The 72089-nt window shown below is 42.0% G+C and overlaps 1 protein-coding gene across 1 annotated transcript; it reads right to left on the bottom strand.

The window, feature by feature from the left end:
* Positions 1 to 44822: 44822 nt before the first annotated feature.
* On the bottom strand, positions 44823 to 53595 carry KCNA1 (potassium voltage-gated channel subfamily A member 1). Its single transcript, XM_043561415.1, has 2 exons — positions 52618 to 53595; positions 44823 to 52251 (listed from the first exon to the last, which is right to left on the bottom strand). The coding sequence occupies exon 2, from the start codon at positions 51729 to 51731 to the stop codon at positions 50244 to 50246; it is 1488 nt and encodes a 495-aa protein (XP_043417350.1). The 5' UTR covers positions 51732 to 52251; positions 52618 to 53595; the 3' UTR covers positions 44823 to 50243.
* Between the last annotated feature and the right edge of the window lie 18494 nt (positions 53596 to 72089).

Here is a 72089-nt window from a genome sequence, read left to right as displayed (position 1 = left end):
AGAAGATAGGAACCTTGTATACTTTGTTCACAAGGCAAGTGAACCCAGGAGAAGGGCCTGAGCAGGTATGATTCCACCCCTTGTAAGTTTTCTCTTTCCACCTTGCCTGCCCACAAGACAGGTTTACTCAATGCACATCTGCTGAGCCCCTACTCTATGTTAGACCCTGTACTAGGCACCAGGGACCCAGCATTGGTAAAACAAAGTTCTAAACAAGCATTTCCAAATATTCCATGGCATATTAATCAGCCACAAAAAAGAATGAGATCTTGCCACTTACAATGATGTGGATGTAGCTACAGAGTATCATGCTAAGTAAAATAAGTCAGTCAGAAAAAAAAATACTATATGATTCCACTATGTGGAATTTAATAAATAAAACAGATAAACACAGAAGGGGGAAAAGAAAGAAGCAAACCATAAAAAACAGACTTTTAACTACAGAGTACAAACAGGGTTGCTGGAGAGGAGGGGGGGGCATGCTAAAAGGGTGACCGGGATTAAGGAGGGCACTTGTGGTGATGAGCACCCCTCACTGAATTCTACACCTGAAATTAATATTACACTGTATGTTAACTAATGGATTTAAACAAAAACTTGACACTACAAAAAAAATAAAAACACATAATATAGTCAAGTAGTAATAAGTGATTTGAAAGAAGTGTGATAAAGGAAAAGAAAATAATAGAGAGGGCAGCTATTTTAGAAGGAGTGGTTAGGGAGGCCTCTCTGAGGAGGCAAAGCTGAGCAGTGACCTGAATAAAATGATGAGCAAAGATTGGAGGGAGAATGTATCAAAAAGGAAATAGTATGTGCAAAGTTCCTGAGGCAAGGGTGAGCTTGGAATTCTCAAGTAACCTCAAGAAGGGCACAGTGGCTGAAGCAGTGTGGCGGGGGTGAAGGGTGGAGGTAAGTTCAGGGAAGCTGGCAGGGGCTGTCATGAGGAGCTTCAGAGGCAAAAGTAAAGAGTTTGGTTTTTCCTTCTAATTCAAAACTATGAGGAGTTTGGAGGAGTAACATAGTCTGATTTATGGTTTGCCATCACTCTGGCTGCTGTGTTGTGAGGGGGAAGCAAAAAGAGATGCTGGGAAGATATGTAGGCTGTCTAAGCAAGAAGTGAGCATGGCTTGGACCAGGCAAAGGTGGCAGTGGAGCTGAGGTAGGGTTAGAAGTGAGAGAGATGCATTTCATTGGGGTACCTTCACTATAACTTCTTGTTGCATAAGATGGAAGGTGGGAAGGGAAAGAGGAGTTGGAGGGCTTGAAGTCTTCCCCCCTGGGTGTCAGGGTGCTCAGTGGTGCCACTTGCTGAGCTGAGAACCCTGGAGAGGAGCAGATTTGGTTCAGATGTGCTGGTATGAGATGAGAGCACAGGTGCCCCTCCACCCCCCACCCTCCGTCCATGGGTCAAGAGGCCTGACCCTGTGGGAGGGGCTGGGTGTGTGCAATTCTGTCTGTGACCACATGGGAAAGTTTAATTCAGGGCTGAAACTATCTAGGAGCCCTGTCGTGACCACAGGTCTTATTCTCTCTGCTTTATGACTAAAACAAAATGTTCATTGTCTGACTCCCACTTTTGTAACTGAGAGGTCCTATGTTTCAACTGGTCCAAACTAGGAGGGAAAGACAATTTATACACTAGAATAAAAGTCACAGCACTAGAATAAGAAGAAATTGTCCTGAATTGGACTATTGGATAAATAAGCCATTCACTTTCAATGCAGATGACCCCAGGAAAGGCAATATATGAAAATGTTGAGGTTTCCAATCTGCAGTCAGAGTTAATAAATAAGGAAACTGAAAATGTCTGCACACCAAGTACTTATGCAAACTAAATCAATCACATGTCCCTTCCAGCTCTGTAATTATCTCTACTCCTTCCAGAAGCGCAGGGAAAGTTTGGTAAGGAGGAAGCCCTTTCTGAGAAAGACAGGAGACGTGCCCCTAGAGGCCACGGCCACTGTAAAACCTTCTTGCCTTCTCTGTCCAGGCTTGTTTTGCCTAAACTGACCACCCACTGATAGTCCAGCACCCGAGGAGAATAACATCAAGCGATATGGAGAGATCTCATCACAAAACAGGCATTTAATCACAAGGCCGGAGAAATGTGACACTGATAACAGCGAACACTTATTGACCAGGCCCTGTGCCAGGTGCTTTGCAATCACCATCCCATTTTATCTGCACACACTTGAAGTGGGTACTTTGACCTCATATCTCACAGATGAGCAAGTTAAAGCCACTTGTCTGATATGGCACGTCAGTAAGGGCCAGTCTCTGCAGTTGAACCCAAACAGTCCAGTTCTAGAGCCCATGTTCCTCTCTCCCACCGCATTCTTCTAGAAGCTTCTGCTACGGATCCTCCAATAGTCACTCTTAGCAAAATGTTTCAGCTTCCTCTGAGCTGATGAATGTCTACCCTCACCCCCCAGACTGTCAGTCCCTATTCTGCATGGAGACAGGTGGGTCTTGACAAATGAAACATGGTTGTGCAATTAGACAGTGTGAGTAATGATTACCTGCCTAGGGGGGAGTGGAGCGTGTGGCTCAGCACTTGCTCTACGTGTCACGGGACCCTGCTGTGACTCACAGGCCCACGGTAGGTCGGCAGCTCCAGGAGGCTGCCCGTCAGAGTCCCAGCCAGGATCTGCCAGCAAATTCTTCCAGCTCCATAGAGACAGCTGAGCGGAGCCCAGCACAGCAATCAGCCACATTAAGCCCTGGCCCTCAAGCCCCAGACTTAAAAGGATCAGGCCCCTGCACAAGTAGAATTCTAAAGCAGTCTGAAAATCCACACCCTCTGACCATGCTTGGTCCTTAGACGATGCAGCCAGACTCCTGGTTGGATGTGTGGGAAGAGAATGAAGCAGAGAGACCTAAGTAGCAAATAATCCCAAACACATTTATTTTTGGCTTTAGGAAGTATTGCATGTTTGATTTTTAAATTTTAATATAATTTTATTATTATTATTATTATTATTAAATATATATATATATATTTTTAGTGGAGAGCAGCTTTGCTTTTCAAATCATGCCTCAAAAATAAAAGTATGACAAAGTCTCCCCCATTTAGAATCCTTCAGGGGCTCCCCGCTGCCCATGAGGAAGCTGTCATTACCTGGACCCTGCTCTCTGTTTAGCTTCATCCCGGAACACCCCCACAATCCCTCTCCTCTAACATACACATCCTGCTGTCTGGCTATAGCCAGTGAAATTGACTATGGGAGCCATAGTTTTGGTCTTACCCAGATGCTTTGCCTTTCCCCCTCTTCTTCAGGTAATAAGAGTCCTCTTTTCTGTGGAAACCTTCTCTCTGTGGTCCAGGTGCACCAACTCTGCACCTGTGATGTGCCCAAGGATAGGTATGGCCCCAGACCTTGTTAGAGTCTGTCCTTCTCTCCCCAGCTGGGAATGCCCATAACATGTGCTGTATGGAGGCTGGGAGAGAAGTGTCTCACTTTCTCTAGATTTACAAATTAAAAGAAACACATGAGCCTAGTGCCACAGGAACTGCTTCCCTTCCTCCTCCTCCTCACCTCTACCACCCTACCTCTCACAGAGGAGAAACCCTGCCTAGGAATTAAGCTAACCCAGAAGACAGCAGAGCTGAGACAGATAGAGAGAAAGACAGGGGGCTGAGGATGATCTCTGAATACCTGAAGCCAACCGTGCCTGCAGTCCCTGGACTTTTTAGTTCTTGGAATCAAAACAGTTGTTTTTTCTCTTTGAAAAACTTCTTGGAGTTTGGTTTCTATTATTTGCAATCAAAACAAGGACTTGCAGTTCTTTTTTTTTTTTTCAATATATGAAATTTATTGTCAAAGCCACTTTCTCACACCATTCACAAAAATAAACTCAAAATGGATAAAGGACCTGAACGTGAGACAGAAAACCATCAAAACCCTAGAGGAGAAAGCAGGAAAAGACCTCTCTGACCTCAGCCGTAGCAATTTCTTACTTGACACATCCCCAAAGGCAAGGGAATTAAAAGCAAAAATGAACTACTGGGACCTTATGAAGATAAAAAGCTTCTGCACAGCAAAGGAAACAACCAACAAAACTAAAAGGCAACCAACGGAATGGGAAAGGACTTGCAGTTCTTAAATGTGCATTGTTATTTTCATTTTCAGTGGTGCTTCTGCATGTGCTGTTATTTCTGCTTGTAAGTGTGGTACTAATCTTGTCCATGATCTCTGGTCAAGACCCAAGCCAAGCATCCCTACTTCTGAGAAGCCTTTCCTGACATCTCCACGGGCAGCTAGGAAACCTCGCTCCTGAACACCCAGGTCACTGCTGGCCCTTATGGCTGTGTAAACACCCCTGGTGACTACAGATACTCCACCCACTAACAGGATAAAGGGGGGGAAAGAATTCCCAGAACCCAGAGGGTCGGCTGTGTGGAGAGGACCACCTGATAGGAGCTGTGCCCCAGAGGAGGAGTACAGTCAACAAACAATGACCCAGCAGTGGACAAGCACCCAGCCTGCTCTCTTGTTGTCCTTACTTGAAGCATGGTGGCCCAGGCGCTGTGTTCCTTACCAAGCTGGGTTACAGAGCAGGTGCAGAAGCACAAAGAGTAAATTTAGAGAAGGAAAAGGAATATTACCAACCACTTGAGACTCCCTTCCAGAAGGGATAAGAGTCTACACAGGGGGGAAGGAGGGGCTCTGAGGCCATTGAGTACCCTTAATCTGATTGCCTCCATAGAGTCAATAGATGATGATTCTTTCATTGAAATCTCTTCAATTACTTCATTGAAGGGTGCTGTTCCCTGTGTGGACACTGACTGATGCATGTAGCACCCAAAACTTCCCTCCCCCAGCCCCACCCAGCTCCAACACCTCATTTTGAAGACACATGACTGGTAATGCCCAAGGTAGGGTACAAGAGGCAGAACACTGAGAGCTGGTTGGGCCAAGAACAAGAAGCCTCAATGGCCTGCTCAGCATCACATAGCAACAGAGCTAAGAATAAACCTCCGACCTCCTGCTGTCCACCCACCTAGAGCCTCTCTCCCCCTTCCTTCCACGAGTGTATACAAGAGAGACCCACTTCTATCCCCAGGGAAGCTGCTACATTTCATTAAGCTAACTAATGTTGCTCCCAGAATAGGGGCTGTTTAGGGGGTGTTTCCTGGAAGGAGGAAGAAAACCAGCAAAACTACTGCTCCAAAGGAAAGCAGCAGTCCCCCACCAGCCTTGGGCAGCAGAGACCCTGGGGGGTGGCATGCAGGCTCAATTCCAGAATTGCAGATACAATCAATGGCCAAGTGGCCCTGCCACCCAAGGCGTGTCTGCAGGCTGTGTCAGTGAGGGGTGCTCCTGTGGCCGCAGCCCTCCCCATCCCTCTGCTGCACCGACACCGCGGAAGGCTCACTGGGCTGTGAACTCCAGAGCTGGGCTCTGGTCCCAGCTCTGCCACTAGCTAGCTACATGACCTTAAGCAAACCACTTTCCCTTTCTAGTCCTCTGTAAAAGGTGGGTGTTGAAACCCAGGCCTCAGAGGGGACTTATGTCTCTATTTCTCTATAGCTCATGGCCTTTCTACCTGTGTTTCTTGCATTTCAGGTGGGATAGTTTTTCATAGTGCAGATTGGATGCAGCAGAACAGAATGCTTAGCATTCATTCTTGGCTCCTGGCACCAAATGTCATAATGACAACCCCAATCCTCATATCCAAATGCCCCCTAGGAGGGCGGTTCTACCCTAGGTAAAGATTTTGTCCAGGAAGGTCAGAGATTCAGAAGGAAGTGTCACTTTTCTCTACAACCCCCTGGCCTCTCCTTCAAGAAAGTAAGGATGTCTTTGCATATCTCTAGAAAAATGCCCAAATAATTCAGTCCTATAATACAGGCAGACTATCCCAGGGAGTTAGAATGAGAAGGGTAATAAGGTCTATATTTTGGATTTAATCCTTGTGGAAAAAGAATATGATTCCATGGCATTCAATGATATTGGTAATACTAGTCAACATAATATGGGCTGTGTCTGTTGAAGAGGGTGGATGCACAATATTACTCATCAACCCAACTGTGAAAACACTAACTCAAAGAGCTAAAAGGCTAAGACTAATATGATATTTCCCTCATAGCATTCCATACTTCTCAAAATCCATTTTCAAAATGGAACCTGTGAAGTAGGAAAGGCTGGTCTTAACAGCCTCCTTTCATAGTTGCCGTGAAGACACTTGTCCAAGGTCCCACCAGAACCTGATAGTTTTATGCTAGTCCATGTTCAGAAGGAAGGGATCATTGGAGGCATGGAATCTGGGAGTAGGCCCTGTAACAGATATTGAGATAAAATGGAATCCCCTTTCATTTCTGGTCATTTCACACAGGGACACACTGGATGGGACAGGGGGAAGACTGGACTTCAGAGGCCAACCCTATATGATACCCTTGTAAAAAAGGGCCAGTGGCTCAGAAAAGCAGACTTGAGGGACACCTGGGTGGCTCAGTCAGTTGGGCAACCGACTTCACTCAGGTCATGATCTCACAGACTGTGAGTTTGAGCCCTGCATCAGGCTATGTGCTGACAGCTCAGAGCCTAGAGCCTGCTTCAGATTCTGTGTTCTTCCTCTCTCTCTCTGCCCCTCCCCCACTCACATTCTATCTCTCTCCTTCAAGAGTAAATAAACATTAAAACATTTTTTTAATTAAAAAAAAAAGAAAAGCAGACTTGAAAAGAAGAGATGGGGGTGCCTGGGTGACTCAGTCAGTTAAGTGTCTGACTCGATTTCGGCTCAGGTCATGATCTCATGGTTCATGAGTTCGAGCCTAGCATTGGGCTATGTGCTGAGAGTACAGAGCCTGCTTTGGATTCTCTCCCTCTCTCTGCCTCTTCCCTGTTTGTGTTCTCTCTCTCTCTCAAAATAAACAAATAAACTTAAAAAAAAAGTAAAGAAAAGAAAAGAAGGGGTGGATACGTGTGTAAGTGGTGAGGGAGACCTCAAAGTTCACCATGTCTGTTTAGCAGGCTCCCGAAGAGGAAGGGAGAGCATCCCGAGCAAGACCAGGTCTGCAGGAGGTGGGACTGACAAGGAAGGACAGCACTTGAACAGAATTTAGTTGCCCCCTGAGGTGCCAACATAGGATGAGAAGCTTCCACTGAGAAGTCCTAACTAGCAGAATTGCACTCTGGGGCCATTAGTGATGAATGAATTCTTGAGAGGAACTGGCAGATGGCCCCTTCTCCTCTCAATGCTCTGAAGGTCACTGCCTCCCCACCCCCACACAAGGCCACTCTGATCGGAGAGCTGGGTGGGGGTGCGGTTCTAGCCCTTGGCAGCCCTCACACTCCAACTTTGGCTCCAAGGTTACTGACCACTGCTCTATCCTCAGTCTTCCCAATGACCAAATCTCTACAGTCCAACATGGCAAAATAATCCTAGGAAGCAAAACTGACGTCCAAGGCTATTCAGTGAGTAGTGCTTAAGCCATGACTAGCACTAGTGACTAGTGTCATTTCAGTCATCAAAAATTCATTATGTGCCCATCTGCAAAAAGCACTACACTAATTCCCCTGGAAGGGGAATGTCAATATGGCTTCCCTATTCCCTGCCAAATTTTTATGAATGTGCCTATTAGGTGACAAAAATCCACTTCCCTGTGTTTAAGGAGAAGAGTGAGAAAATATAGGGATCCTGGCCTCCATCTTTCACCATAAGGCAAAATTTCAAATAATAACCAGATCCACAGCAGATGGACTGGTTGTTAGCACTCCTGAGGGGAGAGGATGGAGCCAGTCTGTCTGTGTCTCTCCCTATGTTGAGAGGGAAACCATGAGCCAGTGTGAGGGGAGCATGTTGTCCTGGTTGTGTGTGAAAAGGGAAGGGAGGAGAGCCATGGAAGGGAGAAAGAGCAGCAGGGACAACATGGACAAAATAGAAGAAATATGAGGACAAGGAGGCCATCATGGGAAAAGCCAGATGTGGAATGGGTGGGGAGAGAATAGGAGAAAAAGAAAACCAGGGGATAGAGCAAAAAACAAACATAAAGAGACTTGTTAACACAGGAAGTCACTGATTCTGAATGGATAACTAACCCCTTCACTGGTTATCTGAATTGAGCACTTTGCTAAAGTAGAGCATGAGTAAAACTAGCTTGCTAAAGGGTATAGAACAGAATTCAGGAGAACTGGGCTCACTGCTGTCCCTGCCACAAACCAGCTGGGTGGCCCGTCATGCACCTCTCGTTCTGAGACTGTTTCTACGTCTGTAAAGTAAGGGAGTTAGTTGGACCAGTAGAGGCTGACAGTTCTTTCCAATTCCCACTGTCACTGAGACCATGAGCAAACAAATGATCTGACGCCTCAGGCATTTAAAGAAACCATGGCTGATTTTACAAAATCCTGATCCTAGCAAAAGAAACAGGGGCATCCCTCCATCCCAGGGTTGTATAAGGACAGAAACCTTGGGTGTTCCGAGATGGAAAGTGAGGTCAAATGCAGACAGCAAGTGGAGCAGGTAAACCTCCGGAGGGTTCCACAGGTCCTGGGCTCTGTGACCATAGCTGCCCCAACTTCCCCAGGCCAGAGATGAACTGATTCTATACAGTCAGGTTTCAGCTGCCAGAACGGAGTCCTGAATGTGGGGCTTTCGGGAGACCACATGGCAGTGTTCCTTTGATGATGCTTGTTTTGTGTCTGCTGCTGTGCTGACACATGCTCTCCTTGGAGAGCTGTCTCCCCAGCAGATACCTCTGCCTCTCCTCCCAGCCCCTGCTGTCCAAGAGTCCTCCCTGCCTCCAGCAAGGTTGCACTGTGCCATTTGGTTTGCTTTGGGATGTCTTGGTTTTGGTTTCCTGTGGCTTTTTCCTATAACTCTGTTCTCCCAAATGCACTTGGAATTTTCCAGTGCTGCCTGTGAACAGTTCTGACCAGCATGTACATCCATTTCCATATCATCTAACTGGTTTACCTCACTTAACTAGGCCATTCTCAGAGAAGGCTCTGCAACCTTGAGCAAGTTACATAAACTCCGTGTCTTGATTTCTTCATCTGTAAAATGGGGATGCTAATAATAAGGCCTAGCTCTGGGATCTGCCAAGAGGATTAAATGAGTGACATGCCAGGCTCTAAGAATTGTGCCTGTCACATTCTACGCACTTAATAAATGTCGGCACTCAGTAAAAAATTCTAGCACTCTCTGTATCCCAGGACAGCACCACCAAAGATATTATTTCCTAGCATTGACTTTGTATTATAAGCCAGCTCCCACATGAATCACTGCTGACGGTGTAACTGATACATCAATATCCATTGTCTTCTGTGCTTAGATTCTTTATACTATCCCTTAACATTGAACGGAGGTCCAAACGCAAAGTAAATGAATGAAATGCCGATTATTGGAATCCCCTGTCCCCTTCCTGTGGGCAGGCAGCGACCACACGCCCCTTTGCTCAGTTCCCTATTGAAGAGTGAGTCAGATGCATCCCCTCTGACAAGGGCTCACATTTCTGTTAAAATCCATTGTTACTCCGCCTATTTTCCCTTCCTCCGCTCTCTCTCTGCCTGAGATTTTCTGGCTGCTTTCTTTCACAAGATCTTTTCACATACCCCATAGCTGAAGCTCTGTTTCCTTTTTTATTCTGTTAACCCTTCCAAGGATCTATGCTCGAGAAATAGCGTAGGAACAGTCAGCTCCCAACCATGGGCATGGAGCGAGCCCAGCTTGGCATCCCAGGCCACCATTAACTGTCTTGTTTGACACAGCAAAGTGTGCTTATGCCTCTCTGCAAAATGAGGGCCCTTGGATCTTCTTGCTGAGCAAGTCCAACCACCTCTAGGGTGAAGGCTCTCCAGAGATCTGGTTTTTCTCTCAGCTTTCAATCCCTCCTTCACACCGTGGTCACAGGAAGAGCTGCAAGATTATTAACAACACCCTGTCCCTTGCATCTTATACCCTCCCTGGCCCATGAGGCCTTTCACGATTTGAGCGGTGCCTGCCTCTCCAACCCCATTCCCTGCCACTGTCCTCCTCTCTCTGCCAGGCTGTCTTCCCCAACCCCACACTTTACCCAGAGTTATCAGCAGCTCTGTAAAAGCACTAGGGTCTCACAGTTCCGGCCTCCACACATGCTCTTCCCTCTCCTGGGATGTCTGCCAAAGCAACTCCTACTTGTGTTTCAGCTTTTCACCTCCTCTGAGAAGCCTTCTTGGTCCCCCTTTCGTCCTGCCCCACCCACCTCACCTCACACCAGCAGGCAGGCAGCTCTCCTCTGTCTTCCTTTGGCTCCCCCGCGCCCTCTGTTCTGCCACACATCACACTAAACCAGATGTTTGATTTGTAATCACTCCTCTACTTAGAGCTTTCTGAGGGCAGAAACTATCTTTTCCATCTCAAAAGTTCCAGGGTCCTACATGGTCATCGAGAGTCGGTGAAGAATTTCTTGACTTAAGATAGAATTGAGCTGAACAGAAGTAAACAGAGCTGAATTTTTCTGCTGGCCTAAGAACAAATACAAAAAACACCTTAGGCAGAGCAAAGAAGTGGGAGTCAGCAGGTCCTGACAGGAGCATACAACACCTGACTCTTGGCCTCATGGTGCATTTTCTTTGCTCCCTGGCGGCCTATGAGCCACACATGCTGAAGCTGAACTAGACTCAACTCTGCTAAGAGTTACCCACTCTGGACAAGCACAGGGAACTGTCATTAAGGAGAAGAGTAATGCCAGTACCAACTCATATTTGACAACACCCTGGAGATTATTTGGCTCATGCATGCTTTTGGCAGCCAGTAGAAGTTCTGGGATATCTGCAAGTTTGGGTTGAGCTCAAGGGTTTGGGATGCTATGAGGCAGAAGACGGTCTACAGGTGTGTCCACAGCAAGTCCTTCCCTTTCCCAGGGCTTTGTCCCTCCACTCTTCATCCTTATTTGGTTTTTGTTTCCTTCACTGATGCAATAACGGGGCCTTGGGTGCCCCTCAGCCCTCCTTCTGCCTCCTACCTTCCTCCTACCTTCCGGACACCCCAGAATTTCCCTATTAAGATTAAAGAACAGCCAGTGCACCATTGGTTGTGAACCAAATGAGCCTCTCAGGGCATCAAGAACCTGACCTAACATAGAGCCAAGCTCTCAAACACATATGTCTAACCAAAATTTAAAATAAAAACATAGTAAACATTCCTAATTTATGCAAATTTCCTTAGATATGCTACTTAGAGAGTCCTGTCCCATAAATCATCTAGACAAGAAAAGGGCCTGGAAGTAAGCAAGGAACTAGAGGCTCAGATCACCTCCACAAGTAACTTCTAAGAAATTGCTGACAGAGCTTCAGGTGCTGGTCCCCAAGCTGGCAAATGTTGAGCATCCACCACATCCTAAAGCCGGGGAACAGAGCATATGTTTTCCTCTCTGGGGGGACTGGTATCTACACCGGTGGGTTTTCTAAAGTACAAGAGGCCAGACAACACCAACTGCCTTGATTCAAAAAAGGATGAATAGACGATTTCTAGACAACATCTGAAACCATAGCTCGCCATAATAGACTTGATAAATCAATTGCGACTTGGAGAGAAAAATGGCACTCTGGCAGAAAGAAAGCTGGCTATGACCCCTAGCAAGAGGTGACAACTGAGGGCAGCAAACCACGGCAAGGAGAGTTCCAGAGTGTCAGCAGGAATGGCTTATTCTCCAAGGGCCAAGCCCCCCATCTTGGTATCTGTGGTCTCCCCCATGACCCATGGGGTGGGTATCCATCCAAGAAAATAGCTGAGTCATAATTGGATCTGTGAGATGGAGAAATGGTAGCAAGCTGATAACATAGTAATAATATCTGAGAACCCTGGAGGTTTCAGAACATCTCAACTGCCAACATGTTTCTCTTTGCTTCAGGCCTCTTTGAGTAACTAGTACACATAGTTAATATTCACTGAGGTATTAATTGCACTAGGACCTGTATTAAGTAATTTATCTCACTTAGTCCTCATGAGAATCCTCTATGGTCAGAGTTATCATGAGCCTCATTTTAGAGATGAAAAAATTAATGCATAGAAAGGGTAGATAACATACCTAAGGTCACAGAGTGTTAGAGCAAGGATTAGAATTAGTGCGGCCACAAAGTCTGCACTCTTACCTAGAGGATTGAAAATCAAACATTCCATCAGGAAAGAGGATATAAATGAGCTAGCAACAGGAAGACATGTGCTCTGAGGGGCAAGCTATTACAAAAGCATAAACATTCTCTAACCATTGCCAAGCAAAAACATTGTAAGATCATTGACCTGGGGAAGGGTACAGGTGCAGTCATGAAACAGAATTTTTCTCTAAATGAAGATAACTGGTCTACACAGGCACACAAGTACTGTACCCAGGATGTTTGGAAATAAACCCTTGGCTGCAAGTGAAAGACATAAGGTTGGGTAAAGGATAGAGAGGAAGGAGAAAAAAAATCCTATATTCTCCTTTCTTTTTCACTAAAACTTTGCAGAGAAATCACATTGAATCATTTCCTCTCTCCTCTGTAACAACCATGGGGCAGAGACCACAAAAATCAAATCTGTCCAGAAAATACTTTGCAAGGGAAACAATCATCTCAATCACAGAACTTTGGCAGACAGGAGAGATTTGGAGGAACATCAAGAAAGATCTAAGGATAATAATATTGGTCAGCAAATTAGACACAGCATTGAAATCCAATAAGGCAGCAAAATTCCATGCTAATGTGACTTGCAAAGTTTCCCAAGCCAAGGCATCAATCACACCATGGGTTAGAAGAGTGGTGAGCTCCTTGTTTATACCCAGTGTGGGTCACAATTACAGGGTAGTATTCAATGTGAGCCTCAGTCCTGGAAATCTCTCAGCCAACAGTCAATGATGCTGCAAGGAAGAGAGATAGAATGAGCAAAAAGAAGCAGGTGGAGGGTAAGCAACCAGTTAAGTATCTACCTACAGGTGCAGATGGACAGCGGGCAAGGTGAGCAGATGAAGAACGGGGACGGAATGCCAAGGGAAAAAATAACAATCGCGAAATTACTTATCCTGTGGAATATGGAAAGGATACAACTAGAGCCACAGGCTGCCAAGACTCAAAGGGACTCTGCTCTAGGGTCAAGGTTGTCCTCATCATACCAGACAGATGACTATACATTCACTTCATTAGAAGTTTTCCATGAAAGGTGATTTTATGACTTTCTCTCTCAACTGAGACTAATTTCTTACCATAGTCACACACAAATATCTTTTCAGATCGAACACAAATCTTTTCTCCTCAATTTATACCATTTCTTTTTCTATTGTCTCCAAAGGAGAATAATAATTTCTCAGTACCCTTCATGTAAAAAAAAAAAAAAATTCCATGCCTGATGGCTGATAAGTGACAATTCAAGTTTTCACTTTCTCAAACTAAATGATCTTAATTTCCCACCTGTCTTTCATGCCTCGCATTTTCCAACTCTCTGCCCATTTTTGTGTTTTTTTTTTTTAAATAAAAAAATCCAAAGCTATGGAGGAGCTTAAAAACCACCTAGCTCATAAGTCTGCTATGAAGGATCAAAACTCATATCTGACAAATGACCCAACCCACACTCTTCTACAGCAGGATTTCTCAACTTCAACACTACTGACATTTCAGATCAGATGAATCTTTGCGGTAGGGGGCTGTCTTATGCACTGTAGTATGTTTAGCATCATGCCTGGCTTCTACCCACTAGATGCCAGTAACAGCACTGCCCCAGTAGTTACAACCAAAAATGTCTCCAGGTAAGGCCAAATATTCCCTGGAGGATCAAAGAAGTCCAGCTGAGACTATATCTAGTATAATCCATCTCTTTCTTCTGATCGTGGACCCTCCATGTGTACACCAGGGTCAGAAGTATCGGCACACAGTCCAGCCCAGGACAGCAGACCCAGTACAGGGTCCTCCTGACAGCACATGAACTACTGCACTTGGCTTTGTGCCCTTTCTCCAACAAAGCAGACTAAAAACTAACCAGCCAGCAAGCCCTGTGCTAAGTGCCAAAGAGAGAATCAAACAGGGCCTGTCTTCTTTCTGCCTCAGCAGCAGTGCAGGGTCAGGGGATCATGTGGTCTAGAAATGAGAGATGATATGGAGTACAGCTCCCTGGGGGAGAGTATGTGGCAAAGCCACCAGAGAACCTCTTCCCACCCCCCCAGAGCACTGCTCTTAGCTCTGAGGGTGCCAACTGTTTGGCATGTATGACAATGACATTGTTTCCAACCATTCTGTGCTTATCTGACTGACTTATTTCACTCAGCATAATACCTTCCAGTTGCATCCACGTTGCTGCAAATGGCAGGATTTCATTCTTTCTCATTGCCAAGTAGTATTCCATTGTATATATAAACCACATCTTCTTTATCCATTCATCGGTTGATGGACATTTAGGAACTTGAGAGACTTAACAGAAGACCATGGGTCAAGGGAAGGGTAAAAAATAGTTGCAAACAGAGAGGGAGGGAGGCAAACCATAAAAGACTCTTAAATACAGAGAACAAATAGGGCGGATAAGGGGGTGGGGGAAAGGGAAAAATGGGTGGTGGGTATTGAGGAGGGCACTTGTTGGGATGAGCACTGGGTGTTGTATGGAAGCTATGAACCATGGGAATCTACCTCAAATACCAAGAGCACACTTTACACACTGTATGTTAGCCAATGTGACAATAAATTATATTTTAAAAAAAAGTTCTGAGAGCATTTTCAGTACTCTAAGTCGGCTTCCATCCATCTACAGGCTGTAGGGGACTAAACTCTATACAAAAGATTTGGTGCAGGTGACTTCATGGAGCAATTGAAGGAACAGGTCTCTTCTCTGGAGATGCTTGCAGTCTCGGTAGCACTCCAGGAACACAAAAACAAAAACATTTTCTGTCTTAACCCAAAGACCGTGATGCCTGCCTCAATGAGGGCCTACAATTTGATGTACATGTTCACTCTATAAACTATCACACCCTTGCCCTTTTTCCACGGGAGATCATGGTAAGCCCAAGTATGAACCCTACTTCTGTGTGGGTTCCTTTCCAGTCGTATATCCTTCAGCATTGTTTTGAAGAAGCTTTAAAAGAAAAACTAAATAATTTTTACAAATGTATTATTTTCAACAAAATATAAATTTTCAATCATGTCCCTGGTGGGAAAAATGAATCCATATGCTTTTGATTCATTTACAATTTAATCACCAAACAGTGTTTTTAAATGATCATTTGGTGATGAGGAGCCTGTTTAGGCTTAATGAGCTTTGGGAAAACAAGTTTTTTACATCGTAACTTCTATTTTAAATTAATATACCAAAAGTACATAAGGTTTAGAAAAGTGAGCAAAAACACCCATGATCCCACCAGTCTAACATAACATTTGGGAGAATCCCCTTCCCTGGATGGTTGAGCATTTTCAATGAGAGGTGTTCCTTGGTCGAAAGGAGCTAATCCAATCAGGAGTTTAGGAGAATGGCAGGGTGCTTTAGGTCACCTGAAGAAATCAAAGCATGAAATAGCCCAGTTCAGAAGATGCATTTTGAAGAACTTTGGAAAAATTCACTGTCATACCATCTGTCTAGGCAATAGCATGGTAAGAAAGTTTCTCCCACCTCTGTTAAACACTCTCGCTGCCCTCCTCTCTCTCCTCTGATGTGAGCTGTTCCTGGTGCACCAGCACCCAGAGGAGGCATTTGGGAACACCCTGGAAGGGCCTTCAGCTCAGCCACCTGCTGTTGCTGCTGCTGCCTAGAAAGAACAGCCAGCAGTGTGGACATCAGCGTCCTCTTGCACCACCTGGTAGAAAAGCCCTGCTGAGAGGGCAGTTTTCTCACTGGCAAGAAGCAAAAGACCTTGCAAAAGTCCCTTTCACACAGCACATAGAGACCGGGGTGCCATTGGGTTTTTTATGTCATCATAAACAACTTTCCAGAATAACAGAATCGTCGACAGAGTACAAAGAAGGACAGAGTCGAGAGTTCTAAAAGACTCATTAAATCCACCAAGACAACCAAATCCAACACTCTACCCCGAAAATGTCTTCCACCACAGCATCAACACTGGTGTTTCCCAAGTTCCTTTTGAGAGACAGATATGAACTGGCAGAGCTGAATTTGGGTAAATGGAGGAAAAGCGGAATCCCCATGTCCATCAAGCCTCCCTTCTCGGTCTTAGGAAAATTCCCTCCCACATGTGCGCATTTTCTTCCTTCTGCCCCCCTTCACCCAGGGTCCTTTGTCCACCATAGTTCATTCCACAAATTCAAAAGGATAACATGCAATGCAGAAAATTTAGAGTAAATCAGGCCCACCCGAACATGCATGTTTGAGATGCATGGGTGTGTTGTCACAGACATAGGCAGTGACCCAATGCTCAAGCCACTGTAGAAAAAAAGCTGATATCCCCAAATATGTTTTGGATGATTGCATCAGGTTGGTTGCCTACATGGAGCAAATAAATTTTATTTTCTCTCTTTTCTCACTTGCTCTCTCAACCAAAATACTATCTGAATTTTTATTCTGAAAACAGAGAAGAAATTTCAATGTGTAAATAGAATGTATGCCAAAAAAATACTTGTGGTTTTAAATTTTAAAAAGATCAAGTCACCTAAGAGTCCAATGAATGAAATACCACAGGTTAGTTCCCTGAAGCTGAAAAAAGATATCCCATTTGATTGAGGCTTTATTATTGGCTTTATTTCTTCAAAAATGCTGTCAGATATACCTCCCTTATCTCCATTTGGCATCTCTGAGTACATTTCCCAAAACTTTCTATCTATACACGCCTCCTCTGAAAATATCATGGACCCTAGATTTTTCAAGACACCCAAGAGTCATCAGTTGTTTCTGCTGGTTCCTGACTAATCATTCAGTCACAATATTTTTTGCATGGCCAGGAAGGAAGAAAAGAAGGAAGGAAGGAAGGAGGGAAGGAAGGAAGGAAGGAAGGAAGGAAGGAAGGAAGGAAGGGAGGGAAGGGGGGAGGGAGGAACAAACAAATGAACGAATGAAGGGAGGGAGGGAGGGAGGCAGGGAGGGAGGCAGGGAAAGAGGAAGGGAGTAAGGGAGGCCTCCTCCCTCTCCTTCTCCCATGACCCCAGCTGAAAATATTCCTTGGTTTTAGCCCACTTATTATTATTATTGGTCCTTTTAATCCTGAGGGTACTCAAAGGCAATAAGCGTGGATTTAGAGGTTAAGAGTTCTAGTTAATGCCCTACTTTTCAGATAAAGAAACACTTTTACAAAGTGGTGCCCCAACCACTTAAGGTCACTATCAACACATCTCATTTCTGGGCTCCCATATTCTTTCTGCATCACACTCCTCACCCCAATTTTCCCCACAGTTTCAATGCATCTTCACTTTGCCGAATTAATCCAACCTCCACAGCAGAAGTGCTAAAACTGCTTAGCCTGTACTTGTAGCAAGTCCCAAGAGTCTCTGGAAGGAACGCCCCTCTGGCCCAACATGTCCTGAAATGCTCCTGCTTGCACCAGGGTCCAGAGCTGAAAGGGACACAGTAAGGGACAATCAGGGAAGATGTGCAAAACCTCTCACTGTGTGCAGGTCTCATAGTAAATAGGACACCCAAGTTAATCTACTTTGAAAGTCTCCTAGCAGGCACATCTGGTAGTCCAATCAGCTGACTACTGGAGGAACATACATAAACAGAATTAATGTACCCCTCACTCTGGCTGCTCAGAGATCAGGGAAACCCAGGGACCTGGGGTAGGGAATACCATTTAGCAGGACTGGTCCTCTGGCTTCAGAGGCCTAGTTATTTGATCCCTGAAGCTCAAGGAACTCTGCAATCCATGGTAATGACAGCGGAGCCACAGAAGGATTGTGTCACCTCCTTTGCTGCTGCTACCTTTGCATTAAGCATGGCAAGGTGCTTTTCCCAAAGTCACCTTGTCAGGAATGAGAAGATTGTCAGGAACAAGAAGATGAGAAGCTCTTCTTATGAAGTGATCATGAGATACTGTGAGCTGAGTGACCGCTGGCCGTGACAGACCAGTACTGAAAAGAATCAATTGGTTATCCAAAACTCTCAGATTGCAAAGTGTTTCTACACCGACCTCACAAAGCATCTGAAGTGGGAACAGCCAAAGCACTCGGCTCCCTGTTTTCCGACTTTTTGAATTCACATCCACTGGCCACAGCTCCTGTGTTCAGGGACACCCTGTTTATATTAGAGTTCCATGCTTACACTAAAGTGGGGGGTGGGTCTGTGAGTATGACTTTATTCACCCCCAAACACTCCATATATGTGGATGGAGCATATGAGGCCAGAGACCTCTGAACTTCCAGAGCTTCTTGGCCTTTTCAGCCACTCTATTCCCCAGCCCTCTCAGGTCACTGCCACAGGCAACTGTTCCCACCAAAGGGACCGTCACCAAGCCAAAGCCTGAGCTGTGTGCGTATCCCTGGATGCAGAGAAGAAGTTCATCAGAAGCCATAATCATAATGGCTCACATCCACTGAATCCACTGGGCATGCACTGCATTAAGTGCCGCCTACCCATCACATCAGTCCATCCCCACAATGGTCCTATGAGGCAGAAACTACCCTAAAGAGTAGAAATATTAGCCTCTGTAGGAAGCAGAGTTTCACCAAGGGTTAAATAACATGTCCAAAGTCAAATGCAAAAAAAAAAAAATCTTTTTTCCATAAAGGGCCATAAAATACTGATGAGAAATAAAAGCTTCACCTACTTGAAAGTCTTATTTTTTTTTTTTAATTTTAAAAAAGGAAAACAAAAAGTGTTGGTGAGGATATGAAGAAATTTGAACTGTTGTGCATTACCAGTGGAGCAGCCACTTTGGAAAACAGTATGGCAGTTTCTCAAAAAGTTAGACATGGAGTTACCATAGGACCCAGTAATTCCACCCCTAAGTATATACCAAAAAGAACTAAAGATATATGTTCACACAAAAACTTATACATGAATTCTCATAGCAGTATTATTCAAAATAACCAGAAGTTGGAAACAACCCATGTGTCCCGTCATCATCTGATGAATGGATAAACAAAATGCGGTATATCCCTACAATGTAATATTATTCATCAATAAACAGGAATGAAATATTGATACAAGCTACAGATATGAACTTTAAAAACATTATGCTAAATGAAAGAAGCCAGCCACAAAAGTCCACATATTGTATGATTCTCTTTATATGAAATATTTGGAAATGGCAGATCCATAGAGACAGAAAGTAGGTTAGCAGTTGCTCAGGGCTGGGAAGAGGATGAAATGGGGAGAAACTACTAATGAGTACAAGATTTCTTTTGGGGGTGATAAGAATACTTTGGGATTGGATAGTGACGATGATTGCACAGCCTATGAATACACTAAGAAACACTGAATTGTACATATTTAAAAAGCAAGTTTTATGGTATTTGAGTTATATCTTGATAGTATTTGGTTTTTTTATAAAAAGAGTTGGGGAAAAAAGGCTTGCCCTCAAGGTATCTCCAGGATCTCTTCGAATCTAAAACAGCAATGTAACACAACACAAGAACATGCTGTGAGATCATTCTCTTATACTCACTAGCCACTCGAGTGTCTGCTTTGTGCCAGTCTAGGAGCTGGGGACTCAGAGATGATCAAAACAGATGGGGCACCTGTGCTCTTAGCACTTGGGGTCTGAGGATAGAAACAAAAGAGCAAAGGAAACTATACAAAAGTGCAATGAGAAGAGACATCTGAGGTACTCTGGAATGCACAGTGATGGCACTTAACCTGCATGGGGAAGGGGACCGGGTTAGGCTCTGGAAGTTATGCTTCACTTGCATCCTGAAAGATGATGAAGAGGTAACTAGGCAAAGATGAGGCACAGGGAAAATATTTCATTCAGAAAGAATAGAGCCTGGCATATAGTAGGTGCCCCCCCCCCCAATTTGTTACATGGAATGAATGCACAGCTTGGACAGACATACTAAAGTGAGAGCAGAACACATAAAAGCAGCTGAAAGAGAATTTCTGTGACTGAAGCAAACAATTTAAGGACTTAAGGGAGTGAAAAGAGATCAGGCTATTCAGGTAAAACGAGAGCAGGTGAGTCTGTCCTAAGGCATTTGGGCTTCACCTTAAGGACTATGAGGAACCATTGAAAGGTTTTGGTTACTCATAGTGAGAGAGAGGGAAGGGCTTTCTGTTAGAAATATATATAAATATAAATATATAAATATAAATATAAAATATAATCAAAGAAGATAAAACAAAACCTCCTTTGAAAGTCTATGTGGGTTTGAGAGTAATTCCAGGCTGGATGGATAAAGTAATTGAGAAGTAACTAAGGTCTTTGAGAGGAGCAGCCCAGCCTTTCACTAGAATGGGAACAAAGGCAGAAAAAAACAGAATATCAGGATGCAGACAAGCCAGGTTGTTTCCCAGAAACAATCTGGGAAACCCAGCACTGCTTTGCCCATCCTGAGCTGAAAGATCATGGGAGACCAACCTTGAGAGGAGGATCTTGTATGTCTGGCCCCAGGATGGCTTGTGTCTGACTCTGTGTGTTGGGCAGCAGTGCCCACTGAGGGTAATGGTCACAGATGAGCAACTATTCAAAACCAGGCCAAGGAGAGAGATGTGGAGGGCAAACCCCTATACCTCCTCAAGAGATGCTGGTGGACAGGAGGAAGGAAATTAACATTGACTATACATCTACATGCCAAGCAATATGCTTTCATCTTCTCGATTGCTACCAACCACATCCTATCAGAGAAGTTATTGATTATTTTCATTTTACAGATGAGAAAACTGAGACTTGACGTTTATGTCATGTGCACAAGGACCAGGCTCAAATAGAAAATGTCAACCTTCTGACACCAGATCTTATACCTTGTCTTTTCTTTTGTTTTTGGATTCCACGTCCTGAGAGTCATTGCAAAGCACTTCTTTTGTGTTATTTTTTCCCTTTATCTCTGATCCTGACCCTGAGTCCCCTTTCTCAGTCCCCTGATAAGTACCCTAATGTGATGGGGATATGTCTTTGAATAAATAGGTGTCCCTGAGGAACAGACAAAGCTCTAACTCGTGTGTGTGTGTGTGTGTGTGTGTTTACTCACATTAAAAAACATGTTCTCTTGGGGCTCCTGGGTGGCGCAGTCGGTTAAGCGTCCGACTTCAGCCAGGTCACGATCTCACGGTCCGTGAGTTCGAGCCCCGCGTCGGGCTCTGGGCTGATGGCTCAGAGCCTGGAGCCTGTTTCCGATTCTGTGTCTCCCTCTCTCTCTGCCCCTCCCCCGTTCATGCTCTATCTCTCTCTGTCCCAAAAATAAATAAATGTTGAAAAAAAATTAAAAAAAAAACATGTTCTCTAGAGCTCAATGTTAACTCAGTCCAACTTTTTAAGATCCACCCCTCAGTCGATGCAATATTCCACAATGTACACACACCATATGCAACTTGTCCTTTCCCATGGAAATGACACCTACACTATATTCATTGCCCAACTATCACAAACAACACTGTGACAGACAGCCTCACACATTTCTCCAGACAGACCTGTGCAAGAGCAGTTCTGGAGTCAGTCCACAGGAGAGTGACTACTGGGTCATGGGTGTATACTTAAATTACTGCTCCAAACAGGCTGTGCTGATTTTCACTTCCACCAAAGGAGCATGAGGGTTCTTGTTCCCTTACATCCTCACAAGTGCTATTATCCCATTTTAAGATATTTGCCAATATTAAATATCAAGAACAACCTCTCACTTTTTTAAATTAGCATTTATTTTATTATGATGAAACAGGACATTTCTTCAAATATTTCTAGCTGTTCACCAGTTTTACACTTTCTGCTTCCTTCTGTTGACCTCTTACCTTTTTCTGGATCAATACCTTTACTGATTTCAGATTTTGAAACTATCATCCCTACGTCTATGGTCTGTAACTAATCCCTGGTGTCTTTCACTGAACAGGAAGTCATCATTTGGTCTTACTCTTTCCCCATAACCCAGCCTGCCTGTTATTACTCATATGGTAACAAAAGCCATGAAGTTTCAGAAGCCAGTTGCCATAAGTTTTAACCCTCTGGATTTCAAAAATTGCAGTTTTAGGCAAGTGGTGGTTTATTGGTTCTGTGGAGCTTCTGCATTTGACTTCCGCAACTCAATATCAATATCCTATCTGCCTTTACACTTCTACAAAACCTATCAGAAGATAACGAGGACATGAAAGAGAAGTGTGATAAACAACATCTGATGGTCTCTCCAAAACTGGCTTTGGAAAAGTTTGTGTTTCTCCTAATCTCATCCATTAATATCATCTGGAGAAAAATACACCGATAGTGGCTGAATAAATATGTGCCCCAAATCGTGTAAGTGGGTGTGTCTGTGGGTGTGCTTTGTTTGGGTATGTGTGAGCAAAGACCCATGCAAGCACTGGGTTGGGGGTTCAAGATCAAGTCCTAACTGACACTTGCTTATGGTTAGTCCTTGAGAAATCCATTTCTGAGCCTCAGTCTTCACATCTGTAAAATGAAGTTTCAATGCAGATAACCAGAGAAGACCCAAGGATGACCCAAGAAATACTCTTAGAACCTGAATATGTCACTTAATCCATTTAAAGAAAAACCATAAATTCTCCACTTTACTCTTTAGCTTTGCAAGTGGGTCAAAGACCTTCTCTATGCTGCATAAACCTGGAAGGACAGGACTAAAGTCATCTGATTTTAAGGCAGAAGGGAAGAAAGTAGACAAAAAGAGCTTGTCTCAATAATGAGGCAGAAAATTCTTTTTTCTGGACTTGAAGAGGAGACAGTCTGAAGGATCAAATCTAGTCTATATAGTAACCCCAGCAACCTCAGGAACACAGGACCCAGAGCTGAGACCAACTGCAGTAAATGAAGCCACCCCTTTCTACACTGGATTTCAATAACACCACATTCTCTTGGCTTTCCTCAGACTGCTCTGAGCCTCAAACTCACTCTGCCCATTACATATGACATCCCTCAAAGCTCCCCAGAGCCCTTTTCACCTCTTCTTAGTGGTCACATCACATCCAAGGCTTCCATTACCATGTATGTGCTGAGGTTTTCCAAATTTGTATCTCTGGTACCTATCACTCTAACTACACATTGTCCTACATCTTCATGTGTGCTTCACAGCTACCAAAATTCAGCTCCCACTTCTCCCCACCAAACCTATTAACCCTCTTGTATTCTATGTCAGAATTCAGTGCTGTTACCTTCTAGTCTCTCAAGCCAGAAACATGAAGTCGTCTTTGGTATTTGCCCACTCCCCTACCCTTGCCATATTCAATCACCAAATTCTATTCATTTTACCTCCTGGTATGCCCCAAATCCACCCACCTTTCTTCACATCCATGACACATGATTAGCCAAATATCCATTACTTCTCACCCCATCAATGTCTTTACTAGTCTTCACCTGGAAATCCATCCACCACATTACAACTAAAATTAACAACATTTTCAAAATATAACTCATCATGCGATTATCTGGTGTTTTCTATTTCTCTCAGAATAAATCCTTATGTGGTCCTTCATGTTCCATCCCATCTCTCCAGCTTCATTTCATGCCACTGCGTCCACCCCCTATCCCCCCATGCTCTCGCAACCTAGCCATACTGACCTCCTACCATATGTTGAGAGTCAGGAAGACATAGGGAATGCCTCAACCTCAGAATCTTCACACATGCAGCTTCTCCAGCCTGAAATTCTCTCCTCCATACCCTCACCTGGCTACCTCCACTCAGCCTTCAGATTTCAGTTCAGATGCTCCTTCTTCTGTAGAGATGCCTTTGTGCCCCCAGACCAAGTTAGTGCACATATTATGTTTCATATCTGTCTTCCAATCACATTGCAATTCTGTAAAACTGAAGACTCCATCTATCTGCTCATCACTGCATCCTCAGTGATTGGCACTAAAAAAAGTTCTTAATAAAGATTTGTTAAATTAGAGAAAAAGAGAAGGTAGTACACAGAGTGGAAGGAGAATAAAAACAGAATCTGTACAGTGTCTTGGTCAGCTTTGTCTATTTCAAAATGCTACCAGAGTAGGTCCATTCCATCTTTGTAAAATAACATCAGATGTTACTCTTTGGTTTAAAACCTTCCAGTGGTTTCCTGACTTAATCAAAGTAAAAGCCAAAGTCCTTAAAATGACCTACAGACCCAACCTAATCTGGCCTACTGCTATCAGACTGGCTTTTTGCCATTGTCTGAACAAGTGAGACAAACATCCACCTCAAGCCCTTTGCACTTGCTGTTTCCCCTCCTGGAATGCTCAACCCCCAGGTATCTGCATGGCTCACCCTCATTGTTAGGTCTTCACCTAAATGTCACCATCTCAGTGTTGCTTTTTCTGGCTTCTCTATTTAAAGTTAGAATCCTCTGACATTCCTTTTTGTCCTTCTCTGCCTTAGTCTCTCCATACATTTAGCACCATCTATATATTTTACTTATTTACTATTATCTGTATCCTCCCACTAGGATATAAACTGTCTGAGGTCAGAGACTTTTTTGTCTGTGCCTTCACTGCAATATCTCTGACATTTAGAATAGTCACACAAAAGGTATATACTAGTAGACTGAATGAGTGTCTTCTCATGTTCATGTCTGACCACTGCACTTCACATTTTATTGTGTTTTGCTTTGGTTCCAGTGCATTCTGTGGATCCTTTTCTACAAGTCTTTTTAGAATATTTCACCATCTGCCATGTCTGCAACAAATCTCCTGAGTGATTGAAAGTTTGAGCTGAATATAATCTATCGGTTTTATTTCCTGCCCCCACACATGCTCTAACTCTTCCCAATTTAGCAAGTCCCATTATATAGAGAGCCTAATTATAGGAAAGTGTAACAAAAGCAGTTTCATGTTGAAATAGCATTCACGTGTGCCCTCCAGAGAGGTATTCAAACTTATATAGCTGACTAGAGATATTACAGGATATGCAAAAGACAGTTGGATTTCAAATGAACATCACTAAATCGAGAGGAGAGGGAGCAGAATGCCTTCCTAAAATACAAAGACATTTTCCAGGGGCCCACTAGGAAATGGGTTTTCATTCATGTATTCATTTATCATTCCATAGATATTACCTAACATCTTTTATGTGATGGGCACTGGGGTGGGTCTATACAAAGATAGCTCATGATTAAGAATAGACAGGCTTGTAAACAGATAAATTACCCCACAATGCGGTAAGAGCTATTGCAGAAATATGGGAAGTGACTAGGTCTGCCTACATGAGTCAAAAAGCTTTCATCAAGAAAGTGACATTTGATCAGGGTCTTGAAAGACAACTTGGATTTGTCCTAGTGAAGAAGGGCATTCTGGACAAAGGTGTAATGAGAGGGGCTTATGCAAGAGGTGGAGCCTGGGCCAGTGTGAGAAGCTCCATGTGGCAAGAACCCATGCTGAAGTGGTTGTCCAAGATGCAGTAGGAGTTGCTGAGGACCACACTGAAGTTTTAGCTTAGGAGTTCAGTGAACTCTACTTCAGAAATGGAAGAAGAACAAGTCTTAAGGACAACAGAGAAGTACACTCTGAATTTGTCAATTTTGAAATAGGGGCCTGAGGAAAGTGGTGGTGAGAAATGTCTCTTCCCCACCTCAATATGACTCTGGGAAAAGTGGAAAGACTGGACTGAGTGGGCAAGCATGGACAAAATAATATATCCTACACTGTATAAAGAGCTTTTCTTCTCACATTCTCAAGTTAGAGATCCCTTTGAGCTCACAAACACCTCTTAATTTGAAAGTACCCTCAAAAAGAACTTTACATCTTTATGTCTAGAAGGCAGTCATCTAATTTAATCAGTCAGTCAGTCAGTCCACAAAGATTTAGAATCAACAAGGAGCCAGATCTTGAGGATAAACTGATGAGTAGGACACGGACTCCGTCCTCAGACAGCCAAGAATAAATAAACTTGAGAGTTGAGGAAATCAGCATTTTGTCAAAGGAGGCCAGAGGAAGAAGAAGACATTCCAGAACCCAGGCTGGGCTTATTGGGGGAAATACTGGGGTTGTTTGCTATAAGTAATGTGTGTGTCTCCTCCTGAAATCGGAACACTGGGAATGTAAGGAATGTCATAAGCAAGAAAAAAAAAGAACAAAGCCATTTCTGGTGGGTGGTGAAATCTAATGCTTTTCTCCAGCTTCATGTGACCCTCACTCTTTCTTTATACACTTCTTCCCAAGATTCTTCTGAACACTGTCAATGCTTCCTCGCCTCCTATCCAATCCCCAACCCACTGCTACCAGGCTTCCCTGCCACTGTGCTGACATTGTTTCTCAACAGCATTGGTATCCACCTTGCAAGGTGAAAAAACCCACTGGAAAAGACTGGGTCTTCATCTTACAGACTGCCATCTTGTCTAGATTCCCATGTTCCAGAACCCTAAGTGATTTCTCAAGTGTTAGTCTTGGGCCCCTCCAATCTTTTCAAATAGCAATCAGATGAAGTATAAATATAAAGCTAACTCTATCACTTTCCTATTTAAAAATTTTCCCCATTGCCTTTGAGATCAAATATAATATCTGAGGCTTGGCTGGCAAGACTTACCATGATCCCTGCTCCTTGTGCTGGTGTCTACACTCCATCCACACTGAACCTCCTATAGTGCCTGAACTCCTTAGCACTCCTCTCTCTGCTAGACCTCAGCACATGCTATTCTTGCTGCATACAGAGTTGTTCCATGATCTTTGTCTAACTAAGGTTTACATATCCTTAGTTCTCAGCTTAAAGTCACTTCTTCCAGGAAGACCTCTTGGATCTTGGGTCTTAGCTAGGTGCCTCTACTATATACTACTAAAGGACCTTATATTTACCCTACCCCAGCACTAACTATGTTGTAGTGAAACACCCTATGACTTGTCTGTGTCTTCCTCCTGCTATAACCTCCCTAGGACCAAGGAGCTCCACAATCAGGGTCTGGCACAGAACATTACTCAGCATTTTTTTAAAAATATTTTAATGTTTATTTATTTTTTTTTGAGAGAGAGAGACAGACAGACAGAGCATGAGCAGGGGAGGGGGAGAGAGAGAGAGACACAGAACTAGAAGTGGGCTCCAGGCTTCATGCTGTCAACATAGAGCCTGACATGGGGCTCAAACTCACAAACTGTGAAATCATGACCTGAACCAAAGTCAGATGCTCACCTGACTGAGCCACCCAGGTGCCCCATTTTTTCTCAGCACTTTTTAATAAATTAGGTAATTATTTTGGTGTCTCCATTAGCCAATTACTATAGTCTTTTACTGCCTGATATCCTATTCACACATGAAGCAGCTGTCCCATGAGTAGAAACATTACTTTCATTATGTAGGGAGATGGTCTAGCAAAATATCAGAGTAGAAGATGTAGGCCAGTCTGCCTGGCTAACTAGCTTTGTGACCTTGAGTCAGTTACTTAAGTTTTCTTTGCCTCAGTTTCCTTTTAACAAAATAGACACAATCATAATGTCAAGGTTAGGGGTGGGCACAGTAGTGCTGAAAAATGCTTAACAACTGGCTTTTCAAGAAATATAAAAGGGCCTACAGCATTAGCCAATTTTTGTGGCGTAATACTCCTACCATGGCCAATTTCAAGCTACCAACTTGATATCACCAAATATGGGGTTTTTCTATTATATGGATATAACAGACTTGAATAACCTCAAGAGCATTGATAATTATAAAATGTAGTAAATAATTATAAAATGATCAGCTGTGAATAGTGTCATTGTTTTAAATATAATTTCCTTAAAGTTTATAATATTTATTTTTTTTATAATGGCTACATTTTACAATAGGCTTGCAAAATTCCTGAAAATTTAACAATCGGCTCTCTTGAGTGGGCTTCCATAGGTTCAAACAAACCACTGGGTGTGGTGTGTGTGGAGATGTAGAGAGAGCTGACAACTCCTCTGCTTCTCTTTCTAAGCTTTGGCTGGCAGGTTCAGCTCTCTGTGATACAGAAAGGGAGGACTCTCAATTTGCTTCAAGCATCCTTCAAGTCTAAATGATGCCCTATAACACAATTTGTCAGTACCTCGGATAATAAGCTGATATTGTGATCCCTAATTGGCTCAGTGCTTTGTGTTCATACCTTACCTACCAAAAGCACTCTGGAAAAGTGAAGGGGTTGGAAACTCAGACCTTGTCTTGAATAACTGCAAACCAGCATCAAATAGCGCATCATGTCTTTGAAGACTGTTAGTCTATGTTATGCATCATATCTTGTGATTTTAACATCTTTATGATATTAGTCAATGTTTACTGTATATTAAACATATGAATAAAATTTGATCATTTCTTACAACGATTAATTCATCTGTGATATCACATCTTCAACACACATTATATTTCATAAGCTCCTGTTGAAGTTCTATCATTTTGCTGTAAGTAAAACAGTTTCATAATTCAATGATTTGGGGAAATACTACATCACAGTGATTATATCCATGGACTTCAAGAATTAACTTATACTCAAGGCTACATCCCCAATGGGAAAACTACATCCCGTATAGAATTTATCCACCTTCACAGTTATCCTGACTTTAAATGTCAAAATTTAACCCTGTCTGAAAAAGCCAGCGGCCACTTCCATGTCATATGAAATGCATTGCCATAGGGTAAAATTACAAGGGAAGCTTTTTAATTGCACAGCAAAATGTTGAATTTGCCACCAATCTGCTCTGTAGCTAAAGCATATGGTTACCTTTTCTACAAAAAGCTGGATTTCCTATACGTTTCGCACTCAGATGGTATACTATCTAGATCCTGTCAAAAGCATGCAGGAGACCATTCCTCTTTGAGACAGATAATATAAGGAACATTATAACAATTCTATCTTCTGATCCTTTAAGGTCTATCACTGAGTCCAGTTTAACTATCAATTTCACAAAACAAAAACAAGAACCCACGTACTGTTTTATTTTATCTCAATAGAAATGCTTTCATAATTACAATATAACATGCCTTCAGTTTTATTTGAAGGTCAATATAAAATATGGTTTTATAAAGTTAAAACCTACAGCTGTTGTAAAAGCACTAATAAAGGATGAAAAAAATCTTATTGGCATAAAAATCGTATATTCAATTGCTCTTAGAGTTTTAGTATTAGAGAAAAATTAGACCAAGGCATCACATCACCTCAAGGCATAACATGCTTTTTTTGGTAGATGATCAGAACCATGTGACTCATTATGTTTCCTTTCTCTCCTTGGCTGTCAGGAATCTCAAGGGTGAAGTTTGTGCTCAATTGAAATAAAAATCTTTAACTCTGGCTTTTCTGTACAATTGTCTCTCCTCCCTTCACTACACGGCTTTTTTACCTTTGACTTTACAATACTTTTGCCAATGTGATTTTTTATTGTATACCACTCTATATTATTTCTGGAAGAAGTCCAAGTATGAATAATTGATAAATGAATAAATGTAGCTTACCAGGCTCAGCTTAGTCAGCTTGCTCCTGCATCATCACTATGTCATTTTAAGTATCAGAAAAACTCGTTCTATTAAGCACCATTAAGTGTCCATATCGTCCCTGTTAAAAGAAGCTTTCTACTTTCCAGAAAAATCAGTATAAAACCTTAAAATCAAATCCGCAAAGAAATGAATAGGCTTACTTAAAAAAAATTGATCTTCCCCCAAACATTACAAGAAGTGCCTAGAAGTAATATTTGATGCAATCGTCTCACTTCCCTCCTTCTCACTCAATCATAAGGAAGAAGCAGGAGGATGGTATGAGAAGCAGGAGGTCTGAATAAACACAAAGTGAAGAGCCAGCTGCTGATAATACAAAGCCAATTGTGCTTTGAGATTGTACGATTGCACTGAGACTCTTCCCAAGAATGATGTTCAGCTTTGTTTTACCCTGCGTGGCATCCACAGTGCTGGAGAGACACCTAGAGATCAGGATTGCAAAGGATGGGGAACCTGAGGTCCAGCAAGAGGAAGTAACTATCATAGGATCACACCACCTGTCGATGGCAAAGCCACAGCACCAGAACCCAGATGTGCAAAAGCCCACCTGATTTCGTTCTACTGAACTTGCTCACTCAAATATCACACTTATGCATGTAATATTCTGCATTTCCCTGCTAGTTTCATCCCCAAGCAAAAAGAAGGGGTGGAATTATATTCATATTTACACCCTTGTCAACCATTATCTTCAGTTAAAAAAATCAAAATGGGATTTAAGTAGCTATTATAGGATGCAAGTGATGTGAAATTGCTAAGATGTAAGAATCACTGAGACAGAAATGGAGAGAATCAGAGCACAGGGTGATTTGAAGAAAGATTAAAAGGGCGTATGCAAATTTAAAATATCCTTTCCTTTCAAGTTTTAGATGAGTATGTTAGGCACTATCTAGTATAGAGGGAGAGGTAGACAAAATCCCATCGGGGTACCAGCAATGCCAGCATCTCCCACGGGAGGTGCAGGAGCTGGCCACCCCCAGGAGTGCAGAGGCTCATGAAAAGGAATTGTGGAGAGGTCAGGTTAACAGAACAAATGTGGGGAGGGAAGGACAAAACACATTCTATTTTGTTATGTGAAACTTATTGACACTCTTTAGACCCATATCACTTATTTTTCCTCATCACCTTCTGATTGAATTTTATCAGCAGAAAAGTGAGAGGAAAAGGTCTCAGGAAGGAAAATAGTTTTGGGGTTTTTTAATTTTAATTTTTAGTTGGAAGAATAGTAAGATGTCCCTTCCTTCCTTCCTTCCTTCCTTCCTTCCTTCCTTTCTTCTTATGTACATCTATTCATGCATATATTAAGGCAAGTAAGACTATCAGTTTTGTGGGAGCCACACATATATGCACAGTGTGGCTCCTTCCAGTAAGTACTTTATAATGTAGTGGGGCAGAAAGACATAAACAACTCTTCATTAGGTGTGAGGTACCATAAAAGAGGTAAATATCATGCTTTGACAGTTCAGAGAATTGAGAAAAGATACCCTGCTGAAATTAATCTGAAGAGTTGCTGGTCAAAACGGGCATTATAAAGAAAATGCTTCTTCATCTTTTATGGTATATCTATGCCTGAATACAGCGTGCAGTTTGAGCAACTATAACTCAAGAGAGGCAGAATGTGGACACACACACACTAAAATTAGATCAATTAACACAGGTAGAAAAGGAACAATATGTAATGATAAATGTAATGATGCTTACTGGATTAGTTGTTGGCCCTAATCCAATGACTGGGATCCTCATAAGATAAGGGAAATTAGACACAGACACACGAAGGAAAGACAGCTGCATGAAGACAGATAGAGATTGGAGTGATGCCCATACAAGCCAAGGAACACCAAGGATTGTCAGCAACTGGAAGCTAGAAGACGCTAGTAAGAATCTTCCCTAGAACCGTCAGAGAGAGCACAGCCTTCATGACACCTTGATGTCAGACTTCTAGCCTCCAGAAGTATGAGGGAATATATTTTTGTTGTCATAAGCCCCCTGCCCCCCCCCCAAAAAGTAAGGATGCCTGTGTGTTGATAGTGAGCTTACCCCACCATACTGCCAGTGCTAGAGTCCCTCTGTCTCCCACACTGAGCTCCTTGTGAACAGAGACCCTATCTTACTTGATTTTCAATTCTCAGAGTCTGTATATCAAAGTTAAATAAAATCCAGTCCTAAGAAAAGACCAAGAGAGTTTGTTCTTCATCTAACACTTGGGAGTCAAGGGTGAGTATAAACCTATTTTTAAGCCACAAGAAAGTGAGTGAGTGTATGTGCTTCTCTAAGTGTCTCTACATACATTCTGGGTTGACAAAACTGCTAGCATCTCTTTGGCAGATTAACTGGCTACACTTGTCATTTTCTTGGCATCCGGTTCCTAAGTCAACCCTCTGTGTGCTATCTATTCCTTCTTGGAAATAATCACTAAAAAATATGTATATGTCAGACCTCAAGCATTTGTATTCTTTCTTCATCAAATCCCGTACTTCTCACCAAATTGCACTGTCACCAAACAAAGCCTATCCTGCTGATTACAATGCAGCTGAAGAGTGCAGGATTCTCTGTCGCCCTGGAGGAAGAAGTGCAAGCTGGCTGGGGTGTAAGCACTGCCACATGGATGAGGAAGAGTTGAAAGGATTGTAAACAAAGGGTGATGATAAATGGTTATGTTGCGAGTGGGTGGGAGGTGTTTAGTGGGGTGTTCCATGGATTGGTGATGGGCCCAGTTTTCCTTAACATCTTTATTAATGATGAGGTAGGAGGGGAAAACACTAACAGCACGTTTATTAAAGGCAGGAGGATGCTATATTGGGAGGTGTTGCAAACACCACAGAGGACAAAGAAATAGCACAAGACAGGGATGGTAGAGGCAATATTAGCAAAGAAGAGAAGGACAGGATTCAACTGGGTGACAAAGGAGACCCAGCTCACCTAGGAGAGACCACTTGATCTTCAACAAAGAGAACCTATGGCACAGCTTTTCCCTGAAGACATTTATGTGGGGCAAATTACTTTTATAACCCCAATGTTTCTATAATATGATGCTTTTGGGGGGAGGGATAGGAAGACTTGGGCTTGTTTAATTCTGGAAGCATTAAAAGAGTTGATCTGCTTTCATGAGCCCTGAAAATCAGAAGACCTAAGTGGAAAGCTGCACACAACTCCTAGACTTGAGTGAGAACAGAAAGACAAAAAGCAGTCCCCACTGCACTATGAATAGTAATAGTCTGACTTTTAAGAGAGAGAAAATATTTCAACCCTGTTGGGCCTTCTGGCTTCTAGTCTTAGATCTGCCATTAATTTAGTGTCATTTTTAGAAGGTTCTCTTCCTTTTCTGGGCTTGTTTCACTATCTTTTCCAGAAAGGTCTCCCTGTCTCCCTCCCTCTCCTAGGGATGCTTACAGAAGTGTAGTTATCAACCCCATTATGTAATTTTTAACTTGGTGTATTGAGGCAAAGGAGTCATAAGGAAGACCTATATGGGCCATATGAAGGAGATATGCCTGTTTCCTGCCACAGGAATAACAGATGGAGTACTATTTACCCTATTTTCAAAAGTCAAATGGTAAATCTGGAAGGATAAAATAAGGCTAAAGACTTTAGAACATTAAGTTCCTTGAAGAAAGCTGTTGCATAGATAATACATTATGAGCACTTAAAATCTTACCTGCTTGCAAAATTCTCTTGAGTTCTGCCCACAGCATCTGCGCCATAGCAAAAATTATTTCTTTCCTCATTCAACCAGTACTTATGGAGCACCTACTATATACCGAACATGATTCCTACTCCTGAGAAATGCAGTGTAATAGAGTGATAGATAAAAATAAGAATCTATTTGAATATATTTTTAATTGTTATAGGGATCCAATGGTGGTGATGACCAAGCTGGGTTTTTATGGATTGAATAGCCATCTAGTAATAATAAAAGTAGGAAACCAACATATATTCAAGCAAAGAACAATGCATGCAGAGATATAGTGATGTATAAATAAATGTATCATTAGCCTCATTCCTAGAAATGGTGGGTGGAAATTTCTGGAAATGGTGAGTGGTTCTGTGAGGTAGTGCACAAATTCAAGTGGCATAAGATAACACTATGCAATAAAAATTTCTTGAGTGCTAGCTACTTAAGAGAGAAGAGAAGTGTATCCCTTTCATGGGAGGTTTGCTGCATTGGATGTCTAATGTCCTACTTTACCACACTAAGGAATGTGAACTTTACCCTGTATAGAGTAGGAAAGAATTGATACTTTTAAATAAGGGAATAATGATACCAAACATCTAAAGAGGTAGACAAATCTTTAATGTTTGCTAAAGTTCTTATCTAGCCAAAGTCTGATTTTATTTCCTTTATGGCTGAAAGCTTGTGCTGATAAAATAGTGTGTGATATGCTAAAAAACAAAAACAAACAAAAAAAGATTTAATATTACAATATACAGCACTAGTGAAATATACAATTATGTACATCTGGTACTAGGAAGACCTCAACACATTTATGAAAAGATGTTTTTAAACAAATTATATACATCTCTGTTGAGAAAAATAAACACATTTTGAAATGGGCTTAAATGAATGTTCTGAACATTATGCTAAACCACCACTGTGTCCAGACAGAATGACTTAAAATGGTCACAAGAACAAAATATATTTATTACTATTTATACCATTTTTCCAATCTTGCATCAGATCACTTATCTTCATAGCAGTACAAGACTATGTGACTAAATCCTAGTTCAAGAATCAGAATTTCTGACCTTGAGCAGCGAGACATTTTCCAGTGCTCTGCTTTTCCCCATCAGTAGAATCATGTTTAAGATACAATGATATAATGACAGAACCAGACTTGCAAATCAGTGACTATCAAACTGAAGTGGCACAATACAGAAAAGATGGGGAACTGGAAAGGAGGCTGTTGAGATCATTTAAGTACAAATAGGTGAAGAAAAAGATGACTTTAAAGGTTCAGGTCAACTCTGAGTTTCTATTATTCCATGATATGTATCAGAGGCATTATTAGTATCAGATCTTGTCACCATTGGTTTATAGACAAGGTCCAAACAATTTTGGTTTCTCTGGGTATAAAGATCTCCATGCTGCATTGGAAATGGAGGCTTGTGTCTTAACACTTCAGAAAAGAAAGAAAGAAAGAAAGAAAGAAAGAAAGAAAGAAAGAAAGAAAGAGGAAGGAATAAGGAAGGAAGGAAGGAAGAAGGAAGGAAGGAAGGAAGGAAAGAAGGAAGGAAGAAGGAAGGAAGGAAGGAAGGAAGGAAGGAAGGAAGGAAGAAGGAAGGAAGGAAAGAAAGAAGGAAGGAAAGAAAGAAGGAAGGAAAGAAGGAAGGAAGGAAAGAAGGAAGGAAGGAAAGAAGGAATCAAAAAGGAAAAAGAAAAAGTAGACCAACTACAAGAGTTGTAGGGCATACTAATAGTAACACAGTAAATGGTTTCTGAGTCTAGATCTTGCATCCACGTAAAAACCAAAGCCAAACCAAACCAAAACCCACCATTCTGATGGCACCAGTACCTCTGTGATGCTACTGCTGAGTTAAGAACATGCTCATGGAAACATTGCCCAAGAAGCCCAGGAGCTGCCCTTGCCCTATGACTGCAAAGACAGAGAGAAAACTTTATAACAAGGATAAGCTTCCTTATCTTCTCTCTTAAGTAGCTAACACCCAAGCAATTTTCATTTCACAGCAACTAAAAATATTCCAGGTCTTGGAAGTTTTCTGGATTTTTAGTGTGCTACAACTGTGGACTAGAGCTTATGCTAACCAAACTGCTTTGGTCGGTAGACATCTCCATATCTCATACTGTCACGCACAATTTCCCAACCAAATGTAACTTGACTCCAGCTGATGCAAACCTCGATCCTCTATATGCATGATGTAATCATGTATATAATAGGCTCCTATTATTCCATCCTTAAGTGTGGATGAATAGAAATTCTGTCTAAATGGAAGCTGTGCTATTTAAAATAGTCATCTCAGATTAATAGGGTTTGGGAATTATGAAATCCAGGGTAGATTTTGCATTAATTACATTAATGTTTGCTCCCTACATTAATCTGTAGACTTTGCATGGAGAAAAATGACCATGGACTAGGCTTCTAAAGCCCCCTTATACACATATGGCATAAGTCACAAGGGAATTCAATAAAAGGACAGGTAATTCTGAGTCTCATGTTCTTGAAAATATCTTTCTAAGAGTGGATCAGTGGAGTCTTAGGTAGAAGCAAATGTTTTTTTATTTGTACAATCTAATCTATCTCCCACAGTTCCTTATAGCTATTCCATTTGCTCCATAGAAATAACCCTTTCCTTCACTGAGATGTTAATGATCTCATTTCTTTAGAGTCCTTTCAATTTTGTTATCACTTAAAGAAGGGAACTCATTTGGGACACTAGCTCATTTTTCTAGAAGACTCAGATGACAGGGATGATGTTTCTAGAGTGCTAGAAAGAAATGGACTTCTCTGTTCCAACTGAGGTTTTCCCACAGGTCATTTTTCTGGAAGAGTCTCATCTGAAATAGGGTCATGCTTTGCTAGTGCTTTACTAGTGGCTAGAAAAACTTAGAAGCAAGAAAGAAAAGTAACTAAGAAAGGAAAAATACCGCATGAGGACACACATACATACAGAGACAGTATTCCCAAAATGGAGGTAAGAGAGTCAAACCTCTGAGGTGACAGCTTATCTTCCCTCTTCTTTTGTTGAGAGACCAGCAGGCTTCAGGTCTCAGTGATTACAGCAAAATCTAAATATCCTAGGGTCTTTCACACCTCCAAAACTGGCAGGCCTTAAGTCTGACTAACCCAATTTCACTCCTTAAATGGTTACTTTATAAACTGCAAGGACCCATGGGCTTGTATGATTTACTACCTAAGCCAAAAGAAGCTGACATTTTATTCTACACTTTAAGTATTAAAATGCTATGGTTTGGGATTCAAAATATAAAATCTAGATTTCCAACACAACCGTGATTTGATACTACAGAATGACAGATGTTTGGGGAATCATATTTGTTCTCTGAATAGACTCAAATCCACGTTGGATCAGATCTGGATCTGGAGCACAACAAGCTGGATTTTTAGCAAATGCAAATTTCCTGCTAGCAGGTTAGAGACACAGAGTAATCAGAATTACCATTAATCACCATAGCCTAGAGGTTTTTTTTTCAGGTCCAAGTGCAAAGCTGCCCAAACAATTAGTTCCTCTGAGGTCTGTTTTCAGATGGAAAATCTAAATAACCCTGTCATTTCTGGACCAAATGCCAAGCTGACTCTGCTAAGGAGGATGCAGGTGTATGGTGTCCATGCTGAGTAGTTCTAAATTGGCCACAAAAACACTTAGGGGCATGGTGATAGGGCCACACAGGCTGAGTTTGCTTTTAAAAGCCCCATTCCCACCAACTCCTTTCCAGGCACTTCTTTGTCATCCATGTGACACATTAAGAGGAAGTGCTAATGTTACACAGATGCATTAAGTCACACAAGCGGTTTGGTGCATTTTACTGGGAACTCAAAGCATTACACCACAGAGGTGTTCAGGCGGAGTGAGGAGCAGACTGTGTCAATACCATCCGAATCTGTGCTCTGAACATGCATTACAAAGGAGCACAATTACCCAGCCTGTGCCATTAGGCAGCATTAGCCAGCATCGCCCATCACTCCTGATTAATAATTGAACTCAATCCATACAGGAGAGCTCAGGCTAGTCTGGAAGATGCCTTCTAGCATGCATTAGAAAGAAGCACCTCCAGGGGCCTCAGAGCACTTTATCCATTTAACAAGTCAATCTATGAACTACAGTAAACTCTCGATTATTAGAAACTGATGATCCCACTTTTGAATGTTCCTCTGATTTACTGTTCATCTTTCTCCCTCTTGGTACCTTCCCTCTGGCCACATGCAAGTTTATGACGTCCTCTGTTATGGGCGCTCTGATGCAAGACCCAAGCCCCCGTCACAACTGAATAACTCACCCCTCAACTGCTGGGAATGCCCTCAGCCATGGGCCCTCTTTGGGAATTGCCTCTAATGAAGACAGTGACCTCACCCAAGGTTAAGTTCTTCTCAGGGTATCCTCATCCAGAGATGGGTCAGCAAGAACAAGTAAAGTCCTGCCCCCTTATCCCATCTCAGGGAAAGTCTGAAGGACCACTGTAGCTTCAGAGTTCCCTACAGGGATGACCGAGCCTCTGTTGTAACTGTGTTGCAGCCTGACACCTCCCTCTGCTCAGCTTCACTTTCTCTCCCCTCCCAGGTATAATCCCCTGAGAGCACTCCCTAACAGTCTTCTGCATGGCTCTCCACCTCTTAGTCTATTCCCCAGGAGGACTCAACCTGCAGCTGGAAAAGAAAGAGTCAGAACTTACCTGTCTCCTCAAGAAGCCACTGCAAGGGTCAAATAAGATCATGTATGTGAAGGTTTCTTATAAATTGCAAATGATAAAAAAAGGAACACTTATTACACTACCCCTTTAACTAAGACACCATTAAATGGTGGAGCATTTGTACATACAGCAAACAAAACTGCATCTTTCCTGTGGTTTGCAAGTTTAGAGTCTAAATAAAGCTGGGGGTCCAAGTTAGTTTAAATAATATCAGTTATTTAAGCAGTTAGTTTAAATAATATCAAAACTATTTACCTTAAGTACGTTATATCACTTAAATTTTTATTCATTTATGAGACGTCTTCAATTCACACAAATCTGAGGAACGTTGCCAGGCTTTGGGAGGTACAGCAGCTTTTTCCAAAATATCAAAATAACAAAACTATCAAAATAGTTTGATATTTGTGAGTCAGGGGAACAACATTGTTAAGGCAGTTATTTATTTATTTGGTTAGTTAGTTATTTTACAAAGCAGCAAACAAAGTCTTAGAGGAGTAAAGACATATGCCATAGGTCCACTGACCCAAATTCTGCAAGGGCAAGGAAAGTTTCCAGCTTTAGTGTTCCCCTTAGGAAGGTCACTTTCTCAGCAAACCACACAACAGAAAATAGACACTTTTTGAACTTAACAAAGTGGAAGGAACTGGCCCCGGCAGGAAGAGACCAATGTTCAGAGACGATCCACATACATATTTTCCACCCCAGGCCACTCTCTGTCACTATGTGCCTGAGCTATCCATGGAGCAATGGAGCATAAACCCAAGCAAGAGAGAATCAGATACACTGTCACTATATTCATTGTGGTGAGCACCCAGAGCCCACTGAAAAATATGCTGGGATCCCCAACTTCTGCTGTTGGTTTTTGGTTTGTTTTCCTTTACTTTGAATTACAGTTTCTTTAACTGCAAAATGGAAAAATTTATCATGATATCTTACTGTGTGTCTCTGTGTGTGTGTTGCTTAATTAAAAGGGAGTGGTGACAAATCTGTAGTATCGATTAAAAGTGCTACCCCATTTTGGCTAACACACCTATAACACAGATGATACCTATGGGTTCATGGACAGGTAGATGAGTAGAGATCAGAGTGTATAAATGTGTGGGTGTGTGTGTTCACATACATGAACTGGGGGTCAGGATAGGCATTTTCCTGGCAATACAGACATCAGGTCCCCCAAGTAAGTGATGTATGGGCACTTAATAGTGTACAGGGAAGGAAAGGATAACGAGGAAGAAATAAATTTCTATTTTTCCATCTTTAAGTGTTCTGACCCTCTCCACCTTTGGTCTTGAAAGATACATAGCACCGAAGTGCCAGTAAAACAGCATTTTTAAGATTCTCAGAAAATATTAGGATGTCTACAACCATCAATCCAAAAGATGATGTTCTAACAAGTCAAACCCCTGATAGCCTAAGAATATGAACAGTTTTCTAGAAAAATGAACTGCCAACATCTGACTTCTAAAGGAAGCAGGGATATGTATGAAAAATGTACCAATCCAATCTCAACTAGAATGGATGAGGAAATGTATTTTCTGGAGGTGTTCAGTCTTTGTGTCTTGGGAGAGAACTCAGCAATAAACTGTCAATGGTTAAAGTTACAATCTCTGTCAAAGTAATCCAAAATAATGTTCCTTCCCAAAGAAAAGGGCACAAAGATTAACCATTTTCGTGGTTATTCTCAACTACTGTGTTTATGGAACTGAGGAACTGAACCCAATACAATAAGGGTCAAATGTCAGCGCAGCCAGAGAAATTGGGACTTGCTGCAACAGGTGACAAATTCAGAATTTTCATTCACAGAGCCACTGTATTTATGAGGAGAGTGGAAACCGCACCTAATACAAAGCCGTCAGGTTTAAAGTAAATAAATTTAAATGGAACATGGTTATCCTCATTCATTTTACAAGACTCTGTCTTGTAAAAATCACCTCTAACCATTTTCCTTTTAGGTCAGTACGTTTAGGACCTATGAAAATGTTACTTGGTTTTGAACATGAGAATGCTAAGGCTTCCCAAGACCATATCCTCAAATCTGACGAATCTCTTTTCTTCTCCATGAGACTCTATCTATATAATCTGTTATAACAAAGAGTCTATCTTACTGGATTCCCGTAAGCTTCCTGGATAATATAATCCTGAGTTTAAAAACCCAAGTCACAACTCGACTGACCACTGAGTGCAGTGAATTGACCCATAACACAATATCTATGGCTTTTTAGAAACAGCATAATAGTCCCATCACTGAACATTAAACCGCATTAACTGATGAAGCATGGCTTTAGTCATCATAATAATTAATGAGTGGTTTAATATGCACAACACATGAGCCAGAGTCTCAAATCTCCCCACTGTGAGCCTATTTCCTAACCAGCGATTTTAAAACTAAAGACTTGAAAATTATCCCGGCTAAACTCTCTGCCTTCAGAAAGGTAAAACAATATCATTTTCATTTTGCCCATCATACTCTTGCTACAATCTTGAGATTTATAATTAAAGACAAGTATTTTCCTTTTTCAGGCTAAATGACCTCCTTTTGCCCATCCAATGGGTGTCCCGGCTGGAAACGCTGCTCTAATGCACCACCTGAAAACTGTTTCAGAGGACAAATACTTTTCTTCCAACATGCTAATTATGGGAGCTATAAATTGTTCTGTTTTTTAATTACTAAACCTGTGATTGATGATGTTTAGTGTTCATCTTTATCCATTAAAGATAAACATTATTTTTTAAATGCCAACAAATGGGAACTTCATCCTCTGGAAACCTAAAAGAAAGTCATTCTATCTTAACTAGAAATGTCCTTTAACAATAAGCCAATATGGGGCACCTGCCTGGCTCAGTTGGTTAAGTGTCCAGCTTTGGCTCAGGTCATGATTTCACAGTTCAGTTCCTGAGTTGGAGCCCCGCCTCGAGCCCCACCTTGAGCCCCATGTTCAGCCCCTCATGGGACTTTGTGCTGACCTCTCAGAGGCTGGATCCGGCTTCACATTCTCCCTCTCTCTCTGCCTCTTCCCCATTCACACTCTGTCTCTCTTTCTATCAAAAATAAATAAACATTAAAAAGAAAAAATAAACCAATAAGCCAATATCTTGTGATTTTTCAAAAACTAAGAGCTGGGCATCCCATCTTTTAAGATTGGTATACACTACTCCAAGATTGAAAATTATTTTGCTTGCTAATGTAGAGGGAACAATGATGGGGCAAAACTTACTCTCAGAAATTTCCTTTGAAATTCACATAAAAACAAATTACTTCCTTCCTGTAACAGTGAAATAATATTTTATGGAATGGAAAAAAGCAATGATCATTGTAGAGATAATTAAAGCACCTTGGATTTCCAAACAGTCTTAATACATCGAGAAATGAGCATTTTTAATAAAAGTTGGATGTGGCCCTCAGCTCAAAACTTAATTATCCAAAGCTTAAGCTCCTACTCACAGATCATCCTCTGATTTCAATTCTGAAAAAATAATTTCTACTAGAATTAGTTTCTCTAGAAACATTCCTAAAATGTATTTACTGCTGGGCACTTCAAACAACATGGAAACATGTTATCTATTTCAGCAAACATGAACATGCCATGTAAATTGTATCTTTAAAAAATCATTAATAAGGTAGAGAATGTAACCCCTGAATGTCATTCTCTAGAAAAATGTTGCATGAGCCAAAGATTCTAACAAATACTCAACTTCTTAATTACAATGAAATTCCTTGAGAACCTCAGATGAAAGTTCCACTGTCATGTAAATCACGGCTACTTTATCTAATAATTTTTAAGAAGAAAGAGTTGGACCACAGTAGAGATAACCTATACATTTTTATAAACATCTTTGTAGTATTGTGCTATTCAAGAAAAGGCTGCATTGACTCATGTGTGCTTGTGAGGGTTATTTTATTTTTAGCAAGGGAAGTTAAGAATATATTTATATTTATATAATATCTCTCAGACAAGCATATGAGAAAACTTTGCAAACAACATCTTGCTTTATTTCTCAATATTCACAGGTGGGAAGAAAAAAATTAAATCACACAGTATTTTGTACATGAGGGAAATGAGGCAAAGAGAAGGGATGCAAATGACTGAAGATATCTTATGGTCCCTTCACTTGTAACAGAGCAGAGCGTGCCCTTGATGTTTGAGGTCTGAAGAAGTAAAATAGTATTATGTGACAGGGTAAGGGAGGAACAGAACCAGAAATGGTGGCTCAGTATTCTGTGGGGCTGCAGCATAGCTGTTGTTATATGCAGGATATACTGAAAATCCCTACTGAAAATGTCTCTGCCCCCCAAGTCTTCAAACTCTACCATAATACCATTATTTTTTGAATTAAGCATCTGATCCCCCTGGAGTCTTCCTTTGAAGGACAGTTCCTCCTCTGAGGAGAAATCATCTGGCAGTCCCCTCCCCCTGCTCCTCTGTTCTCATTTTAATTAAAAACATAACTATTTCTATCTCACATAGAACATATGAACACATATAACACATATGTTGTATCTTACATATAACATGTGTTATAGAACATGTTAGAATTTACCAAACATGTTAACCTGTGTCATCTCATTTAATCCCACAACATTTCCATTACATTTCCATTTTAGAAATGAGCAGTTTAAAGACTCAAAGAGCCTACATCCCTAAGCAAAGCCTACTAGTTTCTCTTTACTATGTAACATTACACTTTCTAGCATCCCAGCAGCTCAATAAACACTCAGAGTCCCTATCATGTGCCAGCACTGGACCATGGAAACATCAATGAACCCAGGGTTGCCCCCTCCACCCCTCTGCCCTACTTGGGCAGATCCTTTGGCCTATAAGACAAGGACAGTGATATCAGCCCTACCTAATTCCCCAAGCAGAACAAAACAACATACTTAACGTGGAAGTGGCCTGAAAACTGCAAAGCGCTAAACAAACTGGAGGTGTTGCTATTAGCACCTCCCTGGGATCGAGGGTGTCATGTTGCCCCCAAATTGATAAAGCCAAGAGCTGAGAGGTTCTGACCATCTTCTAAGAGAGGGAGTCTGTTGAGGGGCAAGGGAGGGGGAAGCAGCAAGAACAAAGCTCCTTCCAGACATGATGAAGTCTGAGGCCTCCAGCATGCAGACAGGAGGCTCCAAAACGTATCTGCACAAAGCCGAAATTAAGGACAGGGCTGAGCAAAAACACTGTGGTATTAACAGATAGTGAAAAGAAAACCTGAAGCAACGGCTCAGATCTGAAGGAACTGCAAATTTAATAGGTTTAGAATTCAAAGCTATTCTCATACCAGGAAACAAAGGGGGACATAATGTTTAAATCATGGTGGTTCATTAATTCTAAGATTCCCTTTTTCTTTTTCATTTCTTTTTTTTTTTTTACATTTTTACATCTCTAAAATTGGGATGAATTAATACATCGGATCATAACATGTTGTCTTGTTCTTTAAAATATGTCAAATAACAGTGCATATTAAAATTGATGGTATATTTGGGGAATCTGGGTGGCTCGGTTGATTAAGCATCCAACTCTTGGTTATGGATCAGGTCCTGACCTCATGGTTGATGGGTTGGAACCCTGCGTCAGGCTCCATGCTGGCAGTGTGGAGCCTGCTTGGGATTCTCTCTCTCTCTCTCTCTCTCTCTCTCTCTCTGCTCATGTTCTCTCTCTCAAAATAAATAAGCTTTATAAAAATCAATTATATATTAAATTCAGTTAATTAAATAGGATATTTTCAATGACCTGTTTTTAAGCCTGTCCAAAGGGCTGCTTTCCAGTCATGCAGCATTACTATGCTGTCTTATCTGCATAAGACTTTGAATGGACAGGCTCCATTCAGCCTCGGGGTTAGCCTTCCCTCCACGCTCCAGTCTGGTTAACTCTACAAATCTAGACTGACTGCAGGAAGCATCAGCCAGTTTCCCTACCCAGTGGCAGAGAGGCTGGAATCAAATCACATCAGCTTTCTGTCCTTGAGTCCTCTGATTGGCCTCCCCTTAAAACTGATTTGCCTTCTTTTTGACGTTCGGTATACAGCAAAGCTTCCATTACAACCCTACTGGTACAGCTCCCTGGATCTGTCCATCTCTGCTTCAAGAAAACCATTCCAAAGCTAAGCTTTGAGAAACACACTCAGAGGTGTGAATGTTCTGGCTCCTTTGCCCACCGCCATTTACATAGTTCTAGCTCTCTCTTACCTTTCTCTGTCAGAGTTCAACTGGTCTGTTTTCTGATCACAACAGAAAAATCATAGGAAGCCCAGCCAGCCTCATGATCCACTTTCATGAGCAACTTCTACAACAAAAATAACATTCACCTCCAAATCTTACAATATGAGCCCATCACAATAAAATACAATTCTATGATGATGCCCCTGCCACACCATGCATGCATCATGTAACAGACACCTGTCATAAAGCATGTAATCCTGTTTGGTCTGACATAAAAAAGCTTGCATAAAATGAGATTGAAAGTCAAGAAAAGAGAACCTCGAAATCTCAGGAAGAATCAAAAGGAAATGCACCAATAAGTCATTCAAAAAAATAGAAAAAAAAGAAATGTTAGCCACACATAGAGCTATGTGGGAAAAGTTTATGCAAAGAACCACCAGAAATCACTTCGTTATTTCACATCAAAATCGCTTCCAACACCTTATTGTAATTATCAAGTTAGTTGATGCCAGACCACAGCACTGTTACACACACACACACACACACACACACACACTATCCTTTCTGAAAGGCTTAGACTGCAACTGAAAATAAAGTTTCAAATAAAAAACAATTTAAGTGAATATAATCAATTGCTTTGCTCCCTGGGGCCTCATTTCTTTTTTCCTTTTCAAAGCTTGATTCCCCCAACTGCTTTCATAGGCCAAATTCCAAAGGCCTCTCCTTGGGATCCTACCTGAGACCAAACTGTGAATTTATTATCAGAATTCAACCCCAGTGCATTTCCTTGCACAGAACAGATAGTACCACGAGGCTGCTTCATGAGTTTACCCTGGGCTCATCACATTATTTAAAGAGATCCCACATGAAAAACTTCCCTAAAGACCAGTTAAACAAGAGACAAATAACCAGTCACAATATTCCTTGGTAAGATCCTTAAAAATTATCTTTAATTGATGCCAAATATGAACAGATCATAAAGTGACAAAAGCAAGTGAAATTGCATAGATGAAAACTATGCGCTTCAATTAGGCTCTCAGTTCGTAACATTCAATGTCCTCCACCTGACATATTGAACAGTTAGGGCAGGGGAAATGCACAGCAGGTGGAAATGAGACACGCCCTTAACTCAAGGTGTAAGCAACTGGCAAACTCAAGAAAGAAACTAGTGCTTTTTCAGCTTCAATGGTTTGTTGTCCTGACGGTGCACTTTAAATTAATACCACTCAATTTTTAGTTTTGAACCTTGGTAATACCATTATCTTTAATGTTAGAGGTATGTCACGTAGAGTCCATGCTGTCAGCTTACAGCTGCTGCCTCAAACAGCTCCCAGACAGTGCACTGATGAGAAGAAAGGTGTTTCTGCAGGTTTTGGAGAGGAGACAACTTTTGACCTGGAATATTTTGCAAGGGGTCTTTTGTGTTTTGTTTTCTTTCCTTGCACCATTTCTTCTTCTCTGACTATGGTACAAAACACTTCTAGACTCTGTGAAGTCTCGTGTCATAAAAAGTAAACTCCTAGTTAGCTCCGACATAAAAATCACTGGGACTAGGGCTAATCTCCTTAAAGCTAATAGTCCTGAGGTCAGCAGGGCCTCCCCCCTTATGTACACATTGGACTTCCCAAGGAAACCCATGGTCATTTTGCCTGAGCAAAGAGACTGGCGTTATATCCCAAGACTTCTGAGCCTTACACTTATACCCTGAATGAGTTCACACAGTGACCCAAGGTAATGGAACAGTTTTGGTTAACAACTCAGCTCCTGTCCACTTCTTTACAAAAAATGGTAAGTAAAGTACATTCTTCTGAGATTTACCTGAGTCATGCTGAACATGTTCGCATATACCCTGAAATTCCGTGATATAAATACGAGTATTAATACACCGCATGGTGGATGAGAGGCCACCTCCTGAGATTGCAATTCAACTTGGATTGTGTCTGGTTTAAAAATTTGTATTTATTTGTCTTCTTGAAATGAACAGAAACATAGAAAGACTTCATCCTTTCTTGACAAAATGGGAAGATAAAATGGCTGTTTGGCAGTTTATATTCTTTCTAACAATTCTATACCATGGATGGTTACCACCCACCAATTCTCACCACTCCCAGGAATGAGTTGTCCCTGGAAGAAAATGGGGAATTGCCTTCTGTTAATGTGCTCTTTCTCCTTCTTGTCCAAGGCAATCTACCAAACAAGGAATTCAATTGTAAAATTGTTTAAAAGCATGTGTTTTGAGGTCTCCTATACTAAAAGGGAGGGTTAGGAAACTATTTTTACGGACTCTTCAGATGTTAACTAATTTGAAAAAATCTGTAACTCTACACAACATGAAGAAGGCCCTTTATGGACTAAACCAAATTTCTACTTAAAGAAATCTTCTCATTTACCATTTACATGTTTGTCTGTGTTCTAATTCTCAAGTGAGTAAAGATTATGATGTCACCTGTGCTTTGGCTCCACCACAGTTGTACAATTTTAGAGAAATGGCTGTCCATCAGCCATATTCCAGAAGAATATGCCGTTGGTTCATTTGATTTTGCTAGGCTAACTCACTCATGCACCCTAGTGAACTGCTCTAACTGGTAATCAGTACTCTATTTCTTCAGGGGGAGCGAGGGAAGGCTGTACACAGATGGGGAAGAGGAGTTGCAAAAACAAAAAGCTTTCCTGGCTACAATCTGTCTTCTCTAAATCTGAGGACAGAGGAAATTAATGTCTTTGGTCTCTCTCGAATTCAGATCACTTGAGGTGAGTTAACCCCTTCAGAGATGCTGGGATGGCTAACAGCCCTGGTGTGACCCAGCCCTTCCACTTCCAACCCTATTGAACTAGGGCCCCCAAGCACTGGAAGAGCTGAGCTATGGCTATCAGCATGTCAGAAAGTCTCTCCTTTTGGAGAAAACAAGCATTCAGGACATGAGCTATTAAAGCTCAAGATCGAGGAAGGGGACCGAAAGGTAAAAATCCCACTACAATAAATATAAGTAAACCAAAAGATAGTCATTCCTTAATAGGCAGTTTTGTTAAGTGCACCTTCAGGTCTACAAAAACATTTCAGCACATTATAGTGCAAGGGGTAAGAGCTTTGTCAAACTTCGCATGCCTATGCTACACAGATAATCCCTGTACTCCATTCCTACTGACTTGGTTGCAATGAGCTACAGATGGATAAGCAGCATTCATTTCCCCCCTACCACCCAAATTCATAACAACTCTTCCCCGATCCCAGGCCAACAGGCTCATGCATGCAGCCCTTTTTCCTGTAACACATGCAGAAGAACCCCAGTCCAGCGAATCTATGAGAGGTATACCAGGTAGCCAAAACCAGTCTGATCAGTCTTGGTCCCATTTTCTCATCCTCTGACCCATCCATCCCACAGTACTGAGTGGATTATTGCTGTTGTCGGAGTGCAGCGTTTCAAGTTCTGTGTGTCCTAGACCTCAAAGTCTAAATAAAAGATCAAGATATCCCCAGAATTTTCGGGGAGGTTGGCTTTGTTTTCCCAAACTGGAGATTTTTAAGCAGGTAGGAGAGGAATAGCCAGGATAAGTCAAAGTTCAAAAGAGAAGGAAACATCACAGCGGAGGGTTTAATGCCCTGTGGTCAGATGCTGTGCAGTCCTTGGCCCCTTGTCTTCCATGATGTTACATCAGTCTTACAGATTCTCAAAAGCCGCACAGGAAAGTAAAATATCCATGTTCTTTCTTTCAACTGAGTCAGCCAGCCTGAGTGTTACTCTAGCTTCTTGGTTTATTGCCTCCCTGCTAGTTCTAGGACAGGTGGGAGAAGGGACAGAAGTAACAGGGAGGATTCCCGAAGAAGCAGGGTAGGAATGTAAGGTGGGCAGGGTGGGCAGCAGCAGGCAGCCACATGCTAAGTGCAGAATGAAGATTCCCCACCTCGGTGTCTTTAAAAAGGCTGTGAGTGCCTCTCCATTGGTGGACAGCTGCCGGGCCCCAGAGGCCTGTGTTACGTGGTTGGTTGTCTTTCAGCTAGACCTAGGGTCCCCAGCATTCTCTGGGCTGGGTGCCTGGGGCAGCAGAAGTTAGATGCTCAGCCTGTGAAGCGACTGCCAGGTAGGAAGAGCATAGGCGCATCATAGAAAATATCTGAAGGGAGTGGGCCGGGAGGGAAGACCCAAGGAAGGTTATTATATACGGAGTGTTCCCACATCCACACTGATGCCTAAAGAGAACAGACCATCAGAGATTTGCAGAGTGCTGTTGCTAACAGAGGAGAAATACAGAACTTTGCAAGGAACACTACATTGGACCTGAGGAAGCCTTTCACATCCAGAGTGGCCCTCGACAGGAAACAGATTTCCAAAAACTTGATATTGGCTTCTGGTGGAGAAGAGGGAGAAAACGGGTTCCTGGTTCACGTCCAGAGTGATGATCGGTCTCAGGCCCCAGTGTACATCCCAGATCAGGCTGCCAAAGGGACCAAGTCCAGTGGATGGCCAGGGAGACAGCACCCTCCTGGATCTCTTCTCTCCTGGGTACAGGATGGGGTGGTCTTCTCACAGTGGTGAAGTGAGACAGGGAGGGTGGAGAAAGCAAAAGCAAAATATCTGTGCCTCAACCTTTCCTCCCTTTTGTTACATAACTTCTCAGCTGTGTTAATGGAGGCACTTTCTGCAGTTCACTGTGGGTACAGGATAAAGGCACTAAGCAACTATTAATCAATTGGTTGAGTTTCTTCAGGGAGCCTCAAGGGGAGGGCTGAAGTCTCTACAGACCTCAAATCATGACTGCAAAAAGAAATCAGCTCTGCTTTGGATGCATACAAGAGATAAACATGTTCATTTACATCCTAAGAATGCACCAAAAACATGCAGTATTGCACCTTTTTTTGTTTGTCTGTTTGTTTGTTTGTTTGTTTTGCTTGTGTTTATTTTCAGCTAGAAAGAATACCTGTTCTTAGGTGTTGCTATATATACCTTGATGACTTATTTAGTTTTCCACATAGCTTCCCTTTAAGGGATGGGCATATTGGTCCTCTCTCTGCCTACACCTGCACAGAAACCTGACATTTCCCTGAGCAAAGGCAGGAAAATCAACTGAGTGGCCCCCACCCCCCACCCCCCATTATTTTCTTTTGGGCCCTTCATCCCACAAACTTTTAATTTTTATGATTTAATTTTTTTTTTACTGAAATCATGCATTAATTAATTCAAGGTACACCTTAATCAAATAGGCCATAATGCTGAATAAGAGAACATGCTTTGAGCTCCAAAAAGTTATTGTTCCCATCTGACTAACATATGCACTTAAATACAGTACTTTATTTACTAATAAAATAGTTAATAAATGAAGGAGTGCACTTTCGGTGAATGCAAATGAAAAAAGGATCTATTTTTAGAAGAGTTGATCCCAACGTAAGCTTATCCCCTATTGTCTGAGTTAACGTTCTTGGCATGCGATTATAAAATAAATATGATCAGATTCAAACATGCTTACATTTAGTTCCATTTGTGCTCTCTTGCAATAAGGAGGCTAAGATTTTACATCCAGTTCTGGAGGCCAGGGGTCAGGGTGCAGGACTGGTGAGAAAAGACCTGTGTTTGGCTCACCTGCAGTTGAGAAATTTAGCAGCACTGCAGACGAATCAGTTAATTTACTTCAGTTTTCTTTTTTCTTAGAGAATAGTATGGATGAGCAGGGGAAATGGGGCAGAGGGAAAATCCCTGCAGACCAGGACCAGTATCAGATGTATAAGGTGCTTTATGAACCAGTCTTAAATAATTTTGCGTGCATGTATGTGCACTTGTGGGGGTTTTCACCTTGTAATATACGGTTGGGATGATCAACACAAATACATTTGTTCATTGCCCCTTTTGGCTGGTATATCATGTTACATATAATACATCAGATGCACTGTCTTAAATGTGCTGTGCAGTTTGCAAAAGTTTTATAATGGAGTCCCATGCAAATTTAAATTTTATATTTCTAAGTGATCGTCTGGTTTTTAGTGAAAGAAAAAAGTTAAAGAAGCCAAAGGATTAAAAATGTTTCAGTATGGGTAAGCATATGAATCTTATTTTACCTAGACTAGCTCATGGACTGAATTGTTTTAAACCAGTTTTAGAAAATACACTTTCTTTTCCCATTTTTTAATAAAATGAAAATAGTTTCTTTTTGCATGAATCTTGAAAGCTTCTGGTTCACCATCCCCCCCATCCTCAATGCAACAATGCATTGACAGTTAAACAGAGCATTCAAAGGCTATTTAGTAAAGTATCTACAAACAGTGACGTGGGTCACTAGGTTTTTGTTCTGTTTTTTGTTTTTTTTTTTAAGTCTTTCAAGCTGCTAAGTGGGGCTTTTTTTTAGTTTGATTGGCTTTTTAAACATCGGTGAGTAGCTTGCTCTTATTAACGCAGTTTTGGTTAGCTGTGGTGCAATTGCCAGTTCTGATATTGGCCTGTCTGTAATGGGCTATGCTATTATTCATATCCTCTTCGATCTCCATGTACTCAGATTTGCTGATAGTAGAGGAACTGCGCCGACTGAGGTCACTGTCAGAGGCTAAATTAGGGGAGCTAACGTGGAGCAACTGAGCCTGCTCTTCCCCCTCAGTTTCTCGGTGGTAGAAATAGTTGAAATTGGACACAATGACAGGTACGGGCAGGGCAATTGTCAGCACACCAGCGATGGCACACAAGGAGCCCACGATCTTGCCTCCAATTGTCACAGGGTACATGTCACCGTATCCTACAGTGGTCATGGACACCACCGCCCACCAGAAAGCATCGGGGATACTGGAGAAGTGCGACTCAGCTTCTTCCGCCTCGGCAAAATACACTGCACTAGAAAACAGTATGACCCCAATGAAGAGGAAAAAGATGAGCAGCCCTAGCTCTCTCATACTAGCTTTGAGGGTCTGGCCCAGAATCTGGAGGCCCTTAGAGTGGCGGGAGAGTTTGAAGATTCTAAAAACCCTTACCAACCGGATGACCCTGAGGATGGCCAGCGAAGTGGCCTGCTCGCCCTTCTGGTTTCCCTCCTGCTCGGCTATCTCGGTGCCTAGGGTGATGAAATAAGGGATGATGGCCACAATGTCGATGAAGTTCATGATGTTTTTGAAGAAGTCTGTCTTGCTGGGGCAGGCGAAGAAGCGCACCACCAGCTCAAAGGAGAACCAGATGATGCATAGGGTTTCCACGATGAAGAAGGGGTCCGTGAAGATGTTGGAATTGTAGATCACCGTAGTGTTGTCGATGCGGTGCACGGTGCCTGTGAAGTCCTTGTCATCCTTCAGCTCAGGTAGAGTCTCCAGGCAAAAGATGACGATGGAGATGAGAATGACCATGACGGAGACGATGGCGATGACCCGGGCGGGCCCCGAGCTCTCAGGGTACTCGAAGAGCAGCCACACCTGGCGCTGGTATTCCTTCTCGGGCAGGGGGCGCTCCTCCTCCTTGATGAAGCCCTCGTCCTCCCGGAACTTCTCCATGGCCTCCTCGCCCAGCTCGTAAAATTTGATCTCCTCGGAGAACATGTCCAGGGGCACGTTGACCGGCCTCCGCAGGCGGCCTCCCGACTGGTAGTAGTAGAGGATGGCGTCGAAGCTCGGCCGGTTGCGGTCGAAGAAGTACTCGTTCCTCAGGGGGTCGAAGTAGCGCATGCGTTTCTTAGGATTGCCCAGCAGTGTGTTGGGGAACTGCGCCAGGGTCTTGAGCTGCGTTTCGAAGCGCAGCCCGGAGATGTTGATCACCACGCGCTCGCAGCACTCGTGGTCATCGTGCTCCGCCGGCCGGGGGTAGCTGCCTTCCTGGGGGTGGCCCGGGGCGGCCGAAGCCTCGTCCACGTTCTCTCCGGACATCACCGTCATGGTGGAAGCGGGGCACAGGGGTGAGAGACCAGGAGAGGGCCGGGGGTGGGAAGCAGCGGGAGAGGAGGGGTGGGGGGGACCCAAGCGCCCCCCCCACCGGAGTGCGCGGCTCCCCCCACGTTCAGGGGGAGGGGCTTCAAAACCAGCAGGTGGAGAGATCTATGAGTTCCCTTCTCCTTACCTTCCCCTCTACCCTGTCTTTTGCTCAGTTTGGAATCCCCCCTCGCCTGCAGCCCGGGTGCAGCTTTTTGTCGTGGGGGGGGGGGGGGGTGGGGGGGGAGGGTTGGTATTTCTTCCTGCTGGAAGGTGTCTTAACGCAGTGCCGTTCTAGCGGACCCGGCCATCCATTCGGGGGTCACCCTGGCCTCCCCTCCCCTCTGCGACCCTCCTAGGACCGGGTGCAGAGCCAGCTCAGCAGATCCCCTTGCCTGCCACCCGTTTTGCTTCTCCTCGGCTCTCCCCCCTCCTACCCCTCTTCGCCTGCCGCCTTCTAAGCTCCCACCAGGGCGATCGATGGACGCTGCAGAGAAATAGAAAGTGATACGGGGGTAGAAAATCAGAAGCATTCAGATGGGACGGACCTACAGACACCGAAGAGCACAGACCTCTAGCTTGTTTAGAAAGCACTGGACTCTTGCTAGGGTTAGCACATACACACAGACAGACACACGCAGACACCCGGAAATCCAAGTTTGGGCTCTTCCATCCCACTTTCCCCAATGCCCAACAGCCGATCTGTTTACAACTTCGTTAAACTAAAGATCGGGAAAGCGCCGAGAGACGCTGAGGGAGCTCTAGGTCCCGGGCAGCATCCCCACACCCGTGGCTTCTCCCACCCGGTGCCCCTACCCCCGCTTCTGCAGCCCCGGACGGGGGAGCCCCCTACCTGGCCGGCCGGTTTGGCGCAGGGGCGGTGCTGAGTCGGCGGAGAGCCCGAGTCGGAATGCGGCAGGTCGCCTTTGCAGTACCAGGCGGGAGCGGCGACCGGCGCCGCGGCAGCATCCGAGAGGCGCTTGGCAGAGTCGCCGCCCTCGCCCCCTCGTCCTACGCCCCTTCAGTGGGACAATCGACTGAGTGAGCCGCTACGGCGGAAATGTCCGTTCCCTACCCCCATTCTCACCGGTTGCCAACAACCTAGAGACGCCGTCCTCTCGCTGGTGCAGGGAGTTCCGGAGGATGCGGGGCGGAAAAGCAAAATGCCACCCTCTCCCGAGGCTCGGAAGCAAATGACGATAAACAGCACTCTCGCCTCCTCCTAACACTTATGGGAGCCCTTGATTCGATCCTGAAGGAGGCGGGCGAGCAAGAGCTTGGATCTACATGGCTCTCGGATCCCCTCCGCTTCCCGCACCCCAGCGTGGACCTCGCTGAGGCTCCGCGGTGCGCGTGGAGCCGTCAGGAGCTCCGAGTGGGGCAGGGTGCGTGCGGCGGCGGGTCCGCTCGGTCCATTTCTGGGCGCTGCAAGATCAGCAGAAACCTGAGAAAGCGCCTGGAATGCGGAGCAGCGATTGGCCCACTCGGGCGTGGGTTGGGGAGGGCGGGGGAGGGCAGGAGCGAGGAGGTAGATGGAAAATATGAGGGGGTGGCTTGGCAGAGGGGGGTTGTCATTCAGTTCCCACCCTTGCCGGAACAGCTTTTTCCTTCTCTTGCCAGAAAAGCCGACCACCAATTCTCCTTCCCTTATGGTGCACAGCCCCGCACATGCACGCTCCCTGGCCGCGACCTTCCCGGGGAATTGCACATTAGAAATGGTCAGGTCCGACGCAATGCAGGCGGCGGTGTTCCTGGCAAAACTCCTCGGATGGGCTTGCGTTTGTGCAGTCCCACGATAATCGGCTTCTGCCGCCATGCTCTGCGTGCCATCCCGGCCCTCCCGCAGGGGTCTCTCTGCAGGGGTGACCCAGCTTGTCTCCGCCTGACGGGCAGAGACGCGCACCTTGGGGAGAGCTCTGCAATTGAGGCTCGCTGTGGGTGTGTTGTATGTGGTGTCACTGCGAGGCGGCGGTGCTAAGAGGCTGTCCCTCCTTGACCTACGATGGGAGTTGAAGTTTTCTTACGATCAGATTATTCTGAAATACGGAGAATGCGATTTGTGGACAACCAAAGGCTTCGTGGGGCTGTGGGGCTGTCTGCCAACTTGATGCTAATTGGGACGAATCTGAGAAGCAAGTCGCCTGCCCACCTCCCACCTACGTCCCTCCTCCCGTAGCCACTTTTCTCGGCCTAGTGCCTCCACAAAGCCACTTGCAAGGCTTGCAACTTCTTCGGGAAAGGGTCCGCGCCGAGGTTCAGGGCAGCACGAGCCGGGGGCGTGCGCGGTGCACTCGGAGTGCGGCTACAGCTGCGCCCCCAGACGTGCTACGCCTCGGCGCCCGCAGCGCGCGAGAAGGCAGCCGGCAGCTCGGGTACTTCAACTGCTACGGAGTCTCCGAGGAGGATGCAAGAACCCGGAGTCACCGCTGATTGGTTCCCCCGCTGCTTTGGGACCACCCTTCCACCACCGAGGATCGCGTTGCCTCCCGCCTACACCAGCCACCACTTTAATCAAAGCCAATGATTGTATCCTCCCCACTCTATTGTGGCTAGTGGAAAGCAGGGGCCTGTGTGGGGTTGCCCAGGCAGTGCACCGATTCTGGGTACGGAACTAGTTAAACCCCTCCTCCAGATTCAGACTCCAGCATTCCTTTCAGAAAAAGAATATTTGTTCCCTCCACTCCTCCGGATTCATACCCTTCCCTTTTCTTTTACGAACAATGAGTTCTCCTAAACTCCTCCGAACCATATTAAACACTGCCATTTCCCTACCTTCCACACACAATATTCCTGTACCCTACTAACTCCACGGTTTCCTGCCTTCCTGTGCTACTGCTTTATTACAGGAAGGAAGAGACTGAAGGAGGAAGGGAGGAAAGAAGGAAAGAATGAAGGAAGGAAAAAAGGAAGGAAGGAAGGAGCTGTGTACTGAAATATGACTGGCAAGTCCCCTGTTTCTGCTTTTGCTGCTGCTGCTGCTGTTACATCCAAATCAATAATAACCCTACTAGACTTGATGAACATTTCCTGACCATGTCCCAGTAATACTGGGCTTCCTTACTCTGCTTTTGCACCTCCTTCTGCCTGTAACCCCCTTCCTTCTTTTAAAGGCCTCCAAGACTGTCATCTCCCTAGCCTCATGTGGATTGCACTTGCCTTGATTCACCATTTGGAGATTTTCTTAAGAGAAGTGATTTGCAGACCGCATGGGATCTCAGGTCCCGAAATTCAGGGCTTTGTTAGGCATAATAAAATCCAGAGGTTTGCACCAAGGAATTGGAAGAATGGTATTGAACTAAGAATTCAACATTCTGGATGCAAGCCCACCATTGATAGGGGTCTAAAGATAGGTATTCGCTCAAATATTTGCTCAGTCTCAGCTGTGTGTCAGTCTTGCTCAGCACTGCAGACACAGTAATGACTAAGATATGCAAGGTTCCAGACCTCACAGAACTTACATTCTGGTGGGAGAGACAGACATTATAATGTTAGGTAAAGCAAATTAAGAAAAGGGTGTATGGAGTGACAAATATAAGTCTGAATGGATAGGAAAGGCCTTTGCATAAGTAACAGTTAAACAAAGAAATTCAAGGAGAGAACAGGGGCTCCTGGGTGGCTCAGTAGGTTAAGGGTCCAGCTTCAGCTCAGGTCATGATCTCGCGGTTCATGAGTTTGAGCCCTGCCTTGGGCTCTGTGCTGACAGCTCAGAGCCTGGAGCCTGCTTCAGATTCTGTGTCTCCTTCTCTCTCTGCCCCTCCCCTGCTCCCATTCTGTCTCTCTCTGTCTCACAAAAATAAATAAACATTAAATTTTTTTTAGAAAAAGAAGAGAGAGAACAGGGAATCAGAAAAACAGAAGCATAGATGTAAGAGCAAATGCAAAGATCCCAAGGCAGAGACAAGTTAGCATATTTGGGAAACAAAGGAGCACCAGTGTGGCAAGAAAGAAGTAGCCAAAGAAGGGTGTTGCAGAAGGTAGGTCAGAAAAGTAGGGAGGGACCAAATCATGTAGAGCCTCTTAAGCCACTGTAAGAATATTTCATTTAGTAATATAATATGTTCCATGTAGTAATATAATATGATTTGCCATTTTAAAGATTATTCTGGTTACTGGAAACAGGCATGAGGTTGGAAGTTATTAAGTAGTACAGGCAATGATGGCTTAAACAAGCAAGGTACTGGTAGGCTTGTGAGAAGTGGTTGGAATAGAATTACATTTTGAAAATAGAGATGGCAGGATTTGGGATGTGGGGGAAAGAAACATTTCAAGAACATCTCCTAGGTTTGTAGCCTTAGTAACTAGGTGGATGGTGATGTAATTTACTGGAGGAGTGAATTGGACAGCTTCTCTCTCACCAGAATGTGAGCTACACAAAGTCTTGGACCTTGTGTATCTTGGTTATTACTGTATTGGACAGTAATAACCTCAGATTCTGTAAGCCTCTCCTCAGATTCCCTCCACTTTTCCATTCCTTTTGCCCTGAGGCCACTTGCCTTGCTTTGGCTGCTGCTGGAACACACAACTCTGCATGGGCAGCAGATTTCTGCCTCCTGAGGTTGACCACACTGCAATGATTTGGGTTTCTCAAGACTGGAAGAAGGTCCAGGTGAGCAGCACAGCTATTTGGAGGCATTAATTAAATGGACCAGTGAGAGCTTGCCCAGTAATAGATATGAGATAAGATGAAGCCTATAGATAAATTTCCTCTCCTTTAATCTTTTCAGGGTGAAACAACTACATAATCTAGTGACAGGGATGCATATCTTTGTGGCTCATGAACCAGCTGCCAACTTGGTAACTCAACACCCTATATTTGAACTTTATCTTCCCTATCTCACTTCCACTGTCCTTACTCTCACTGCATGGGGATCTTACCTTCCACTAAATCATAAGTCTTGTCCCAGGTTCTGTTTTGTAGGGAAACTGAGCTGAAGCAGAAGGAATCCAAACATTGGCTTGAGACATGTTAAGTTTGTTAAATACCCAAATGAAGATATTGAGTAGGAAGTTGGGCATGTGAGTCTAGAGTTCAGAGGAAAGGTCTGGATAGATCAGGATTTGTCAGCCTCAACACTGTTGATCTTTGGGCTGGGTATCTTTTTGTTGTGGAGGGTGTTTTCATTTTGTTGTCCTGTGAATTTTAGGATGCTCAGTAGCATCCCTGGCCTTTAGTCACTAGCTGCCAGTAGCACCTGCTCCCAGTTCTGACAATAAAAAAATGTCTCTAGACATTGCCAAATGTCCCCTCAGGGGCACTAAGAGCTACTGGGGTGGATGGTAGTTAAATCCAGAGTACTGGACTAAAGCACTTGGACTTGAAGGTAGAAGGATAAGAGGACATGTCCAGGGATTTTGCTTCAGGATATTCTAATTCTAGGGACCGAAAATAGGAGGAAAAGCCAGCAAAAAATGACTGGTAAGGTAAGCAAACCAGGATAGTATAGGGTCTGTCAAAGCAAATGAGTAGTATTTCAGCAGAGACAGAACAATTTTGTTAAATACTGCTGATAAGATGAATAGAATGCAGAACTCACAATTGACTATTGGCTCTAGAAAATTTGAACTGATAATAGATTAAGAAAGGAAAACTGACGACAATGGGTAAAATGAACTCTTGGAATTTGGGAGTCAATCAGGAAAAGAAAAATGGAGTAAAAGCTGAAGGAAGGTAAAGAGTGACAAGAATTTTTTTTAAAGATTAGAGCTACTATAATATGTTTGCATGGTGATGGGAATGATTCTGTAGAAAAGGAAAGGTTGTTGATGTGGTAGAAAGAGAAAAATTGGTGCAACGTTCTTGAAAAGGCAAAAGGAGAATGGGATTGAAGATCCAAAAGAAAGGGTTGGCCTTGGAAAAGGACAGTCTATAGAAGTGAGAAAGAGAGAGCAAAGTTCAGACACAAATAGTTTAGTAGATTTGGTTGTGAGAATTGGTGGACCTTCACTTATGCAATCAGAAGCAATTTTCTCAGTGGAAAGGAAAGCAAAGTCATCAACTAAAAGTGAGGATGGGAAGAAAGTCTTGAAAGTTGGGCAGGGAGGGGCAGGGAATGTGAAATAACCACCCAAGAGAATAGTAAAGGGAAAGGATTAGGAAATGTAGCAAGATTGCCTAGCAATACCACTGGCTCCTTTGTGGTGAGGACCATGCATTTCAGTGATCAGGCCTTGAGTATTTGAGATAAACTTGGAAATAAATCATGATAGAACTAGTCCAAATGATCTTTTATGGGAAAATGTGAAACTAGCTCTAAATATAACCTCCTTCTTAGCATCAATCTTTCTTAAGGGCTAAGTAGTAGTAAGGCAAGACATGGCATAAGAAGTGATCTTACCAGGCAAGGATATACCCATGTGAACTTACCTTGGATTCTGCAGAGGGCAGTGTCACAAGCAGAGGAATGGCAGCTCTCAAGGTATGAAGTCTAATTGTAAATGGCAATATAGAACCACTAGAAGGCAGGAAGGAAAGTTCAGAAGCTCACCAAGGGTTTAAGGTGACCATGAATGGTATGGATGGCTTCTTTAGCCAAGTGTCCTATTGCTGACATAGGCTTAACTGTGGATGAGTTCCAAAGGTCTGTGAACCCTCTGAAATTTTATACCCTTTATTGTACATGTAAGTAATCATTTCTGAAGACCATGTTCATAAGTGATTTTTGTCAAAATCTCAAAAGGAGATTATACTAAAACAGTTAAAAGCCTAAGTTTTTAAATCAGAGATGGATTCTAATTTAATCACTCTGATCTTAGGTAAGTAATTCCATCATTTTACATTTTCATCTCCTTATTTGTAAAATGTAGTATCTATATCATAAGCCATCGTGAGCATAAAATATATATTGAGAACTGATCAGTAGTGATTGGATAGAGTTAAAGTTCAGTGAAATGCCAACTTCAAGGAAGTGACCGAAAGGTCAGGAATCATTACATTAGACATATCTTTAATAAACATGCACTGAGGGCAGAGCAGCCCCTAAATACTCAAGAATAAAAGAAAAGAACAAACGTAATGCCTACCCTTGAGAATCCTTACAGCGAACTACAGTGTTCAACCATAGCAGAATAGTTGGTACTAGACATTTCCTACCACCATAAACTAGAAAGCTGGGTAAAATATAGGTGGTAACACTGGGCAATAGGCAAGATGGAACTGAGATCTCTTAGAAAAGAGAAAAAAATGAAGTGAGCTCTGTGACCACCTTAGCTGTTTGCCTGAAGATGCTTTCTAGAAGCTATGCAAGGAGATGGAGCCCAAGCAGAGCCTGGTAAACTCTCTGAGTTGAGGAAACAGAGACTGGAGTCTGCTGAGACTGAGCTGAAAGTTAGTTACACAGAGAAAAAGCACCAGAAATATTCATGGAGGATCCAGTATAAAGAGGTGGGTGGCAAAAGATGAAGTCAGAGAAGTTGGCAGGAGCCAGGGCATGAAGCTCCTCATTGGTCACTGTAGTGGACCTCCACTGGTTTCCTCCTAAGCTCCTAATCATCTCTCTTCTTTCTAACAGAATTATCTAACACATAGTCATGTGCCTGAAGAGAAGCCAACTGTTCCAGTCTCTCTCAAGAGAAACTGGCCCATGACCCAATCCTTTTCAAGGAAATGTGAGGGTAAGTCTGCTGGAGAGCTTCAAGGAAAGACATCCTCAATGATAAGAAAGCCATAGAAAGACGTTCTCTTCATCCTCTTGACTTCATGCCTGGATGAGTCAGTGCTATATCTATCCTGCTACTGGTCCAGCACTGAATATGTGATAGCAGAAGGAGAAAAAGAACTTGGATCCTGGTGGCATCATTGAGCTGCTGAATCAATCAGCCATGAAGCCTTTATACCATGGGACTCTCTATTATGGAATTCAATAGTTTTCTTATTGTTAAGTTAGAGTTGAGCTTGCTCATGAAATCTCATGAGAGGATTTCCCATTAAGGACTTTAAAGAGACTTGCAAAATATTAGGGATCAAAATCATTTGATTTAGATGCAGGGGCTCATATCAGTTACAATTCTTTCTGATAATAGAAGTGGAAACTTAACCCCAAATTGCTTACATTTAGAAAGGTAATTTACTGGCTAAGAAAACTGAGCATGTTGGGAACAGAGCTGCAACTTCAGGAAAGGCTTTACCCAGAACTCAGGGCTTATGACCAGGACCTATTTTTCTTCCTTCATTTCTCCATTCCTTTTCTGAATGCAGACTCTACTCTCAAGCATGGCTGCCAGAAATTCCATAGGCTGTATACTTTGTGTCTGATAGGAAGAGCTTTGGAATTAAGTCTTAGTGAGCCTGTTGTCCTGACCAGTGTTGTTTACCCATCTTTGAACAAATCACTGCAGCTAGGAAAATGGGCTGTCCTGACTGGATTTAAAAATCAGGGCTCGCCCCTGGAGATGGAATGTGGTTAATTTCACCCAAACTATGTGGTGGGAAGTTCCAGAATGCTGGTGAAATGCTGGTGAAAAGGATAAGAGAGAACTGCATTGTAGGGAGGCAGAGCAGAAAGTGATAAAGAAAGTTAAGAATGGCTCCCGGGTCTCGGGTTTGGGCATCTGGGAGAGAAATGCACTTCAGAAAGAGAAAGGAGAACTTCAGGAAGGTCAGTTAATATAAGCAATACAGTGAGATGTAGGTCATTGGTTGTCTTAAAAAAGCAGTTTCAAGTGAGTAGTGGAAACAGATGCCAGATTGTAGTAGTCAAAGAATGAATGGAGTGGGCAAGTGAAGTTAGGACAAGTAAGCATTCTTTGAAGAATCTTGGAACTAGAAGGCAGGAAAGAAATAGAAAGAATAGCTAAAGGGGACTGTGAGATTGAGGTAAACTTTTCTGTCTTTAATGTAAGAGAGATTTGAGCATATTTAAATATTAATGATGATATGGAGTGCCTGGGTGGCTCAGTTGGTTAAGCATCCAACTCTTGATTTGGGCTCAGGTTATGATCTATGGTTCTTGAGATCAAGATCCAGGTCAGGCTCTGCACTCACAGCCCAGACTCTGCTTGGGATTTTCTCTCTCTCTTTCTCTCTCTCTCTCTTTCAATAAATAAACATTGTTTTTTAAATGCTAATGACAATAAGTGAAAAAAACAGAAGGAAGAACAAGATTGAATATATAGGCTAGAAATGGAGTAGTTAATGGAGCAAGATCTCTAGGAATGATGAGTAGAGGGATGCAGAGCACAGCTAGAAGAAATCTTAAGGAAGAGTAAGGGACTTTTTTTTTCACTGTGATAGAGTGGAAAGGGGGAGGACAGATGGAAATGGATTACTGCATCTGTAATGGGAGAGTAAATTCAGGAAACCCACGGAGATTCCATCTGAAGGTTTCTAGTTTCCCAGTGAAGTAGAAAATGTTACCTACTAATGGACATACAAGGGGAGACCATGAAAGGTAGAAGATAGTCCCAGGGAAAAGTGGATTAGGAAAACATATGCAACTCTACCATTTTGTCTGACATCATCTAGAAGGTGACATAGTCTGTTACCATAAAGATGCAATCTTCTTATGGTCAATCATTGATGCAACCAGAATCCAATGACTGGGATATTTCTTAACTGTTGCCCATTAGGTCACTTTCCAATACAGTCAGACTCCACCTCAGTTGGAATCTCAGAATTACCTTTTCCCCAGAACACCCCTTTTCTTCTTGTTCATTTTTGCCCTCCTTTCAGGATCCTGCTCCATCCTGCCTTTCTTCTATGGCAGACTGGAGAAAGCATTTTGGCCCTTGTGTCTGAGCCCGGAGAGACCCATGCTTATGTGTATCCCAGCAGGCAATGGTGATGTCCTCAGAAAGGATCACCTCAAGAAAAGCCAACTTCTCTCTGGCTAACGTTGATCACCTCCCACAGTGACCCAAATGTGCTGTTTTGCAAAAGGCCTCCTTTCCTTAGAAATGAGATAGGAAAGGATGAAGGGATGAAAAGGCACCTATAGCAGGGTCACAATAAAGCGTTGAGGCCCAGTCAAGGTCAGAAACCAGGAATTTGAATAACTGCCAATTTGTTTGTGTAATTTTTCTCCAAAAAAGCTTCAGCATCTCAGATGTTAAATAGAGAATGAGTTTGGCAGTATTGACAGTACAAAAAAAAAGTAAGTTATTAAAATGATATGTTTGTCTAGAAGGTACAAACAGATTAGAGCATCAGAACACAGATTATAATTTCTAACCAAAAATATGTATACTGGGAATGTTTACTTCTGAAAACATTCTGTGATAAGAGTACATCTGCCTGATGGCATAGAGCTTTAAGGCCTCTATGCCTCATTTTCTCTATGCTGAAGCAGACCCCAAAATTCTTTCAGAAGTAAAATTTCCCCTTCTCTAAATATTCCTTTAACCCTGTAATTTACCAAATCTCAGTCACAAAACATCACACTCATGAAAGATTGTTGGAATGACATAAAATATGGACATTTTTTTCTAGAGCCGCTCTGTCCAACAAGATAACCACTAGCCACATGTGGTTTTTACATTTTCATGAATTAAAATAAGAGTTAAACCTAAGTTCTTCAGTCCACTGGCCACATGTTAAGTGCTGAATAGCCACATGTGGCTGGTGATTACTGTACTGGACAATACATATATAGAACCTTTTACCGTTGCAGAAAGTGCTGTTGGTTGATGCTTCCACCCTGGGGTCAGTCTATGTGTTCAGTGAGGTCTATACGAGCTCAGTGTGGTTTGTATCCCTTGTACAATTGCTTTTATGCCTTTAGCTTGCAATGAGGAACACTATCAGAAAAGACCTTATAAATTCATGGTGGTAACTACTGTCAGAACCTTGTGAAGGGTATCATCCACTATGTTACCAATGTCTTCTTTTGGGAGGATCCCTGAAGAAATCTAATTTTCAGCATCAGACTTATAAGTCTCTTAAACACTGCATTGTGGTTCTTAAAGCTGACTCATTATTGTTGTCTTCAGCAAACTTAGAGCCACATTTGCAGCTTTCCTTCAGCAACCAAATAGGACCCGTGTGTGTGTGTGTGTGTGTGTGTGTGTGTGTGTTCTGCCTTCATTTCCCTTCACAATTTATTTTATACCTCTGTGCTGCATGTATTTTTAAACTACCTAAATCCTTCCTGTAATAGAAGTAAAATACAAGTAAATAGATCCATTAGATACATACATATATATCTGCATACATGTGGTGATCTTTCATTCACAAAAGTAAACATTAGTTGTCCTTGGGTTGAGAACATTAGTAAAAACACAGTCTCTTAAACATAGCCCCTTAAACACCCTAATTCACTGTTTATTGTATCTTTCTCAGCCACCCTAGCACAGTGCCCTGAACTATTACTTTGCTGTGCATAACAGATCAGTCATAACCAAGGTGTCAGTGTCATATGACAAATATTTAAACCTGTATCAGAATATTAGTTTTCCAAACACCTGTAAACTCATTTGTAGCTGTTGCTGGCAGTGATAGACAGAGCAAAGATCTGGCCTGCATTGTGGCAACTGTATTCATTTGCAGCGTGAATATAGGGTGTTTTTATGAATATTACACATTTTTCAATTCCATTGATATAGAATATATATTTGCATATATATTTCTATATATATTTATCTCTCTATATATATATTTCTATATATATAATATATATATAGAAAATACTGTTACTCTGACATCATGCAACGGAAACTTCTAACATGCTACTCTTAACTCTCTCACTGATTGACATACATTTTACCCACACACTGCATTGAGGTAGAAATAAGTACTACGTTTAATTATCCAGTATAGAGATAGGGATGCCATAGAAAAATTGAATTCAGAATTTCCAAACCAATTTTGCTCCTTCTCACAAGAAACAAGTTCTGAATGGTTTGCACTTTTCTTCCTTTTATTCTTTATATCAATGAACTCTTTTCAGTACTGAATACTTACTCAGTGTGTGTCTTTTTACCATGGAAAAGGTAAGAAAAAATGCATTGTGCATACTCTCAACAAACGTATCATCTTCTTTGTTGGAGTCAAGACTTAAATGAATGTAAAATGACAGCCTCCAAAGGCAGTCAAGTGAGCAGTGCAATCTAACATGTTCTAGCAGGTGTTTGGGATGGAGAAAGATGGGAGCTGGTCAAGACAGCCAGCTGGGCAGCTTTGCAGAAGCCATGATCTTCGAAGGATCCTCGAAGCAGAAGAGAAGAGTACAATTCACAACATAGGGAAGGCAAGAGCAAAGATGCAGACATGGGGATGTCCTGTTTCAGAAGACAGTGAACTGGTCAATCTGGTGGAACCACACTCAAGTGGAGATGCTAATGAGCAGTGGAATCACAAAATAGGCAGGAGGGAGATGAAAGACCAAGGAGGGGATTGTGAAAATCATGCACACCCTTGAACAATCAAATGTCATTAATACTACACTAATTGTTTTTAACCCTAGAAGGAAAAATAAGAGCCAGTTTGTAGTTTTCAATGATACAGTAAAAAAAAAAAAAAGGTGGATTCATACTAGCAGTTATCATCCAACACATGGTAATGAACTGTTTTAAATCTTTATTTTTTTACTATACTTTACACTTTTAAAAATTCTTTCTTTTGCATATTTTTCAATCCTCAGACAAACCCTTGGAAGAAGGGAAGGCAGGCATTTATTATGTTATTATTATAAGGACACTGAGTAGGAAGAATTAATCTGGCCTTGACTCATCTTACTTCACATGGGCAATGTGGACCAAAGCAGCAAACACAGGCTCTAACTCCCAGTTCAATTATTTTTCTTTCATACAACACTGGTGGTGTAAAATAAATAGAACTAAATAAATTGCTGCCACTTCACTTTCATACATTTGGAGCTCAGAGTCCACTGTCATTGACTTTGGGATTTTCTCTTCAAATGCCACATCTAAGAAACACACTGATTACAATAGGAGAATGGCTTATTCAGAACTTTCTGATTTTAAAGGAAATATGTGATAATTAAGGAAGATTGGTCATATGAACAGACGTTTCTCCAAAGAAGACATACAGATGGCCAACAGGCACATGAAAAGATGCTCAACATCACTCATCATGAGGGGAATGCAAGTCAAAACCCCAATGAAATATCACCTCACACCTGTCAGAATGGCTAAAATCAAAAACTCAAGAAACAACAAGTGTTGGCCAGGATGTGGAGACAAAGGAAAATTGCACACTGTTGGTTTCTACCAACTGGTGCAACCACCAGTTTGTGGAAAACAGTATGGAAGTTCCTAAAAAATTAAAAATAGACTTAACATATGATTCAGTAATCATATTACTGAGTATTTACCCAAAGAATTTGAAGACACTAATTTGAAGGGATACGTGCACCCCTATGTTTATTGCAGCATTATTTACAATAACCAAATTATGGAAGCAACCCAAATTTCCAGCAATAGATGAATAAACAAGATGTGGTATATATATATATATATATATATATATATATATATGCATGCAATGGAACATTATTCAGCCATAAAAAAGAATGAAATCTTGCCATTTGCAACAATATGGATGGATCTAACAGATATAATGGTAACTGAAATAAGTCTTACAGAAAGACAAATATCATATGATTTCAGTCATATGTGGAACTTCAGAAACAAAACAAATGAGCAAAGATGGTGGGGGAAGAGAAAGAGGCAAAGCAAAAAACAAACAAACAAACAAACAAAACCCAACTCTTAACAGTAGAGAACAAACGGATGATTACCAGAGTGGAAGTGAATGGGGCATATGAGTGAGATAGATAAGTGGGATTCAAAGTACACTTATCATGATGAACACTGAGTAAGGTACAGAATTGTTGAATTACTATATTGTATGCCTGAAACTACTATAACACTATATGTTAACTATATTGGAATTAAAATTTTTAAAAGAGAGAAAGAAAGATTGGTCATGCATTCTGTCTTCCTGGATGTTTCAGCTTTAGGAGACATGCCTCTTCATTGGGGCTAATTTGGATTCTATCCTGCCCAAAGACAAAAGATAGCCTGTTTACATCCTGGGGGCATTGTAAGCTGCAATGATTCTGTGATTCTTTCCTCCAACAGTTGGCTTGGATGACACTGTCAAGAGTCCAAATCTCTTATTTAAAGTGCATCAGAGAGAAATGCAGCTGGATGTAAGCAATGTGTATATGTAGAATAACAATGTAAATATTTTATGGACTGCAGAACAACAGAATTAAATACTTTTGCTTGGACAAATGAATTCCATCTTCAAAGCCAGTGCAAAGAAGCTTATGTATTGGGCACAATAATTTGCAAAAAACAAAAAGCAAAAAAAAACCAAAAACTGAACACAGTGTGGTATTCACATAACTCTACATTTCTCTGAAATATTAGCACCTTCTCAGCACCGCTCGGAGCAGTCTTACCTGTTGTTTTTAGGAAGAAATCTTTTCTCTTGGCAGCCTGATAGATTATGCAACTTACCTATTTCAGTAATTAACTAATTGAGTCATATCTGCTTGTTCTTTCTGAGCTGTTAAGCTTCCATTTGCCTTTGCTATCTGAGATGTGTCCTGCTACTTCCCCACCTCAGAGAAATGACCCATTTGACTATGACTCAGTTCCCAAAGGTGCCCTTATTGACCAATACCATCATCTCTCAGAGTTCATTTTCCAGCTCTCACTGCAAATTTTGACCCATGGTACACTCAGACTCAGGTGCCATAATTGTTTTAGAGACGAGGAATAACTAGCAGGAAGTTAAGATAATCCACCCTATATCTGCTCTCACCACTACTATTCAACATAGTACTGCAAGTCTTAGCTAGAGCAATCAGGCAAGAAAAAGAAATAAAAGGCATCCAAATAAGAAAGGGAGGAGAAGTAAAAATGTCTCTGTTTGCAGATGTCATGATCTTATATAAAAAAAAAACCCTAAGATTTTACCAAAAAAAAATTGTTAGAACTAATAAACAAATTCAGTAAATTTGCAGTATACAAAATCAACATATAAAAATTTGTTGTATTTCTTGTGATTAAAATTTGTTTTTTAAACAAATAGAGTTAACATAAAGTTTTACATTAGTTTCACATACATAATACAGTGATTCAACAATTCCATACATCACCCAGTGCTCATCAAAATAAAGACACTCCTTAATCCCCATAACCTATTTCACCCATCCCTGGACCCACCTCCCTTCCGGTAACCACCAGTTTGTTCTCTAGAGTTAAAAGTTTGTATCTTGGTCTCTCTCTCTCTCTCTCTCTCTCTCTCTCTTCCCTTGCTCATTTGCTTTATTTCTTAAATTGTGCATATGAATCAAATCATATAGTATTTGTCTTTCTCTGACTGACTTATTTCACTTAGCATTATACTCTCTAACTCCATCCATGTCGTTTAAATGATAAGATTTCATTCTTCTTATGGCTGAATAATACTCCATTATACATATATACCACACCTTCTTTATCCATTCATCTATCAGTGGACACTTGGGCTGCTTCCATAATTTGGTTATTGTAAATAATGCTGCTATAAACATAGGGGTGCATGTATCCCTTTGAATTCATTTTTGTATTTGGGGGATAAATACCCAGTAGTATGGTTACTGGATCATAAGATAGTTCTATTTTTAACTTTTTGAAGAACATCCATGCTGTTTTCCACAGGGGCTGCACCAGTTTTCATTCCCACCAACAGTGCAAGATAGTTCCTTTTTCTCCACATCTTCACCAACACTTGTTTCTTGTTTTAACCATTTTTTTTTGCAGAACTAAATCAGTTGTACTCCTGTACTATCAAAAAACTATACTGCAGTATCAAACTATCAATAAGCTATCTGAAAACAAAATAAAGAAAATACATCCTTGTACAACAGAATTAAAAACAATAAAATGCTTAGGAATAAGCTTAACCAAGGAAGTAAAAAATTGTAAACTGAAAACTGTTAGACCTTGATGAAAGAAACTGAAGAAAGCAGAAATAACTGGAATATCTGTGATGATGAATTGGAAGAATTAATATTGCTAAAATGTCCATAATACCTAAAACCATTATAGATTCAAAGTTCCAGTGGCATTTTTACAGAAGTAGAAAAAAAAAGACCACAAAAGACCCCAAATGCCAAAACAGTCTTGAGAAAGAACACACTGGGAGGCATCATACTTCCTGTTAAAACTATAATATAGAGCTATAGTAACCAAACATACAACATTAGTATGTTGTACTAACATAAAAACAGACACACAGAAGCAAGAACCCAGAAACAGATCTACGCATGTACGATCAACTAATATTTGACAATGAAGAAAAGAATATTCAATGGGGAAAAGATAGTCGGCCATAAAGGGTACTGGGAAAAACTGGATAACGACATGTAAAACAATGAAATGACACCCCTACCTTACACCACTCACAAAAACTCAAACTGGATGGAAGACTTAAATGTAAGACCCAAAACCATAAACTCCTAGGAGGAAACATAGGGAAAAAGCCCTTTGGTATTGGTCTTGGCAATGATTTTTTGGATATCACAAGCAACAATAGCAAAAATAGACAAAGTGGGACGATATCAAACTAAAAAAACATTTTTACAGAAAAAGAAACAATTAACAAAATGAAAAGGTGGCTTATGAAAAGTGGGGGAGAATATCTGTAAATCATATATCTATCTGATAAGTGATTAATATCCAAAATATATAAGGAACTAATACAAGTCAATGGCAAAAAAATAAATAATGGGCAAAGGACATGAATAGACATTTTCTCCAATAAAACATACAGGTGGCCACAAGTACATGAAAAGTTGCTCAGTATCACTAATCATCAGAGAAATGCAAATAAGATATCACCTTACACTTATTAGAATGGCCATTAATACACACATACATACACACACACAATAACAAGTACTGGCAAAGATGTGGGTAAAAGGGAACCCTGTTGGTGGGAACGTAAATTGGTGCACCCACTGTAGAAAACAGTATGGAAGTTCCTAAAAAATTAAAAATAGATATACCATATGATCCAGCAATTCCACTTCTGGGTATGTATCCAAAGGAAATAAAATCACTGTCTCAAAGAGGTATCTTCATCCCCATGTTATTGCAACATTATTTATAAGACATGAAAATAATCTAAGTACCCATCAATGGATGAATGAATAAAGAAAAAATATATACACACATTACATATGTATAATATATATACATATACATACAATAGAATATAATGTAGTCATAAAAAAGAAATAAATATTTTTATTTGTAGTAATCCATGCTGGTTTCCTGAGAAGGTGGCAGGTATAGGACCCAAAGACGACATGGAGGCATTGGCCTTAGATAAAAGAAAGCACAGATGTGGCTGGGTGCAGCTGTTTTTTGGATATCAGCAAGGTGTCAGAGTTTCCCTCCAGCAAATTGTTTTTTTCTCTGTCAAGTAAAAGGCAATGGCAGTGGATTGGATAGGAGATCATATATGAAGTAATTAAAAATTTAGAAGCAAGCAAAAAGTAATTGGGCCACAACATGGGAAGGAGAGACTAGGAAGAGGAGAGAAGAGAATGCACAAAACATGAAGGTTTTCAGTCTTTTTTCTCCTTTTTCCAGCTTTATTGAGATATAATTGACATGTAACATTGTGTAAGCTTAAGATGTACAATGTGATAACCTGATATACACATATATCACAAAATGATTTCCACAGTAAGGTTAGTTACCACATCTTTGTGTGCGTGTGAGTGTGCGTGTGCGTATGTGTGTGCATGCATGTGTTCGTGTGTGTGTGTGTGTGTGTGTGTGGTGAGAACTTTTAAGATTTATTCTCTCAACAACTTTCAAGCATACAATATTGTTAACTAGAATCATCATGCTGTACATTGCATCCCTCAAACTTATTCATTTCATAACTGGGATTTTGTACACTTTGTACATTTTAACTAACATCTGCCTATGTTCGCACCCAAACCAACCCCTGGGTTTGTTTGTTTGTTTGTTTTTAGATTTTTCTGTTTCTATGAGTTTGTTTGTGTTTAGCTTCCACATACAAGTGAGATAATATAGAATTTGTCTTTCTCTGTCTGAATTATTTCACTTTGTATAATGTCCTCAAGTTTTACTCATGTCATTGCAAAGTACAGGATATTTTATGGCTGAATAATATTTTACACTCCCACAAGCAGTATATAAGCATGTTATTTCATATACTCACCATCACCTGCTATTGCCCAAACTTTAAATTTTTCTATACTGAAAGGTATGAAATTATATATCTTTGTATTTATTTTTATTTTTTTAATTCATTAAAATCATGGATGAAATATGTATGACATAAAATTTACCATCTTAATGATTTTTAAGTGGACAGTTCAGTGGCATTGAGTACAGTCATATTATACAACCATTACCACCATCCATCTCCAGAACTCATTTTATCTCGCAGAAGTGAAGCTCTGTATCCATTAAGCAATATCTCCCAATTCTTGCCTCCTTCCAGCCCCTGGCAACCACTGTAGTCTAGGTTCTATGAATTGACAACTCTAGGTACTTCACAGAAGTGGAATCGTACACTATTTGTGTTTTTGTGACTGGCTTATTTCACTTGCATAATGTCCTCAAGGTTCATTCAGGTTGTAGCACGTGTCACAATACCCTTTTTTAAGGCTAAATAAAATTCTATTGTCTACACCACATTTTGTTTATATATTCATCTGTTGATGGACACTTGGGTTGTTTCCACTTTCTGGCCATTGTGAATATTGCTCTTATAAACATGGCTGTACAAACATCTCTTTGGGAATCTGCTTTCAATTCTTTGGGGGATATACCCAGAAGTTGAATTTCTGGATCATATGATAATTCCATTTTTAAATTTTAAATAAATACATATTTGACTGTACCACACATATATATATTGTATTTTGTATTTATATTTATATTTATATTTATATTTAATGTTCTTTTAAATTTATTTTAGGGAGAGAGAGAGAGAGTGTGTGTGTGTATGTGTGTGTGTGTGTGTGTGTGTGTGTGTGAGAGCAGGGGAAGGGCAAAGAGAGAGGGAGACACAGAATCTGAAGCAGGCTCCAGGCTCTGAGCTGTCAGCACAGAGCCCAATGTAGGGCTCGAACTCACCAAAATTATGAACCGTGACCACAAAAGTATGTCCAACTAATCTTTGACAAATCAGTAAAGAATATCCAATGGAAAAAAGACAGCCTCTTTAACAAATGGTGCTGGGAGAACTGGACAGCAACATGCAGAAGAATGAAACTAGACCACTTACACCATTCACAAAAATAAACTCAAAATGGATAAAGGACCTAAATGTGAGACAGGAAACCATCAAAACCCTAGAGAAGAAAGCAGGAAAAAGCCTCTCTGACCTCAGCCGCAGCAATTTCTTACTTGACACATCTCCAAAGGCAAGGGAATTAAAAGCAAAAATGAACTATTGGGACTTCATGAAGATAAAAAGCTTCTGCACTGCAAAGGAAACAATCAACAAAACTAAAAGGCAGCCAACAGAATGGGAAAAGATATTTGCAAATGACATATTGGACAAAGGGCTAGTATCCAAATTCTATAAAGAGCTCACCAAACTCCACACCCGAAAAACAAATAATCCAGTGAAGAAATGGGCAGAAAACATGAATAGACACTTCTCTAAAGAAGGCATCCAGATGGCCAATAGGCACATGAAAAGATGCTCAATGTCACTCCTCATCAGGGAAATACAAACCAAAACCACACTCAGATACCACCTCACGCCAGTCAGAGTGGCTAAAATGAACAAATCAGGAGACTATAGATGCTGGAGAGGATGTGGAGAAACGGGAACCCTCTTGCACTGTTGGTGGGAATGTAAACTGGTGCAGCCACTCTGGAAAACAGTGTGGAGGTTCCTCAAAAAATTAAAAATAGATCTACCCTATGACCCAGCAATAGCACTACTAGGAATTTACCCAATGGATACAGGAGTGCTGATGCATAGAGGCACATATACCCCAATGTTTACAGCAGCGCTTTCAACAATAGCCAAATTATGGAAAGAGCCTAAATGTCCATCAACTGACGAATAGATAAAGAAATTGTGGTTTATATACACAATGGAATACTACATGGCAATGAGAAAGAATGAAATATGGCCTTTTGTAGCAACGTGGATGGAACTGGAGAGTGTTATGCTAAGTGAAATAAGTTATACAGAGAAAGATACCATATGTTTTCACTCTTATGTGGATCCTGAGAAACTTAACAGAAGACCATGGGGGAAGGGAAGGGGGGAAAATGTTAGAGAGGGAGGGAGCCAAACCATAAGAGACTTTTAAAAACTGAGAACAAACTGAGGGTTGACGGGGGGTGAGAGGGAGGGGAAAGTGGGTGATGAGC

This window comes from Prionailurus bengalensis, chromosome B4, assembly GCF_016509475.1.
Source record: "Prionailurus bengalensis isolate Pbe53 chromosome B4, Fcat_Pben_1.1_paternal_pri, whole genome shotgun sequence".
Lineage (NCBI taxonomy): Eukaryota > Metazoa > Chordata > Mammalia > Carnivora > Felidae > Prionailurus > Prionailurus bengalensis.
The sequence above is the reverse complement of the archived record's forward strand: the minus strand, read 5'-3'. Positions and strand labels throughout refer to the sequence as shown.

Excerpts from the sequence above, each read along its gene's own strand:
- KCNA1 (XM_043561415.1), bottom strand. The coding sequence starts at position 51,731 with ATGACGGTGATGTCCGGAGAGAACGTGGACGAGGCTTCGGCCGCCCCG.